The sequence below is a fragment of the Rhinoderma darwinii genome, chromosome 1 (genome assembly GCF_050947455.1).
Source record: "Rhinoderma darwinii isolate aRhiDar2 chromosome 1, aRhiDar2.hap1, whole genome shotgun sequence".
Classification (NCBI taxonomy): Eukaryota; Metazoa; Chordata; class Amphibia; order Anura; family Rhinodermatidae; genus Rhinoderma; species Rhinoderma darwinii.
The window spans coordinates 450,095,756-450,167,844 of record NC_134687.1 but is presented as its reverse complement, the minus strand read 5'-3'; the positions used below and the strand labels follow the sequence as shown (position 1 = coordinate 450,167,844).

At 44.0% G+C, this 72,089-nt stretch overlaps 1 protein-coding gene across 1 annotated transcript; it reads left to right on the top strand.

Annotated features, from left to right (window-relative positions):
• The first annotated feature begins 38,645 nt into the window (after nt 1-38,645).
• On the top strand, nt 38,646-56,354 carry GSTT4 (glutathione S-transferase theta 4). The gene is made up of 5 exons (XM_075832084.1): nt 38,646-38,804; nt 43,544-43,631; nt 50,510-50,660; nt 53,064-53,240; nt 56,086-56,354. Exons 1-5 carry the CDS (start codon nt 38,690-38,692, stop codon nt 56,278-56,280), a joined length of 726 nt encoding a protein of 241 aa, XP_075688199.1. The 5' UTR covers nt 38,646-38,689; the 3' UTR covers nt 56,281-56,354.
• Nucleotides 56,355-72,089: the final 15,735 nt, after the last annotated feature.

Genomic DNA, 72,089 nt, shown 5'->3' with positions numbered 1-72,089 from the left:
ACAACCCAAAGGGCATGACGAGGTATTCGAAATGACCTTCGGGCGTGTTAAACGCAGTCTTCCACTCATCCCCCACTTTGATGCGGATAAGGTTATACGCCCCTCGTAGATCAAACTTAGAGAACCATTAAAGAGATTAGGAATCAAAGGAAGGGGATACTGGTTCCTTACAGTGACCTTATTCAAGTTACGGTAGTCAATGCATGGCCTAAGACCACCATCCTTCTTCCCTACGAAGAAGAAGCCAGCACCTACCGGAGAAGTAGAGGGGCGAATGTAACCCTTGGCCAGGCATTCCTGGATATACTCTCTCATGGCTTCACGTTCTAGACAAGAGAGATTAAATATCTTACCCTTAGGGAGCTTAGCTCCTGGTACCAAATCGATGGCGCAATCGTATTCTCTATGAGGAGGTAACACCTCAGAGGCCTCCTTAGAGAAAACATCAGTGAAGTCCTGAACAAACTCAGGTAGCGTGTTCACCTCCTCAGGGGGAGAAATAGAATTAACAGAAAAACATGACGTGAAGCATTCATTACCCCATTTGGTAAGCTCCCCAGTATTCCAGTCAAACGTGGGATTATGCAACTGCAACCAGGGAAGACCTAAAACCAAATCGGACGATAATCCCTGCATCAACAGTACAGAGCACTGCTCCAAATGCATGGAGCCAACAAGGAGTTCAAAAATAGGGGTATGCTGTGTAAAATAACCATTAGCAAGAGGAGTGGAGTCGATACCCACTACCGGGACAGGTTTAGGCAAATCAAACAAAGGCATAGCTAGAGACATAGCAAATTGCACAGACATGATATTTGCAGAAGACCCTGAATCCACGAAGGCACTGCCGGTAGCAGACCTACCACCAAAAGAGACCTGAAAGGGAAGCAAGATTTTATTACGTTTCATATTTACGGGAAATACCTGTGCGCCCAAGTGACCTCCCCGATGATCACTTAGGCGCGGAAGTTTTCCGGCTGCTTATTCTTACGCCTAGGACAGGTGTTCACTTGATGCTTGTCATCCCCACAATAGAAGCAGAGACCATTCTTCCTGCGGAACTCTCTACGTTGAGCTTGGTGGTTTAAGTGGCTTGTGAACTAAGTGGAATTCTAAAACCGGAGTTGAAAAGAGGAGTTGAAGCCCCAGTAAGTACTCTTCTTTTCTTTTACTTTGACAATTGTTCGCTGTTTTGGTGTAACTTGGATAATGGATAGCAATATTGGAGGTTTTCTTCAGTGCACAGTTTGTCATATGTATACACGACTGGAGCCGGAGTTCCAGGGTGAATATCTCTGTGGCAGATGTGACCATGTTGTTCACCTGGAAGCTCGCATTAGAGATCTGGAGGAGCAGAATGCAACACTGAGGAGGATAGACAATCTTGAGCTGAGCTTGCTGCTCACGGAGCATGCAGTTAGTGGGTTAGAACTGGAGGGTGAAGACATGGGTGAGCAGGATCAGGTAAGTAGCTGGGTTAATGTCGTTAGGGGCAGTAGAAAGGGGTCAAAGACAAGGAAGGCCGATCCGGTTTCTGGCATTCCAAGCAAAATTGCCAGGTTGGGTGATGATGCGAGGGTGTCAGTCTCAGAAAAGGCTGCCCTAGTGGATACTGATCTCCCTAACAGCCGGGAGAACAGCCCAGCTAGTAGTCGGCGGGATGGTAATGCAGGTAAGCCAAGACAATTGATAGTTGTAGGGGATTCTATAATCAGGAAGACGGATAGAATAATTTGTCGCCAAGACCGCCTCAACCGAATGGTTTGCTGTCTCCCTGGTGCCAGGGTTCGGCATGTGGTGGAACGGGTGGACAAATTGCTGGGAGGGGCTGGTGATGATCCAGCTGTTGTGGTCCATGTCGGTACCAATGACAGAATAAATGGTAGGTGGAGGAGCCTTAAGAATAATTTTAAAGAACTAGGCTACAAGCTGAAGGGAAGGACCTCCAAAGTAGTATTCTCAGGAATACTGCCTGTGCCATGCGCATCACAGGAAAGACAGCGGGAGCTCAGGGAGTTAAATGCATGGCTTAAGTCTTGGTGTAGAGGAGAAGGATTTGGGTTCCTAGAGCACTGGGCTGACTTTTCATTGGGGTACAAACTGTATTCTGCAGATGATTTGCACCTAAATGGAAGGGGGTCCGCTGTGCTGGGGGAGAGAATTCTAGCTGGGGTGGCGGAGTGTTTAAACTAGGGCTGAGGAGGGAGGCCAATGTAGGAAATAAAGGGGTAGTTAGGTTAGAGAGGGGTCAGACTATATTGGTGGGGGGAGAAACAGACGGTGGGGAGAGGACTAGGCAACAAGATAAGGAGATTCTTTCGTTACAAAACAGCAGTGAAAATAAAAAGGCCCAAATGTCAAATAATCACATTTCTGATAGTGAAAGTGAAACATTTAAAGGCAAGTTAAAGTATATGTTCACAAATGCCAGAAGTCTAGCAAGCAAAATGGGGGAGCTGGAGGCCTTAATACTGGAAGAAGATATAGATATAGTTGGTGTTGCTGAAACATGGCTGGACTCTTCACATGACTGGGCTGTAAATCTACAGGGTTTTACACTGTTTCGGAAAGACAGGGCAAATAGGAAAGGTGGTGGTGTATGTCTGTATGTGAGAAGCGATATGAAGGTGAGTGTAAATGAGACATTAGAGGGTGAAGACTGTGAGGAGGTTGAAACCTTGTGGGTGGAATTACAAAGGGAAGTAAACACTGAAAAAATTACTTTTGGTGTAATCTATAGACCCCCCAATATAACTGAAGAGATAGAAGGTCAAATATATAAACAAATGGAGCGGGCTGCATAGGCGGGTACTGTTGTGATAATGTGAGATTTTAATTATCGGGATATTAATTGGTGTCATGGTTCGGCTTCAACTGCAAAGGGGAGACATTTCCTCAACCTGTTGCAGGAAAATTTTATGTGCCAGTTTGTGGAAGACCCGACTAGAGGTGAAGCTCTGTTGGATCTGGTCATTTCTAATAATGCAGAGCTTGTTGGGAATGTCAATGTTCGTGAAAACCTTGGTAACAGTGATCACAATATAGTTATATTTTACCTATACTGTAAAAAACAAACGCAGGCTGGGAGGGCAAAAACATTTAATTTTAAGAAAGCCAATTTCCCCAGGATGAGGGCGGCAATTCAGGATATAGACTGGGAAGAACTAATGTCAAATAATGGGACAAATGATAAATGGGAGATTTTCAAATCTACTTTGGGTAATTATAGTGCAAAATGTATTCCTACAGGTAACAAGTATAAACGACTAAAATTAAACCCCACATGGCTTACACCTTCTGTGAAAGGGGCAATACATGACAAAAAAAGGGCATTTAAAAAATACAAATCTGAGGGTACATCTGCAGCCTTTGTAAAATATAAAGAGCTTAATAAAATCTGTAAAAATGTAATAAAATCAGCAAAAATACAAAATGAAAGGCAGGTGGCCAAGGATAGTAAAACAAATCCTAAAAAATTCTTCAAGCATATAAATGCAAAAAAGCCCAGGTCTGAACATGTAGGACCCTTAGATAGTGGTAATGGGGAGTTGGTCACAGGGGATCAAGAGAAGGCAGAGTTACTAAATGGGTTCTTCCGCTCTGTATATACAACAGAAGAAGGAGCAGCTGATGTAGCCGGTGCCAGTGCTGTTAATATATCAGTTGATATACTGAATTGGATGAATGTAGATATGGTCCAAGCTAAATTAAATAAAATAAATGTACACAAGGCCCCGGGACCAGATGGGTTACACCCTAGAGTTCTTAAAGAGCTTAAAGGTTCAGTTATTTCTGTCCCCCTCTTCATAATATTTAGAGAGTCTCTCATGAGTGGTATAGTGCCAAGGGACTGGCGCAGGGCAAATGTGGTGCCTATTTTCAAAAAGGGCACTAGGTCTTCGCCGGGTAATTATAGACCAGTAAGCTTAACATCAATTGTGGGGAAAATGTTTGAGGGGCTATTGAGGGACTATATACAGAATTATGTGACAATAAATAGAATTATAAGTGACAGCCAGCATGGTTTTACAAAGGACAGAAGCTGTCAAACCAACCTGATTTGTTTTTATGAAGAGGTAAGCAGAAGCCTAGACAGAGGGGCCGCTGTGGATATAGTGTTTTTGGACTTTGCAAAGGTATTTGACACTGTCCCTCATAGACATCTAATGGGTAAATTAAGGACTATAGGTTTAGAAAGTATAGTTTGTAATTAGATTGAGAATTGGCTCAAGGACCGTATCCAGAGAGTTGTGGTCAATGATTCCTACTCTGAATGGTCCCCAGTTATAAGTGGTGTACCCCAGGGTTCAGTGCTGGGACCACTCTTATTCAACTTATTTATTAATGATATAGAGGATGGGATTAATAGCACTATTTCTATTTTTGCAGATGACACCAAGCTATGCAATATAGTTCAGACTATGGAAGATGTTTGTGAATTGCAGGCAGATTTAAACAAACTAAGTGTTTGGGCGTCCACTTGGCAAATGAAGTTTAATGTAGATAAATGTAAAGTTATGCATTTGGGTACGAAAAACCTGCAAGCATCATATGTCCTAGGGGGAGCTACACTGGGGGGGGAGTCAATTGTTGAGAAGGATCTGGGTGTACTTGTAAATCATAAACTAAATTTCAGCATGCAGTGTCAATCAGCTGCTTCAAAGGCCAGCAAAATATTGTCGTGTATCAAAAGAGGCATGGACTCGCGGGACAGGGATGTAATATTACCACTTTACAAAGCATTAGTGAGGCCTCATCTAGAATATGCAGTCCAGTTCTGTGCTCCAGTTCATAGAAAGGATGCCCTGGAGTTGGAAAAAATACAAAGAAGAGCAACGAAGCTAATAAGGGGCATGGAGAATCTAAGTTATGAGGAAAGATTAAAAGAACTAAACCTATTTAGCCTTGAGAAAAGACGACTAAGGGGGGACATGATTAACTTATATAAATATATGAATGGCACATACAAAAAATATGGTGAAATCCTGTTCCATGTAAAACCCCCTCAAAAAACAAGGGGGCACTCCCTCCGTCTGGAGAAAAAAAGGTTCAACCTGCAGAGGCGACAAGCCTTCTTTACTGTGAGAACTGTGAATCTATGGAATAGCCTACCGCAGGAGCTGGTCACAGCAGGGACAGTAGATGGCTTTAAAAAAGGCTTAGATAATTTCCTAGAACAAAAAAATATTAACTGCTATGTGTAGAAATTTTTTACTTCCCCTTTCCCATCCCACTTCCCCTTTTCCATCCCTTGGTTGAACTTGATGGACATGTGTCTTTTTTCAACCGTACAAACTATGTAACTATGTAACTATGTTATCGGGGGGACATGGAGGCCCCGAGTTGCATAGGTACCTCCGAGTCTTCCGTGGAAGAGCGAAGCAACGGAACCTCGGGAGGCATCATGGGGAAGTCAGAGGGGAAAACACAAAAACGTTCAAGTTGTCATTCCCTGAGACGTCGGTCAAGTCGTACCGCTAAAGCCATAACCTGGTCTAGGGAGTCAGAAGAGGGATAACTAACTAGCAGGTCTTTCAGGCCGTTCGACAGACCCAACCTAAACTGGCACCTTAAGGCAGGGTCATTCCACCGAGAAGCTACGCACCACTTCCTAAAGTCAGAACAATTCTCCTCCACAGGTCTCTTACCCTGACGTAAGGTCACCAGCTGACTCTCGGCAAAGGCAGTCCTGTCAGTCTTGTCATAAATGAGTCTGAGAGCAGAAAATAAATGATCAACGGAGGAAAGTTCAGGGGCGTCAGGCGCCAAGGAGAAGGCCCATTCTTGGGGCCCTTCCTGGAGACGCAGAGCAGAAGAGTAGTCAGTAAGCCAGGGTCAATACGAAGCAGGGACAAGTAGTTCAAGAAGCTGCAGCAGGGCCAGGAAACCAACAGAGAAGAATCACAAGCAAGGAGGAACAGGAAAGGCAGGTATAAATAGACAGAGGGCGGGAGCTAGCTCCGTCTGGCCAGGCTGTGATAGGCTCTCCCACTCCTAAGCCTGCCATCCTGAGTGGTGGAAGATGGAGTCAGTCTCACAGACATAGAAGCAGGTGCAGACTGATTACCTATGGGTGTATACACAGAAGCTGTGCCTGGCCGATCCTTAACAGCCAGGTTCTACAACAATTACATATAAATACATAAGACAACGCACCCAGCAAGGATGCAATACATTTTATGTGTAAATATATATGGAGGGAAAATAACTTAATGCAAAAAGCAAGTTCATATTTGTTCACTCCTATACCAAAAAGTTATAGCGCTTCATTCACATCTTAAAGATAGGTTCTTATGATCGTAGATCGGCATGGTCAGTCCCGACTCAAATAGAGGTTATGGCACCAAGTGCTTGATTTCATTTACACTTGTGATTTAATTTTAATACTGCCAAAAATAATTTCAAGATATTACTGTGGCACAGAACCAACCAGCCTTTGAACAAGGCACAGGTATAAAATACAAAATGCAGAAAGTAGCCAAGTGTGCTCATCTGATCCTGAGTTGCGATTTCAAACTGTGTTTTCTGACACTCCCAAGTAGTACTTTCCTTTCAGGCTACTTTCAAAGCTAAGGAAAACCTAGGGCAGATGGTTTTAATCCTTCAAATTCTTTGGACCGAGCCCAAATTTTTGGAAAAAGTCAAAAAGCCTGCAATCAGACTTTTACTAGAAAAACGATTTCCTAAATATACACATATGTTTCTTTTTATTCCTCCTTTGTTTTCCTCCCCCAATGCATTCTTAATAGAAATGTTAAACAATTTAAAGTACATGTTCACACATATAATCATCCAAGAAACATTTAAATGGTAAAACTTACAATATAGTTTCACATTGCATTTGTAAATAATCAGAGGGGTCCCTGTTCAACCAACAAAAATAATAAAAGTAAAAGAAAGAGTCAAAATAATAAGAATAAAAATAAAATAAACTAAAGAAGAAAAAATAAGATATAAATAAATAATAAATAAATAAAAACAAAAATAAGTAGTAATATAAATAATAAAGATAAATAAAAATTAAAAATAAATATGAAGATAAAAATAAAAATAATTAAAACAAAATAAGACAAAAAAATTATTATAAAATAACTCAAAATATATGTAGACTAAAGGTCTGCTCAGGGATAGAGTCCGAGCTTCTAAACCAGGACGGGGGCCGGGTCCCCACCAGCCCAGAGCAGATCCAAAAGCTGCACTAAAAAGCACCTCTATCTGAATAGGTCCCAATAGCTTGGTGTCCTAGATATTCTTATGAATAATGTACAAATTAATTTTATTTAGAGAATTTTTTGTGGTAGAGAAAGTAAGTTGATTATGCAGAAGGAAGGAATGAGTTTTAAATGGCCATGGATGCACAAAGATGACCCAGAACACCGGTATGCAGCCATCCCGAGAAAACATCTGTGCATCCCTTGCCATCAACTTATTCAAAGGAACATATTGAATTTTATTTCATTATTTAGAACCTTAGGGGATAGTGTATCCAAGGTATAAATCCACATAGTTTCTTTTTGTAGGAGTAGACGGTTTCTATCCCCACCTCTCCTATCGCTAGACAACTGATAAATCCCTATAAATTTCAATCCAGATGGTGATTGTTTATGGTGTATTTTAAAGTGTGCAGCCAATGGATTTTTCATTTCCCCCTCGTAATATCATATATATGTTCACCTCTACGCATTTGTAGCTCTGATTTTGTTTTTCCAATATATTGTTTTCCACATGGGCACATGATTAGACATACAACCATAGTAGAGCGACAATTGATAAAGTTGTGGACTTTAAATTCTCTCTTAGATTTACTATCATAAAAGGCATCAGATTTCAAGACATATTTGCAGGAATTGCATGAGCCACACATATACATCCCTTTTGGGCAGTTCATTAACCAAGATTGGTTGTTTGGGGTCTTACTTTTAAACTCAGAATTTACTAAGATATCCTTTAACGTCTGGGCCCTTTTTGGAACCATACTGGGACTATCGCCTACTATTGATCCGATTCTCTTATCTAATGTCAAATGTGGCCAGTTTTTTATCATCAAATTCCTCAGCAGGCTCCAGTGAGATCCATATCTAGAGATGAATCGTACTCTATTGTCACCACCATCCTTTTTTGATCTTTCCAAAATATCCTTTATATTGCTTCTCATTCCCCTATTATAACCCTTTTTTATAACCTTTTTGGAATACCCTCTATTTCCAAATCGTATCGTTAAGTCCTGAGCCTCATTCCTAAAATCCTCGAATTTTAAACAATTTTGTCTCTCTCATTCTAAGGAATTGGCTTATTGGAATTCCCTTAATTTGAGAGGGGGAATGATGACTACTTGCTGCTAACAGAGTATTACCAGCTGTGGGTTTACGAAAGGTAGTGGTCCTCAGTCCATTTGCTTCTCTATAGATGTTCAGATCCAGAAAGCTAATTATGAATTACTATAAGTAGAAGTGAGAAAAATACTCAGACTATTTTTATTAAGATCTTGAATAAAGGCCTGTACAGATCCTTTCCAACATAGGAGAATATCATCCATGTATCTAAACCAGCAGGCTGCACACTTTCTGAAGAGAGGATGAGGATACACAATAAATTCCTCCCACCATCCCAGGTGTAGACATGCATAGGATGGTGCACAGGATGATACCATGGCAGTTCCCTGTATCTGCCTATAATATTTTCCATCAAAGGAAAAGCAGTTATAACTTAGTACAAATTCTAACATCTCTACAATTAATTCATTTTGATGAGCCCAGTTTCCTCCTCTTTTCTCCAGAAAGTGTGCAGCGGCTCTCAATCCGACATGATGAGGAATTGGGGTATACAATGATTCCTCATACAAGCCAACTAGTAGGAAAACTCCTTCAATTGTTAAATTCTCAATTTTCCACTGTAGATCTCCAGTATCCGGAACAAAAGAGGGAAGCATATGGACAAATGGTTTCAGCTTTTCATCTATATATTTTCCTAAATGATCAGTAGGGCCATCGCAGCCAGAGATAATTGGTGTGCCTAGTGGATTAACTTTGTTTTTATGCACTTTAGGAAGCATATATATAGTAGGCATGCGTGGTTCCTTAACTTCTAAGTATTGGAATTCATGTTTATTTACTAAGCCCTCATCGAGTGCAAACATAAGTTTTCTGTTTTCTGTTCAAAATATTTGTTATGTCTGCAATAGGGTTACCGCTTAAAGGGGTATAAAATCTTGTATCAAGTTATCTTTTAATCTCACCGACATAGTATTCCTCCCTGAGTAGGACAACATTCCCACCCTTGTCACTTGGTTTGATCATGATTTTATCTAATTTTCGTAATTCTTTTAGAGATTTTCTTTCTTTTTTAGTTAAGTTGTCCTCACTCAGGAAGGAAGACCAGTCGATGAGACCAATGTCCCTTTGCATGGCTTCAATGAAGGCATGCGTGCATCTATTAGAGTAGACACTAGGCATTATAATACTTTTCTTACGTAATTCAGTAAATTCAGGAATAATGTTACTCTGGGTTATTTCCATTCTATCTCTTCCATCTGGGAAATAATTCTCATTCCAAAGTTCGTTCAATCCGCTAAGGTATTCAAATCAGTTGATTCGATTTGAACTTCTGGACATAGAATTTCTGAATCCTTACCATGCCACAGTCTCAAAATAATTTTTCTCAAGAAAAGGTGTAAATCTTTATAGATCTCAAACTCATTCCCAGAAGTAACAGGTGAGAATCCTAAACTCGATTTAGTAAGGAGATGTGGTCAGGGGATAAAATAAAGTCTGTCAAATTAATAACATTATTCGCATTGTCCCCTATCTGCCCCTGCGTTGTCTTGTATTCGGTCCTCCTTTTTTCCCCACTAATTTTTCCTCACCTGTGTTTTTCTCTGCTCTTGCTTGTGCTCTCAGTTGGCCACTGGGGGCGCATGGCAAGGTGAGCTCATTCCATCTGTTCACATGTTGTGGTGCTGTATGGTGGTGTCTGTTGCTGTAGTGCTGCACTTGTGGGGGGACGTGGCCCAGAGCCAAGGAGGCTTGGCACGGTCTGAAGGCATGGGTGCTTTTGGGCCGCTGGGTTGCTCCCTCTGCAGGAGCGGTGCTGCGGTGGTGGTAGCCGCCATGCGGTGCTGCAACCGCTAGAGTAGGGACCCACTTTAAATAGGTCGCCGTGAAGTGGCAAGTGGGCTTATACAGTTTGATCAAAATGTTTACAAAGAACCTCATGTTCATGTTTCTAAATTATGCCTAGCGGCTCAGATCAACGTATATACTGTGGATTGTGCGGTCCATGTCTAGTTTCTCACAATGCTGATATTGTATAGTCTATCCTCCTCATTTTCTTTGTTTTACTTGGTACCAGCACTCCACGCATTTGAAAAAATACCCAGCTGATTTTAATTCCAGAATGACCTCATAAGTTTTCCTGCTCTTGCTTGTGCTCTCAGTTGGCCACTGGGGGCGCATGGCAAGGTGAGCTCATTCCATCTGTTCACATGTTGTGGTGCTGTATGGTGGTGTCTGTTGCTGTAGTGCTGCACTTGTGGGGGGACGTGGCCCAGAGCCAAGGGGGCTTGGCACAGTCTGAAGGCATGGGTGCTTTTGGGCCGCTGGGTTGCTCCCTCTGCAGGAGCGGTGCTGCGGTGGTGGTAGCCGCCATGCGGTGCTGCAACCGCTAGAGTAGGGACCCACTTTAAATAGGTCGCCGTGAAGTGGCAAGTGGGCTTATACAGTTTGATCAAAATGTTTACAAAGAACCTCATGTTCATGTTTCTAAATTATGCCTAGCGGCTCAGATCAACGTATATACTGTGGATTGTGCGGTCCATGTCTAGTTTCTCACAATGCTGATATTGTATAGTCTATCCTCCTCATTTCCTTTGTTTTACTTGGTACCAGCACTCCACGCATTTGAAAAAATACCCAGCTGATTTTAATTCCAGAATGACCTCATAAGTTTTCCTGCTCTTGCTTGTGCTCTCAGTTGGCCACTGGGGGCGCATGGCAAGGTGAGCTCATTCCATCTGTTCACATGTTGTGGTGCTGTATGGTGGTGTCTGTTGCTGTAGTGCTGCACTTGTGGGGGGACGTGGCCCAGAGCCAAGGAGGCTTGGCACGGTCTGAAGGCATGGGTGCTTTTGGGCCGCTGGGTTGCTCCCTCTGCAGGAGCGGTGCTGCGGTGGTGGTAGCCGCCATGCGGTGCTGCAACCGCTAGAGTAGGGACCCACTTTAAAGAGGTCGCCGTGAAGTGGCAAGTGGGCATATACAGTTTGATCAAAATGTTTACAAAGAACCTCATGTTCATGTTTCTAAATTATGCCTAGCGACTCAGATCAACGTATATACTGTGGATTGTGCGGTCCATGTCTAGTTTCTCACAATGCTGAAGGTATTCAAATCAGTTGATTCGATTTGAACTTCTGGACATAGAATTTCTGAATCCTTACCATGCCACAGTCTCAAAATAATTTTTCTCAAGAAAAGGTGTCAATCTTTATAGATCTCAAACTCATTCCCAGAAGTAACAGGTGAGAATCCTAAACCTCGATTTAGTAAGGAGATGTGGTCAGGGGATAAAATAAAGTCTGTCAAATTAATAACATTATTCGCATTGTCCCCTATCTGCCCCTGCGTTGTCTTGTATTCGGTCCTCCTTTTTTCCCCACTAATTTTTCCTCACCTGTGTTTTTCTCTGTTTCAATCCCCTAAAAAAGATACTTTATTGTGTGTATCCTCAAATTGATTGTTTTTCCCTATCTCATTGTCACTTGATACATCACTAGTTGTTTCCCCATCTGTTGAACTACATGTGTTTCGCCTTGTTACTAGTCTACGTTTACCAAATCCCTCCTTTTTTAATGCAAAGGAGAAAACCTGATCTTGTTCAAAATCAAAGACATCCCTCTGAAATGTCTTTCTTTTACGGATGGAGATCTCCTTTAGCTCATATTCCACTTCCTTTTTAACCCCTTAAGGACGCAGCCTAGTTTTGGCCTTAAAGAGGCTCTGTCACCAGATTTTGCAACCCCTATCTGCTATTGCAGCAGATCGGCGCTGCAATGTAGATTACAGTAACGTTTTTATTTTTAAAAAACGAGCATTTTTGGCCAAGTTATGACCATTTTTGTAGTTATGCAAATGAGGCTTGCAAAAGTCCAAGTGGGTGTGTTTAAAAGTAAAAGTCCAAGTGGGCGTGTATTATGTGCGTACATCGGGGCGTTTTTAATACTTTCACTAGCTGGGCGTTCTGATGAGAAGTATCATCCACTTCTCTTCAGAACGCCCAGCTTCTGGCAGTGCAGACACAGCCGTGTTCTCGAGAGATCACGCTGTGACATCACTCACAGGTCCTGCATCCTGTCAGACGAGCGAGGACACCGGCACCAGAGGCTTCATTTTATTCTGCAGCAGCATCGGCGTTAGCAGGTAAGTCGATGTAGCTACTTACCTGCAAACGCTGATGCTGCTGCAGAATCAACTGTAGCCTCTGGTGCCGGGGTCCTCGCTCGTCTGACACGATGCAGGACCTGTGAGTGACGTCACAGCGTGATCTCTCGAGAACACGGCTGTGTCTGCACTGCCAGAAGCTGGGCGTTCTGAAGAGAAGTGGATGATACTTCTCATCAGAACGCCCAGCTAGTGAAAGTATTAAAAACGCCCCAATGTACACACATAATACACGCCCACTTGGACTTTTACTTTTAAACACACCCACTTGGACTTTTGCAAGCCTCATTTGCATAACTACAAAAATGGTCATAACTTGGCCAAAAATGCTCGTTTTTTAAAAATAAAAACGTTACTGTAATCTACATTGCAGCGCCTATCTGCTGCAATAGCAGATAGGGGCTGCAAAATCTGGTGACAGAGCCTCTTTAAGGCTCAGAGCCCATTTTTCAAATCTGACATATTTCAATTTATATGGTAATAACGTCGGAATGCTTAAACCTATCCAAGCGATTCTGAGATTGTTTTTTCGTGACACATTGGGTTTCATGTTGGTGGTAAAATTTGGTCGATATATTCAGTGTTTATTGGTGAAACATTGCAAAATGTAGGGAAAATTTTGAAAAAATAGAATTTTTCAGAATTTAAATGCATCTGCTTGTAAAACAGACGGTTATACCACCCCAAATAGTTACTAGTTCACATTTCCCATATGTCTACTTTAGATTGGCATCGTTTTTTGAACATTCTTTTATTTTTCTTGGACGTTACAAGGCTTAGAACATAAACAGCAATTTCTCATATTTTGAAGAAAATTTCAAAAGCCTTTTTTTTAAGGTACCTGTTCAGTTCTGAAGTGGCTTTGAGGGGCCTATGTACTAGAAACCCTAATAAAACACCCAATTTTAAAAACTAGACCCCTCAAAGTATTCAAAACAGCATTTAGAAAGTTTTTTTAACCCTTCAGGCATTTCACAAGAATTAAAGCAAAGTGGAGGTGAAATTTGCAAATTTCATTTTTCTTGCTGAATTTCAATTTTATTAATTTTTTTTTTCTGTAACACAGAAGATTTTACCAGAGAAATACTACTAAATATGTATTGTCCGGATTCTGCCGTTTTTAGAAATGTCCCACATGTGTCTCTAGTGCGCTCGAGGACTAAAACACAAGCCCCAGAAGCAAAGAAGCACCTAGTGCATTTTGAGGCCTCTTTTTTATTAGAATATATTTTAGGCAGCATGCCAGGTTTGAAAAGGTGTTGAGGTGCCAAAGCAGTAGAAATCCCCCAATAGTGACCCCATTTCGGAAACTGCACCCCTCAAGGAATTAATTTATGGTTGTTGTTACCATTTTGACCGCACAGTTTTTTCACAGCACCTATTTGAATTGAATTTTATCAAAATTTCTTATTTTCACAGGAAACAAAATACACCATTTTGTTGCCCAATTTGTCCTGAGTGCAGCAATACCCCATTTGTGGTGATAAACGGCCGTTTGGGCCCATGGGAGGCCTCAGAAGGGAAACCCACCAGAAGTGACCCCATTTTGGAAACTAAACCCCTCAAGGAATTCATTTATGGGTAATGTGACCATTTAGACACCATAGTTTCTTCACAGAACTTATTTGAATTGGGCTGGGAATTTAAAAAAAATATATTTTTTCCAATAATATGTCGTTTTAGCTCAAAAATCCTTATTTTCACAAAAAATAAAACATAAAATTTTGTTGCCCAATTTGTCCTGAGTGCGGCAATACCCTATTTGTGTTGATAAACTTCCGTTTGGGCCCATGGGAGAGCTCAGAAGGAAAGGAGCGCTATTTGTTCTTTGGGGTCCAGATTTTGCTGGATTGGTTTTCGGGTGCCATGTCGCATTTGCAGAGCCCCAGAGGTATAAAAGCAATGGAAACCCACCAGAAGTGACCAAATTTTGGAAACTACACCCCTCAAGGAATTCATTTATGGGTGTTGTGACCATTTTGACCCCATAGTTTTTTTACAGAACTTATTTGAATTGGGCTGGGAATTAAAACAAAATTAATTTTTTCCAATAATATGTAGTTTTGGCTGAAAATTTCTTATTTTCACAAGAAATAAAATACCCCATTCTGTTGTGCAATTTGTCCTGAGTGCAGCAATACCCCATTTGTGGTGATAAACTGCCGTTTGGGCCCATGGGAGGGATCAGAACGAAAGGATCACCATTTGGCCTACTGGGGATTTTCTGGTGCGAAGTCATGTATGCAGGAGCCCCTGAGGTAACAGTACAGTTGAAACTCGAAAGAAGTGACCCCCTACACCCTTAATCATCTAGAGGTGTAGTGAGCATTTTGACCGGAGACATACACCCCATAAACTGTAATGTTGGTTCTCACGGGTACGACAATACCCTACATGTGGCTGTTATCAGCTGCCTAGGCACACAGCAGGGCTCAGAAGGGAAAGACGAGAGGGGATAAGCTGTGCGGAGTATATCAGGGTAAGTAAAAGTGGGGTAAATTTTAAACCAAGCGATGTATGATACATTTTAAAACACTTTCATACAGAGCTCTGGTTTTTCGGGACACGTGTCACATTGATATATTGTGTCCTCCCTTATCCCCCTCTTATAGCAGACTTTGCACCTCTTTTGACTTTTTCCCTTCTTGCCAGTTTGGGGAACTTCTCCTGGAAAGTGTTGCCATGGTACGATGCGTGTGGCCTCGCTTCCAGAAGTACTGGGTGTCCCCCTTCTTGGTCCCTAAAGATTAGGTTCTTGATAATCACCTCTTGAAATTCCAGGAAAGTTCCTGTCTGGGCTGCACATCGACATAGCACGTACGCATTGTACAATGCCATCTGTATGATGTGCACGGCCAGCTTCTTATACCACACCGCATGGCGCTGTGGGGCTTCAGGACTTGAGCTGACAAGTCCACCCCTCCCATGTACCTTTTGTGGTCCAGGATGCAGTCTGGTTTGGGGGTCTCTGTACTGGTACCTCGTACAGGTACATGGGTACTGGTGTGACATCTCTCTTGTCTTGTACTTGACACACAATATGTTGCTGCTGGATTGTGCCCTCTTCTCACCCCTTCTTGTTTGCCCAAGCAAAGTCTTAGGGAGGCCTCTCAGATTTCTTCTAGCAGTGCCGCATGCCGCAGGACTGGAAGCGAGGCACCTGAAGAGTGGGACGCTGGTATAAAGATTATCCAGGTAGAGGTGGTAACCCTGGTCCAGCAGTGGGTGCACCAAATCCCACACAATTTTTGCATTATCTCCCAGTAAGGGGGGGGGGGCATTCTGGGGGTTGAATGCTGGTGTCCTTCCCTTTATATATCCTAAATGTGTAGGTATACCCTGATGCACTCTCGCACAGCTTATACATCTTCACGCCATACCTTGCCCTCTTACTCGGCAGGTACTCGCGGAATTGAACCCTCCCTTTAAAATGTACCAAGGACTCATCAATAGAAATACACTTCTCGGGGGTGTATGCTTAGGAAAACGGGCACTGAAATGGTCTAATAGGGGTCTCCGTTTATACAAACGGTCAAAACTGGGGTCATCTCGGGGTGGGCACGGCTCATTATCAGTATAATGTAAGAAGCAAAGTATTGCCTAATTTATTTATTTTTTTAGGTTCCAGTTCAGTTCTGAAGTTGCTTTGAGGGGCCCATATATTAGAAACCCCTATGAAACACCCCATTTTAGAAACTAGACCCCTCAAAGTATTCACAACAGCATTTAGAAAGTTTATGAACCCTTTAGGTGTTTCACAGGAATTAAGAGCAAAGTAGAAGTGAAATGTACATTTTTTTTTTGTCAGAAAATCCTCTTTATACCATTTTTTTTATAACACAAAAGGTTTCACCAGAGAAACACAACTCAATACTTATTGCCCAGATGCTGCAGTTTTGAGAAATATCCCACATGTGGCCCTAGTGCGGTAATGGACTGAAGCACCGGCCTACGAAGCAAAGGTGCACCTAGTGGATTTTGAGCCGTCCTTTTTATTAGGCACCATGTCCGGTTTGAAGAGGTCTTGTGGTGCCAAAACAGTGGAAACCCCCCAAAGTGACCCCATTTTGGAAACTAGACCCCTTGAGGAATTCATTGCAGTTTTCATGGGGTGCATGCAGCTTTTTGATCCGTTTTTATTCTATTTTTAAGTGGCGTGGTGACTAAAAAAAACGCAATTCTACTATTGTTTTTTATTCTATTTTTTTTTTTTACAGCGTTCACCGTGCGCTATAAATGGCATATTCACTTTATTCTGCGGGGCGATACGATTACAGCGATACCAAATGTTTAGAGTTTTTGTATGTCTTATGGCGTTTGCACAATAAAATACTTTTCGTAAAAAATCATTTAATTTTTGTGTTACCTTATTCTAAGAGCCATAACTTAATTTTTTGCGTAACGAACTGTAGTTTCGATCAGCACCATTTTTAGGTACATGCGACTTTTTGAACTCTTTTTATTCCATTTTTTGGGAGGTGAAGTGACCAAACAATTGTGATTCTGGTACGGTTTTTTATTATTTTCTTTTACGGCGTTCACCGCGCGGGTTAAATAACTAAATAATTTTGTAGTTCAGGCCGTTACGGACGCGGCGATACCAATTATGTATAGTTTATTTGTTTGTTTATATATTTTTATTAATAATAAAGGACTGAGGAGGGATTTTTAGTTTTATTACTTTTAAAACTTTTATTTTCTTATTTTTACACATCTTTTTTTAACTTTTTTTAACTTTATTACTTGAGGGCAGGAGGCCCTGATCGCTATTCTAATACACTGCCCTACATGCGTAGTGCAGTGTATTAGAGCTGTCAGCTACTCACTGACAGCAAGCATAGTGGGTCCTGACTTCGTCAGGACCCACTAGGCTTCCGTCGATGGCATAGCCGGACGCCATTGTTTGGTGTCCGGTTGCCATAGTCACCATCGCCGGCCGCTATCGTGTAGAAGGCTGGCGATTGTAGCTTAACCCCTAAAAAGCCGTGATCACTATTGAAAACGGCTTTTAAGGGGTTAATCAGCGGGGACACAGCGATCGGTTCCCGCTGTAGGAGCTAAGGCAGCTGCTGTATGAGACAGCAGCTGTCATAGCTCCTGCATGTGTCGGGAGGACGGCCGAATTGGCCGTTACTCCCGCGACGTAATAGTCCGTCGCTGAGCGCGAACGATACACTTAGCGCGACGGATTATTACACCGCTGAGCGTTAAGGGGTTAAGATTGATATTCAATTTTTCAAAATCTGGATGAGTACTGAATTCATCCAGCTTTTGGACACTAGTTTCAATATCAGTAGTAAGAGACCCCAGAAGTACCTTTTCTTCTTCAATAATCAAATCCATTAGTTTTTTCGAATGATTTAAAGGGAATGTGTTTTTTTTTAGTTAAACAATTAGTGTGTAGGTGATTAAACATTGTTCTAATTTTTTTTATTTTTTTCACGAGTCAGGAAATATTATAAATTAGATTCTAATTTATAACATTTCCCAGTTCTGGTCACTAGATGGAGCAATTCCCAAAATTGCAGCATTGCATGTGGTAAAGCAACCACATTGCTTTATGCTGCAAAATTGGAAAAAAATCCCTCGCTCTAGTGAGCTCTCAGAATCCCCCCCTCCTTTATCCTGGCTAGTGCCGGGAGAAACGAGGGGATTGAACGGTCAAACCTCCTACACTCCGTCTGCTGCCACTGCTCCAAGTGCACAAGTCCGGAAGCCGCGACCGGAAGTAGTAATCTTACTGTCCGGCCGCGACTTCCGGTCTACAGGAAAATGGCGCCGGACGGCGCTCAGTTCAACTTGGACTGTGTGGGAGCGGCGCATGCGCCGTTACCACACAGACGGCGTACACCATAGTGGATTTAACGGGCCCCGTTCGCATTCACTATGGGACTGTAGCTGCCGTATTCCATGTCTGTATGTGTCGTTAATCGACACATACAGAAATGGAGAAAAAAAATGGCAGCCCCCATAGGGAAGAAAAAGTAAAAAAATAAAAAAAAGTAACACACAAACACACAAATAAATATAAAAGTTTTTAATAAAACACTAACATCAAACTGATATAAAAAAAATTTTTGGGGTGACACTGTTCCTTTAAGCATTCATAATCTCATTTTTTTTTTTTTTTAAAACCCAGTAATTTTATGATGTGTTGCTGGGATAATGCGTCTGCGCTGCCCCCTTGGAGTAATTCCTGATTTTTTATAAGCCTCTAGGCTTTGAATATCCCATTTTCTATGTAGATGACTTAAAGTTAATTTTCTATGATTTTTAAACAAACCAAATACATCTCTATTTGATTCCTCAGTGTTTTTGTTGATCTCTTAACTTAGAAAGGCGGTAATATGCGCATCAACCTCCGCATCCAAGCGGTATGCTATAATGAGAAAGGTGCAAAAATTAAATAAAAAATTATATAATTGAAAAATAAATCAAAATATCTAATAAACAAAAAAGATTGATCAGGGAGACCACAGATTAATACCACCAAGAAAAAGTATTTACTAAGGGATATAGAAAAAAACGGTGAAGAAAAGACCACTTCCCTTATAAACAAGAAAAAACGTAGGGGTTGTTTATCCAATAGAATTCCCTAAACGAGAAATGCAATATATATTGCACGGTGCCATTCCTGGAAACATGTGAAATATTTGACAATACAAAAAAGAAAAAAGACAAGAAATATTCAAGGCACTCTTTAGGGATAAGAGAGTATTATATATTTATTTAGCAGGATTACCTCCTCATTTCTCTCAGTTTGCGGATGTCTTCAGCAAGAAGGAGGCTGAGAAACTTCCCCCACACTTCCCCCAAACCGGGCTAATGACTGTCCCATTGAACTGGTTCCAAATGCAGGGGCGTAGCTAGGCGGGGGCAGGCGGGGCACGTGCCCCGGGCGCAGTTCAGAGGGGGGCGCCAGCGCCCCCTCCTCCTGCACTATAATTGTACCTGTGTCGCAAGGACACAGGTACAATTAGAAGCAATGAATGACCGGGCACGTTCCGTGCCCGGCCATTCAGCGCCTCTCCACGAATGAAGCGACTGGTACCTTTTGTACCAGTGACGCTTCCGTCGATGAAAGGCGCTGACTGACTGACAGGGAAAGTCATCCTGCCCAGCCAATCAGCGCCTTTCATAGATGCTGCGTTCAACCCCCTGGAGACCTGCGCAGAAGAGAGCAGGTCTCCATGGCTGCCGGACGGCGTGGGAGCGGGAATAAGGTGAGTTTGAATTTTTTTATTTTTTTTAATTGTAATAGAAGTGTGGCTGTATCTGCGGGGGGGGGGGGGGACTTTGTCTACACGGAGGACTTTATCTACGGGGGGTGTCTATCTACAGGGGGACTATATCTACAGGGCTGGGCTATATACAGGGGGACTATATCTACAGGGCTGGGCTATATACAGGGGGACTATATCTACAGGGCTGGGCTATATACAGGGGGACTATATCTACAGGGGGGCTATATACAGGGGGACTATATCTACAGGGGGGCTATATACAGGGGGACTATATCTACAGGGCTGGGCTATATACAGGGGGACTATATCTGCTGGGCTATATACAGGGGGACTATATCTGCTGGGCTATCTACAGGGGGACTATATCTACAGGGGGACTATATCTACAGGGGGCTATATACAGGGGGACTATATCTACAGGGCTGGGCTATATACAGGGGGACTATATCTACAGGGGGACTATATCTACAGGGGGGCTATATACAGGGGGACTATATCTGCTGGGCTATATACAGGGGGACTATATCTACAGGGGGGCTATATACTGGAGTGGGCTGTCTATAGAGCACCATATACAGGGGTGGGCTATATAGTATATAGCTTCCTGTAGATATAGCCCACCCCTGTATATGGTGCTCCATAGATAGCCCACCCCAGTATATAGCCCCCCTGTAGATATAGTCGCCCTGTATATAGCCCAGCCCTGTAGATATAGCCCCCTGTAGATATATTCCCCCTGTATATAGCCCCCCTGTGTATAGCCCACCCCTGTAGATATAGCCCCCCTGTGTATAGCCCACCCCTGTAGATATAGCCCCCCTGTGTATATCCCAGCCCTGTGTATATCCCAGCCCTGTGTATATCCCAGCCCTGTAGATATGGTCCCCCTGTAGATATGGTCCCCCTGTAGATATGGTCCGCCTGTAGATATGGCCCACCCCTGTATATAGTCCCCCTGCAGATATAGCCCACCCCTGTAAATAGTATCCCACAAATAGCTCCCCCTATAGTGCTCCACAGAAAGCCCACCCCTGTATATAGCCCCGTTGTACATATAGTCCACACTTGTATATAGTGCTCCACAGATAGCCCACCCCTGTATATAGTATATACAGGGGTGGGCTATCTGTGGAGCACTATATACAGGGGTGGACTATCTAGTGGAGCACTATATATACAGGGGTGGACTATATGTACAAGGGGGGGCTATATACAGGGGTGGGCTATCTGTGAAACACTATATACAGGGGTGGACTATATGTGGAGCACTATATACAGGGGTGGGCTATATCTACAGGGGGGCTACATACATGGTTGGGCTATCTGTAGAGCTCTATATACAGGGGTGGGCTATATCTACAGGGGGCTATATACAGGGGTGGGCTATCTGTAGAGCACTATAGGGGGAGTTATTTGTGGGACACTATATACAGGGGTGGTCTATATGGGGGCACTATCTACAGGGGGCTCTATGGCAGGCACTATCTACAGGGGGCTCTATGGCAGGCACTATCTACAGGGGGCTCTATGGCAGGCACTATCTACAGGGGGCTCTATGGCAGGCACTATCTACAGGGGGCACAGTGTGTGTGTGTGTGGGACATGGTGTATGGTGCTATTATAATTAGAGGTGCAGTGTATGGCGCTATTATATTTTGGGGTGTAGTGTGTGGTATAATGATAACTGTATATTTTTTTATAGGTGCAGAAATGTTGGAAAAGTGAGAAGCTGAAGACATGTCAGCGGCAAACTGCAGAAATGGGCTGTGACCGGGAGAAGTCATCATAGAGGTCTGGACCGGATGGAGAAAAAGAGCTAGAATCTGAGACGTCACCGGTGAGTCACTTAATGTAAATGTTCATTCTGCCTCTAATCAGCACTGTAGTCACTGTATGATCTGCAGTGAGATGATGGGTGGTATGATTATGATAGGATTTATTTTTTGTGAAACGGCATCTCCCAGCATATCCTTACTATTGTTCGGTCCATGCTGGGAGCTGTAGTTTTACGCCGTACAAACCTATACGGCAGGGGTTTCACTAAATTGAGCTGTATTTGTTCTGGGGCTGTATATATGTACCGAGCTTGGTTCTGGTGTTGTGTATAGAACCATATTGCTTGTGAAATGTACAAATAATTTTATGCTCGCGTTACATAAAAATAAATGACACGTTGATTGGTAGGGAAAACAAACACGGCGAGGGGGAAGGAGATGTCGGGAAAGAGGTTGGGGGGGGGGCGCCAAACTGAATCTTTGCCCCGGGTGCTGGAGAACCTAGCTACGCCTCTGCCAAATGCGTCTCCTCCCCGTGGACGGTTATACCCTCTTTCCTTGCCAGAGTCTCAGTCCATGTCGGCCTATATCAAGGAAAATTTGAAGAGGGGTTTCATACAAAAATCCTCCCCGGCCGTGTTCTTCTTTGTCAAGAAAAAAGACAGATCTCTTCGACCTTGCATTGACTACCGTCGTGGTCTCTATCAAATCACGGTCAAGAACAAATGTACGCTGCCACTAATTTCCGAACTATTTGACTGCATAGAAGGAGCCAAGATTTTTTCTAAACTAGACTTGTGTGGGGCTTACAATTTGATCCTGATCTGCCAGGGTGATGAATGGAAGACGGGATTCAACACTTGAGATGGGCACTATGAATACCTGGTAATGCCCTTCGGTCTGTGTAATGCTCCCGCGGTCTTCCAAGAATTTGTCAATGATATCTTCCGAGATCTCCTCTATGTCTGTGTTGTGGTCTATCTCATTGATATTTTCATTTTTTTTCTCCGGATCCGACGACTCATCGAAGGCATGTCCGTCAAGTTCTGCTACAATTAAGGGAGAAACTTCTGTATGCCAAGCTGGAGTGCATTTTTTAGAAGAATTCTCTACCCTTCCTGGGCTACATCATCTCGGATCAAGGCCTCAAGATGGATCCTGAGAAGATAAAGTCCATTCTGGAATGGCCACGTCCTCAAGGCCTGAGGTCTATACAGCGTTTTTTTGGGATTTGCCAACTTCTACCTGCAGTTTATCCCAAACTTCTCTTCACTGACGGCTCCCATCTCTACCCTCACCAAAAAAGGTATGAACGCCAAGGTTTGGACTCCAGAGGCAGAATATGCATTCAGTGCCTTCACGACAGCCTCAACCCTCCATCATCCTGACGTGTCTCGACAGTTTTCATTGGAGGTGGACGCCTCCTCTGTTGGTGCAGGTGCACTTCTGTTCCAGAGAGGTTCCAAAGGGAAGACAGTGGTATGTGGTTATTACTCTAGACTTCTTTCTCCCGCAGAACGCAATTACTCTATTGGGGATCGGGAGTTACTGGCCATCAAGTTGGCTCCGGAGGAGTAGAGACATCTACCAGAGGGTGCAGCTCATCCCATCCTGATATATACTGACCACAAGAACCTCACCTACAATACCATTCAAAAGTTTAGGGTCACTTAGAAATGTCCTTATTTTTTAAAGAAAAGCACAGTTTTTTTCAATGAAGATAACACTAAATTAATCAGAAATACACTTTATACATTGTTAATGTGCTAAATGACTGTAACGTCTATGGCCACGGCCCGTCGATCGGTCGTTAACACCGACGGCCGTGGCCATGGACAGCTTACCTGCCTGCAGCGTCGTCCTCCAGTCAGGCGCCGGCACTCTCTTCCGGGTCCCGAGTGTCTCCGGCGGGTGCGCGTGCACGGCCTTAAAGGGCCAGTGCGCGCGTTTTTCAAAAACTGCAATCTGGCCCAGGATGCCCTGGGCTATAAAAAGGGCTCTGCCCTCTTGCCCTTTGCCAGAGCGTTGTTAGTTTTCCCGTTGTTCGTCTTGCTTATGGTCTCCCAGTGTCTTCCAGCCTCCCAGTGTACCTTGCTCCTGTATTCCGTATCCGTATCCTGTTTCCGTGCTACCTAGTGCTATTGCCGTGCTGCGCTACCTACCGTGCTGTGCTACAGTCTACACTACCCTGCTACGCCTCACCGAACAACTTCCCACCGCCTGGTTCTGGACGTGTTCGCCTCGCCACTGCCTACGATTGCCTCAGGTACTCTCGCTGAAAAGTCATGTCCGCCAGGTGTTGCTCCGTCTAAGAGAGAACCGACTTTACGCCAAATTGGAGAAGTGTGTGTTCGAGAAGAAGTCTCTATCCTTCCTGGGCTATATTATCTCAGATCAGGGTCTCAAGACGGATCCCCAGAAGGTAAAGGCCGTCCTGGAGTGGCCACGCCCCCAAGGCTTAAGGGCCATCCAACGCTTTCTAGGATTCGCCAACTTTTACCGACTCTTCATCCCCAACTTCTCATCTTTGACAGCACCTATCTCCACCCTCACTAAGAAAGGTATGAATGCCAAGATGTGGACCCCGGAGGCTGAAGCCGCATTTGAATCCTTAAAGAAAGCCTTCACATCTGCCTCCATTCTGCACCATCCGGACGTATCCTTACAGTTTTCGTTAGAGGTGGACGCCTCCTCGGTGGGTGCTGGTGCACTGTTGTTCCAGAAAAGACCGAAAGGCAAGGCCGTGGTATGCGGCTACTATTCCAAGCTGTTTTCTCCCGCAGAGCGTAACTACTCGATTGGGGACCGGGAGTTACTGGCCATCAAACTGGCTCTGCAGGAGTGGAGACACCTACTGGAAGGCGCGGTTCACCCTATCCTGATCTTCACGGATCACAAGAATTTGACCTACATACAGACGGCCCAGCGGTTGAATCCTCGTCAAGTCAGGTGGTCATTGTTCTTTGCTCGGTTCCGGTTCGAACTCCACTACCGTCCCGCCGACAAGAATGTGAGGGCCGATGCCTTGTCTAGATCTTTCGAAACCGAGGACACCATGGAATCTCCACAGAATATCATTGACCCATCCTGTATCTTCTCTGTGAATCCCCTGCAAGTCAGAGACATTCCTCCGGGTAGGACTTTTGTGCGTCTGGTTGACCTAGGAAGAATTCTTCGCTGGGGTCACAACTCTAAGCTGGCAGTTCACGCGGGTGCTCGTAAGACCCAAGATTTAATCACCCGTCAGTTCTGGTGGCCCACGCTGCCCAAAGATGTCATGGACTTTGTCTCCTCTTGCACAGTCTGTGCAGCAAATAAAGTTGCTCACTCCAGACCTGCGGGCCTGCTCCAACCACTGCCTGAGCCCGTTGCCCCGTGGCAACATGTCGCTATGGACTTCGTCACGGATCTTCCTCCTTCTGCGAGTTGCAGTGTGATCTGGGTGGTGGTGGATCGATTTTTCAAGATGGCTCACTTCATCCCGTTGACCGCTCTGCCGTCTGCTACGCGGTTGGCTGACCTCTTCATACAGCACATCTTCCGTCTGCACAGATTGCCCCTGCATATTGTCTCGGACAGAGGTGTCCAGTTCACCTCGAAGTTTTGGAGAGCACTCTGCGGGCTCCTTGGTGTGAAATTGGACTTCTCTTCGGCCTATCATCCCCAGTCCAACGGGCAAGTCGAGAGAGTTAACCAGATTATGGAGAACTACCTACGTCACTTTGTGTCCAGGCGCCATGATGATTGGGTGCAGTTGCTCCCATGGGCAGAGTTCTCCTATAACAACCACACCAGTGAGTCGACCACATCCAGTCCATTTTTCATCGTCTACGGCCAATATCCTCGTATACCTCTTCCTGTTTCTACAATGTCCCAGGTGCCTGCAGCCGACTCCACCTTCAGGGACTTTCTACAGATATGGCAACAGACCCGATCTTCTATCCTCTTGGCGGTGGACCGCATGAAGAGAAAGGCAGATACAAGAAGACGGGTTTCTCCGCAGTTCCTTCCAGGGACTAAAGTCTGGCTGTCTTCTAGGAATATCCGGCTGAAGGTGCCGTCATGCAAATTTGCCCCGAGGTTCCTTGGTCCCTTTGAAGTCCTGCTACAAATTAACCCGGTATCCTACAAGCTGCGGCTCCCCCCCACTCTCAGGATTCCTAACTCCTTTCACATCTCCCTGCTAAAACCGGTGGTCCTGAACCGCTACTCCAGGACTCCTAGTCCCACAGTGGTTCCTGGCGGCCCATCTGGGACTTTCGAGGTAAAGGAGATTCTGGCTACCAAGAAGGTGGGAGGAAGGACATTTTATTTGGTGGACTGGAGGGGGTTCAGCCCAGAAGAGAGGTCTTGGGAGCCAGAGGAGAACATCGATGCCCCTGTCCTTGTGAGGAAGTTTCTCTCTCGCTCTGGTCCCAAGAAGAGGGGGCGTAAGAGGGGGGATACTGTAACGTCTATGGTCACGGCCGGTCGATCGGTCGTTAACCCCGACGGCCGTGGCCATGGACAGCTTACCTGCCTGCAGCGTCGTCCTCCAGTCAGGCGCCGGCACTCTCTTCCGGGTCCCGAGTGTCTCCGGCGGGTGCGCGCGCCCGTGCGTGCACGGCCTTAAAGGGCCAGTGCGCGCGTTTTGCAAAAACTGCAATCTGGCCCAGGATGCCCTGGGCTATAAAAAGGGCTCTGCCCTCTTGCCCTTTGCCAGAGCGTTGTTAGTTTTCCCGTTGTTCGTCTTGCTTATGGTCTCCCAGTGTCTTCCAGCCTCCCAGTGTACCTTGCTCCTGTATTCCGTATCCCGTATCCTATTTCCGTGCTACCTAGTGCTATTGCCGTGCTGCGCTACCTACCGTGCTGTGCTACAGTCTACGCGACCCTGCTACACCTCACCGAACGACTTCCCACCGCCTGGTTCTGGACGTGTTCGCCTCGCCACTGCCTACGATTGCCTCAGGTACTCTCGCTGAACCATTGAACTGTGTACTTTCCGGTTTGGCCAGCTGCCATTCCCGCTACGCGTTACGGCCCAGTGGGTCCACACCCCGCATCGTGACAATGACTATTCTAGCTGCAAATGTCTGGTTTTTAATGCAATATCTACATAGGTGTATAGAGGCCCATTTCCAGCAACCATCACTCCAGCGTTCTAATGGTACATTGTGTTTGCTAACTGTGTTAAAAGGCTAATGGATGATTAGAAAACACTTGAAAACCCTTGTGCAATTATGTTAGCACCGCTGTAAACAGTTTTGCTGTTTAGAGGAGCTACAAAACTGACCTTCCTTTGAGCTAGTTGAGAATGTGGAGCATTACATTTGTGGGTTCGATTAAACTCTCAAAATGGCTAGAAAAAGAGAGCTTTCATGTGAAACTCGACATTCTATTCTTGTTCTTAGAAATGAAGGCTATTCCATGTGAGAAATTGCCAAGAAATTGAAGATTTCCTACAACGGTGTGTACTACTCCCTTCAGGGGACAGCACACACAGGCTCTAACCAGAGTAGAAAGAGAAGTGGGAGGCCCCGCTGCACAACTGAGCAACAAGACAAGTACATTAGAGTCTCTAGTTTGAGAAATAGACACCTCACAGGTCCTCAACTGGCAGCTTCATTAAATAGTACCCACAAAAGTGTTATGGACAGACAAATCGAAGTTTGAGATGTTTGGATCACACAGAAGAACATTTGTGAGACGCAGAACAACTGAAAAGATGCTGGAAGAGTGCCTGACGCCATCTGTCAAGCATGGTGGAGGTAATGTGATGGTCTGGGGTTACTTTGGTGCTGGTAAAGTGGGAGATTTGTACAAGGTAAAAGGGATTTTGAATAAGGAAAGCTATCACTCCATTTTGCAACGCCATGCCATACCCTGTGGACAGCGCTTGATTGGAGCCAATTTCATCCTACAACAGGACATTGACCCAAAGCACACCTCCAAATTATGCAAGAACTATTTAGGGAAGAAGCAGGCAGCTGGTATTCTATCTGTAATGAAGTGGCCAGTGCAGTCACAAGAGCTCAACCCCATAGAGCTGTTGTGGGAGCAGCTTGACCGTATGGTACGCAAGAAGTGCCCATCAAGCCAATCCAACTTGTGGGAGGGCTTTCTGGAAGCATGGGGTGAAATTTCTCCCGATTACCTCAGCAAATTAACAGCTAGAATGCCAAAGGTCTGCAATGCTGTAATTGCTGCAAATGGGGCAATTCTTTGATGAAAGCAAAGTTTGAAGGAGAAAATTATTATTTCAAATAAAAATCATTATTTCTAACCTTGTCAATGTCTTGACTATATTTTCTAGTCATTTTGCAACTCATTTGATAAATATAATTGTCTGGGTGACCCCAAACTTTTGAACGGTAGTGTATATGTTTGTGTGTATATGTGTGTGTTTGTGTGTATGTGTTTGTGTGTATGTATATGTGTGTGTATATGTGTGTGTTTGTGTATGTGTGTGTGTGTGTTTGTACAGCTTGAGGTTTGCGGGACTCCAGAGGCACCAGCGGCTTCAAATACCTGTTTGTCTGGCAGAAACCTTCCTCATTATGCCTTTATCTAAACGAACCCGTCTGTGCTCTGAATCAGCCACAAATCTTTTCACAGTACGATGATCACGCTTACGTTTTCTTGAAATATCTAATGTTTTCATACCATGTCCAAGGTATTGCACTATTTCACACTTTTCGGCAGCAGAGAGATTCTTTTTCTTTCCCATATTACTTGAAACCTGTGGCCTGTTTAATAATGTGGAACGTCCTTCTTAAGTAGTTTTCCTTTGATTTGGCACACCTGGCAAACTAATTATCACAAGTGTCTGAGATTGATTACAATGATCCAAAGAGCCCTAAGACACAATACCATCCATGAGTTTAATTGAAAAATTAATAATTTAATTTTTATGACAGTTAAATCCAATGTGCATAATAATTTGGAACACGGTGTACATACATACATACATACATACATACATACATGCAAACATACATACATTCAAACATACATACATACAAACATACAGTGAAGGAAATAAGTATTTGATCCCTTGCTGATTTTGTAAGTTTGCCCACTGTCAAAGTCATGAACAGTCTAGAATTTTTAGGCTAGGTTAATTTTACCAGTGAGAGATAGACTATATTAAAAAAAAAAAAAAAAGAAAATCACAGTCAAAATTATATATATTTATTTGCATTGTGCACAGAGAAATAAGTATTTGATCCCTTACCAACCATTAAGAGTTCAGCCTCCTCCAGACCAGTTACACGCTCCAAATCAACTTGGTGCCTGCATTAAAGACAGCTGTCTTACTTGGTCACCTGTATAAAAGACTCCTGTCCACAGACTCAATTAATCAGTCTGACTCTAACCTCTACAACATGGGCAAGACCAAAGAGCTTTCTAAGGATGTCAGGGACAAGATCATAGACCTGCACAAGGCTAGAATGGGCTACAAAACCATAAGTAAGACGCTGGGTGAGAAGGAGACAACTGTTGGTGCAATAGTAAGAAAATGGAAGACATACAAAATGACTGTCAATCGACATCGATCTGGGGCTTCATGTAAAATCTCACCTCGTGGGGTATCCTTGATCCTGAGGAAGGTGAGAGCTCAGCCGAAAACTACACGGGGGGAACTTGTTAATGATCTCAAGGCAGCTGGGACCACTGTCACCAAGAAAACCATTGGTAACTTATTACGCCGTAATGGATTAAAATCCTGCAGTGCCCCCAAGGTCCCCCTGCTCAAGAAGGCACATGTACAGGCCCGTCTGAAGTTTGCAAATGAACATCTGGATGATTCTGAGAGTGATTGGGAGAAGGTGCTGTGGTCAGATGAGACTAAAATTGAGCTCTTTGGCATTAACTCAACTCGCCGTGTTTGGAGGAAGAGAAATGCTGCCTATGACCCAAAGAACACCGTCCCCACTGTCAATCATGGAGGTGGAAACATTATGTTTTGGGGGTGTTTCTCTGCTAAGGGCACAGGACTACTTCACCGCATCAATGGGAGAATGGATGGAGCCATGTACCGTCAAATCCTGAGTGACAACCTCCTTCCCTCCACCAGGACATTAAAAATGGCTCGTGGCTGGGTCTTCCAGCACGACAATGACCCGAAACATACAGCCAAGGCAACAAAGGAGAGGCTCAAAAAGAAGCACATTAAGCTCATGGAGTGGCCTAGCCAGTCTCCAGACCTTAATCCCATCGAAAACTTATGGAGGGAGCTGAAGATTCGTGTTGCCAAGCGACAGCCTCGAAATCTTAATGATTTACAGATGATCTGCAAAGAGGAGTGGGCCAAAATTCCATCTAACATGTGTGCAAACCTCATCATCAACTACAAAAAAACGTCTGACTGCTGTGCTTGCCAACAAGGGTTTTGCCACCAAGTATTAAGTCTTGTTTGCCAAAGGGATCAAATACTTATTTCTCTGTGCACAATGCAAATAAATATATATAATTTTGACAATGTGATTTTCTTTTTTTTTTTTTTTATATATAATCTATCTCTCACTGGTAAAATTAACCTAGCCTAAAAATTCTAGACTGTTCATGTCTTTGACAGTGGGCAAACTTACAAAATCAGCAAGGGATCAAATACTTATTTCCTTTACTGTAATTACTTACCTATCCCCGTTCCCACGACGGGTGGAGGATCCTTCTCCTCCTCTGCAGTGTGCTGTGAGTGACTCGTGCAAACTGGCGCTATGACGTCACTACATGGCACCTGCCTGCTCCGAGCTACTCGTGGCACATACATACATACATACATACATACACACACACATACACACATACATACACACATACATGCATACAACGCATTGTTACTGTGAATGCGAGCGGCGCCAAGTAGCAGTAAGATGGAAAGTGACGGGACCGTTCAGATCTCCGTAGGAACGTCTTAGGTGAGTTTTTTTTTAATATATATTTTCTGTTGTTCGCCGGGTGCTGATGCAGCACTGGTGCGGCGGCTAAAGATATTACATGGGGTGAGAGGGGGGCAGCTTAGCTGGGGGGGAGAAGTGGCTTGCCAAAACGGGGTGAATAGAGTGTTGCATAGAAGGGTTGCGTGTTGTTGACATTCACGGTGTGTTCGTCTCAACCAGGCTTACCATGCCTGGTTGAGACGAACATTCTCTCGATGTTGCTAGAACTACAGTATCTAGCAACGTCGGGAGCGCGCGCACTGCAGAGCGGCTTGATTGACATCGAGCCTCTCACGCCCCTTTTTAGAAAAGATAACCAGCACTAGCTGAGTTATCAAGTGTAAAAAAAAGGTAGTTAGGGAATTAATTTTTAAAAAAAATTCACAGCAAATGTTTTATTATTTAATTCCAGCTTAGAATGTCTAAAAAAAAAAATTTGACTCAACTTGGGAATAACCCTTTAATGTATTAGTGTTACCTGCAGTCCTACGTAATACCACACATAACACACAGTGATAACTCTCTGAGTACAGATAATGTAGTAGTGTTACCCGCAATCCTATGTAACATCACAGATAACACACAGTGATAACTCTCTGAATACAGATAATGTATTAGTGTTACCTGCAGTCCTACGTAACACCACAGATAACAGACAGTGGCACATGCAATATTGTTGGAATGCACATCCGCCATACATACATGGATGGTGTTAAGAGATTAAAGGGATTGTCCGGGTTTAAACTTTTTATGTGGCAGCAGGAGAGGAGGGCTTCAAATAAAAAAGTAGCCCATACTTACCAGGGCCGGCGTCATGGCATCACTGTCCATATATGAACAGTGATGTCAGGAGCAGGAGAACCGGGGCAGAGTGCTACTAGTGCTCTTCCCAGGACTATGGCTCTGGGGCTGCATCGGAAAACACTGTCCATATATGGACAGTGACGTGAGGGCTGCTCCTGAAGCGGAATCCCCACCCAGAGTGTCGGCAATGCTCTGGCTAGGGATTCCACTCCTAGAGGGAACCCCAAAGGCACAACCTACAGGGAGGGTGGCAGTGTGGAACTACCAGGGAGGGGGCTGTGTGGATCTACCAGGGAGGGGGGCTGTGTGGCACTACCTGGGAGAGGGGGCTGTGTGGCATTACCTGGGAGGGGGGCTGTGTGGCACTACCTGGGAGGGGGGCTGTGTGGCATTACCTGGAAGGGGGGCTGTGTGGCACTATCTACAGAGGGTGCTAAACTTATGGGGGTACAAACTGGGGGCCTAACTTCTATATGGGGGCATAAACAGGGCCTAACGTCTATATGGGGGCACAAAGTGAAATTTTCTGCCATTTTACTGCTGCCGTGAGTTCCCCCACAAAGGGGCCCACTAAGTCTTGTGTCGCCCAAGGGCCCACATAAACCTGGAACCGGCCCTGATACTTACCGCTCTCCTCCCAGACGTTCCTGCGCTGGGGGCTTCTGTCATCTCTGTTCTGTGTGTACACAGAGTGACTGCAGCGGTGAAATCACGTAGACAGTAGTATATCACCTCCGCAGCTAATTATTGGTCTCAGCTGAACGCAGCTGAGGCTATTAATAGGCTGCAGCGAAGGTGTACGGTCAACATGATGTCACCGCTACATACAAACAGAGAACAGTTCTGACGAGAGTCCCCAGCGCAGGAACGTCTGGGAGGAGAGAGGTAAGTATAATTTTTTTTTATTTTTTTTAACTCCTCCTGCTGCTTCAACAAAATGTTTAATTTGTATTCCGGACAACCACTTTAAAGGCTATGCCCACCTTTGAAATAGTTTTGTTTTTTTTTAATTATCAGTGTGTTTTGTGCAACTTTCTAAATAAATACTTTTTATTAAAACAATTTTTACTTTTTGAGATACAGCTGCTTTGTATTCTGTATACAGAGCAGACATATCTAGCGCTGAGACCTTAATCCATCAGGCCAGTGGGACTGACGGGTTCAGTATCAGCACGTCCTGTGTCTCTGACACGCAGGATCCACCTGTTATCGATCACATCTAAGTTATGAACCGTTGACACACAGGACCCGCTGAGACTGAACCCGTCAGTCCCACTGACCTGACGAACTCAGGTCTCAGCGCTAGATACGGCTGCTCTGTATACAGAATACAAAACAGCTGTATCTCAAAAAGTAAAAATAGTTTAATAAGGCTCTGTTCACATGTGCGTCAGGGCTCCGTTCAGGCGTTCCATCTGAGCTTTCCGTCAGAACGGAGCCCTGACTGAATCAATATTGTAGTCGACTGCGCTTTTGATTCTGTCAAAACGACGGAACCCTTGCACAACGGAGACAAACGCAAACCATTTGCACCGAATACGTCACCATTGAAATCAATGGTGATGCAAACGTAAACCTATGGGACTCCGACGTCATATAATGCAGCCGGCCATACACTCTGCCTGTGAAGAGAACACCATTGAAGTGTTCAGCCCCACCTAGCAGACAGACAGGCAGGGAGGATGGAGGAAGAGAGGGCTGGGGAGGAGCAGTCTGAGGGTATGTGCACCCAACAATAAATACGTCCAAAATATACGGACGTATTTCGGCCGCAAGTCCCGGACCCAACACAGTGCAGGGAGCCGGGCTCCTAGCATCATAGTTATGTACGACGCTAGGAGTCCCTGCCTCTCTGCAGGACAACTGTCCCGTACTGTAATCATGTTTTCAGTACGGGACAGTAGTTCCACGGAGAGGCAGGGACTCCTAGCATCGTACATAAGTATGATGCTAGGAGCCCGGCTCCCTGCACTGTGTTCGGTCCACTACTTGCGGCCGAAATACGTCCGTCATTTACGGACGTAATTAGTGTGTGTGCACATACCCTTACACACAGCTCTCCTACTGCCTGCAACGTGTGACCGCTGACAACATGAAGATCCCTCCACGGAGCTCCAGACTGATAAGTACAGCTGTGTGTGTGTGTGTGTGTGTGTGTGTGTGTGTGTGTGTGTGTATATATACAGTGTGTGTGTGTGTATATATACATTGTGTGCGTGTTCGTGTATATAGTGTGTGTGTGTGTGTGTGTGTGTGTGTGTGTGTGTGTGCGTGTGTGTGTGTGTATATACAGTGTGTGTGTGTGTGTGTGTGTGTATACAGTGTGGCCCTGAAATCCACGGGAGAATTGCGGCCCCATTCATTTCTATGGGGCCATGCACACAACCGTAGTTTTTACGGTCCATGCATGGCCCGGGAGCCCACACCGCAAAAAGAACGGACTTATTACGGCCGTCTTCAGCGGTCCAGGCTCATTGAAAATAATGGCCGCGGCCATGTGCATGGCCCGCGATTTGCGGGCGGCTTGCGGCTGACAGTCCGCTGCCGGCCGACCCGAAAATCACATGGCCTTAGGCCTCAAGCACACATCTGTTGCCATTTATACGGCTGCATATCACGGATCCGCAAAACAACGACCGCACATAGAACTATACTGCTTGTAAAATGTGCAAATGGCTACATTAAAATAAAAGTGAAAAAAAAAGTCACACCTCATTGATTGGTTGAGAAAGCAAACATGGTGAGTGGGAAGGAATATGTCGGGAAAGAGTTTGGGAGGGGGGGGGCGCCAAGCTGAATCTTTGCCCCGGGTGCAGGAGAACCAAGCTATGCCTCTGTAAAATGGCAAATGGGCATCAAGGGGGCACTGAATAGAAGGACACTAAAGGGGCAATAAGTGGCAAATGGGCACCAAGGTGGCACTGAATCCTCTTTGCCATTATTGCCCTTATTGCCCATTATTGAGTCCATTTGCCATCATTGCCCTTTTTAGAACCCCATCAGTTCCCACATTCAAACAAAGTCCAGTCAGTGACTTACCTGCTGGGCTTCTGGTAAACACTGCCTGCTGGAGCTGGAGCCGCCCTGGAGAAAACGTTCCCTCAGTGTCTCCACCAGCCCTGGAAGCGCACAGGAAGCGCGGTGTCTCCTCCCTGTCTTGCGTCCTGAATGATGTCATCACGCCTGTCTCGTCATTCAGGACGCAGGACAGGGTGAGCGGACAAGCGGTGGACAGGGCGCGGGGCAGCAGTATGAGGTCGGTGCAGTAAGTGAGTGGTACCTGACTCGCTGGCGTCCCGACTAGAGGCCATGGCGCGGGGCATGTACTCCCGGTGGTGCCCCCCTTACAGTGCGCTGGGCGGCGCCCTGTGCGACCGCACTGGTCGCACGTACCTAAGGCCGGCCATGTGGACAGCCCGAGATGCGACAAATTTAGTCACGTTAATAAATTTGTTGCATCTTAGTTCAGCGGACTGGAACAATATGTATACAGGGCCGGCCTTAGGGTTATGCGACCTGTGCCATTGCGCTGCGCTGGCTCCCTTCCCCTGCTTGTTTCAGAAGCGTCCGGCGACTCAGCAGCCGCCTTTCCACCCGGGCGCTTCTTCACTCAGTGGCGTCACTACCGCTGTAGAAGCCATAGTGGCTGTTAGCGGCGACACTGGGCATGAGGGTGCTACGATAGCAGAGCAGAGAGGTATCTCCCTGCTCTGCTATCTACTAGCACCACTGCAGCTCCCTGAAGGAGCGGAATCCCCGTGTGGCCGGGGATTCCGCTCCGGGATGCAGCGCTTGATGTCTCTGTCCATATTTGGACAGTGACATCAGGGGCAACTCCTGAAGCGGTATCCCCGTCCCCAGCATTGCCGACTCTGTGACCGGGGATTCCACTCCAGGAGAAGCCCTTAACGTCACTGTCCATAAATGGACAGAGACATCAGGGGCTTCTCCTGGAGTTGAATCTCCGATCCTGTGACCGGGGATTCCACTCCAGGAGAAGCCAGTGACGTCACTATCAATAAATCGACACAGACGACAGGGTATTCTCTTGGAGTGGAATTCCCGGTCACAGCATCGGCAACACTGCCGGAGCTCCCTTGATGTCACTGTCGATATATGTGAACGTCGTCGTTCAGACTTACCCCTTGACGATCCCGGCCATGGACGCCTCTCTTCTCGGCATCCGCTCCCTCCAGGGAGACGCCGGCACTCTCTTCCGGGTCCTCGGACTGTTTCCCGCAGGGCGCGCGCGTCAACGCGTGCACGGCCTTAAAGGGCCAGTACGCGTCCAGCTGTCTAACATCAATTATCAGCCCAAATGGCTGCTGGACTATAATAAGGGGCCCTGCCCACTGGTTCCTTGCCTGAGGGCTGTTGTATACCCTAGTTTGTCTTGCAAAAGGTCTCACAGTGTTTTCCAGTTCCCACTGTTATCCGTTCCTGCTACCTGTATCCCGTGCTATTGTATCTACAAGTGAGAGTCAAGTCGTGCCTTCCCGCTGCATCCGCGGCGTCACTTGCTGTGAAAGTCAAGTCGTGCCTTCCCGCTGCATCCGCGGTGTAACCTGCTGTGAAAGTCAAGTCGTGCTCCCGCTACTGTCTACATTTGCCTCTGGTACCCGTTCTGAACTATAGACATTGTTTTGTACCTTGTTGGCCAGCTGCTACTCCGCTACGCGGTACGGCCCAGTGGGTGCACACCCCGCGCCGTGACAATATGGACAGAGACATCACGCGGAGCGCTCCAGGCGTGGAATCCCCGGCCACAGGGGGATTCCGCTCCTTCAGGGAGCTACAGTGGCGCTATCTACAGGAAGGGTGGGTGCTATCTATAAGGAGGCTGTGGGCTGATTAACACTACCTACAAGGGGGCTGTGCGGCGCTACCTACAAGGGGGCTGTGGGGCCCTACCTACCAGGGTGCTGTGTAGCACTACCTACAGGGTGCTGTGTGGCACTACCTACCAAGAGTGCTGTGTGGCACTACCTACAGGGTGCTGTGTGGCACTACCTACAAGGGGGCTGTGTGGCACTACCTACAAGGGGGCTGTGTGGCACTACCTACAAAGGGCTGTGTGGCACTACCTACAAGGGGCTGTGTGGCACTATCTAAAGTGGGCTGTGTGGCACTACCTACAAGGTGGCTGTGTGGCACTACCTACAAGGGGGCTGTGTGACACTACCTACAGAGGGCTGTGTGGCACTACCTACAAGGGGCTGTGTGGCAATATCTACAGGGGGCTGTGTGGCACTATCTACATGGGGCTGTGTGGCACTGCCTACAAGGGCGCTGTGGGGCACTATCTACAGGGGGAATGTGAGTGGCGGGCTGATGGTCATTTTACTGTGAGTGGTGGGCTGGTGGTCATTTTACTTTGAGTGGGGGCTGATGGTCATTTTACTGTGAGTGGGGGGCTAATGGTAATTTTACTGTGAGTGGCGGGCTGATGGTCATTTTACTGTGAGTGGTGGGCTGGTGGTCATTTTACTTTGAGTGGGGGCTGATGGTCATTTTACTGTGAGTGGGGGGCTAATGGTAATTTTACTGTGAGTGGGGGGCTGATGGTCATTTTACTGTGAGTGGGGGGCTGATGATTATTTTACTGCGAGTGTGGGCTGATGGTCATTTTACTGTGAGTGGGGGGCTGATGGTCATTTTACTGTGAGTGGGGGGCTGATGGTCATTTTACTGTGAGTGGGGGGCTGATGGTCATTTTACTGTGAGTGGGGGGCTGATGGTCATTTTACTGTGAGTGGAGGCTGATGGTTATTTTACTGTGAGTGGGGGGCTAATGGTAATTTTACTGTGAGTGGAGGCTGATGGTCATTTTACTGTGAGTGGGGGGCTGATGGTCATTTTACTGTGAGTGGGGGGCTGATGGTCATTTTACTGTGAGTGGACGGGCTGATGGTCATTTTACTGTGAGTGGACGGGCTGATGGTCATTTTACTGTGAGTGGACGGGCTGATGGTCATTTTACTGTGAGTGGGGGGCTGATGGTCATTTTACTGTGAGTGGGGGGCTGATGGTCATTTTACTGTGAGTGGGGGGGCTGAAGGTCATTTTACTGTGAGTGGGGGGCTGATGGTCATTTTACTGTGAGTGGGGGGGCTGAAGGTCATTTTACTGTGAGTGGGGGGCTGATGGTCATTTTACTGTGAGTGGGGGGGCTGATGGTCATTTTACTGTGAGTGGGGTGCTGATGGTCATTTTACTGTGAGCGGGGTGCTGATGGTCATTTTACTGTGAGCGGGGGGCTGATAATCTTCAAGTGGTTTCCACCTCTGAGCTCCAATTGAAATTAATAGGAGGCAGAAAATACCTGCGTCGCCCGTTTGGTGCTTTTTTGCCTGTGTCTTTTGCATTAGCTTCAAAAGCTTTTGCAATGGCTTAAAAAGAACGCAAAAAAAAAAAAAAGGTCAAACAACGCTGTCAATTCAAAATCTGCTTCAAAGTTCCTGAAGGAATTTTGAGGCAGATTTTTTTTGCCTCACAAGAAACGCTGTGTGTAGTACTTGTTTTTAGCCGTATTCTGTCTTTCTCGAAAAAAAATTGGTAGGGATGCCCTGAGGAAATTTTATTTTTCCAGTGGAGCCTCGAGTCCGAAAAGGTTGGGAAACTCTGTACTAGGCTACAGGATCACGCCGGCCTACGCAAGGATCCCGTCGTGGAGCAGCTCAGTTCGTCATGGGAACGGGTTCTAGTTGAGTAAAAAAAATAGTTTGAGGGCACTGACTACAAGGGGGAGGTGGGGGGCTGTATAGCATGATCTACAAGGAGGAGGTGGGGGATTATGGCACTGCCTACAGGGAGGCTGTATGGCACAATCTACAGGACGGCACTATCTACAAGGGGGACTGTGTGTGGCAGCCAGGGGAGGGGGCATTATACTGTGTGGGGGTACTACAAGGGGGCAATATACTGTGTGTGGCACTTAGGGGGGCATAATACTGTGTGGGCACAATTAGAGCACAAAATACTTTGTCCTTGAAGGGGTTATAATATACTATCTAGGGCATTATACTGTGGGGGGGCATTATACTTTTTTTATGGGACATTTTTTTATGATGGGGTGGGGCGCCGAAAGATAATTTCCCACGGGGCGCCATCTATCCTAAGGTCGGCCCTGTATGTATAGTACTTAAAGGGACCTGTGTGAAGGTTTCCTGCTAGTCATGGATAACAACATGGAAGTGACTTATATTCACCAAACATTACACATAATAAGAGCAGGAATACAATTTGCGTTCGCCAAGTGTCAGTCCCACATTTCTGCTGTCACTTTTCAGCCATGATGTGTAGGACTGACATAACAGTATGGACACGTTGGTAAACTCTGAGCCGACCACAAGCCGTGCAAAGGTGACACGAAGTAATTTTATATGAAGCTGAAATCCTGGCCAAAAGTAAGTGGGCGGCGCTCTGTTTTGGGGGCGTGGTTACTGTGCAGAAATACAGCGACCCTTCTCCGGAGCCTCTCATTGTCAGTGTGAACTGAGTGGTGTACGGTTATCATGTCGGACCTAACGCTTTACCTGGACTTGCTCTCCCAGCCCTGCCGGTCTGTATACATCTTCGCCAAGGCTAACAATATTCCCTTCAAGTACCAGGAGGTGCGGCTTTTTAAAGGTCAGTCTAGCGTCCTGCGGTTGGGGCCGGCTGGGCAGTGTTTGCTTCACGAATTACAATCTTTCATGAAACTTCGAGAGACTTGTAGCTTATATACTGTGGAAAGTGTTATGTGAAAAAATGCTGCTTTTAATGTCTTTAACTTTAATCCAATAGAAAACTACTGACAATTTGCCGTGCATTAAATCGTTATCTGCGTATACGCCTAGCAAAAACGCTGCATGTGTGTGGGGGTGAGTCTCCCATGGAATTGCTGTACTGTGTAATTTTGTTCAGTACTGAACAGCAGTTCCATGTGGAGTCAGACTCCTACCGTCATAAATGTCTATGATAGCCGGAGCCCTGTTCACCTGTACCGCGGTCGGGCTGAGACATGCGGCCGACGCACGGACCGTTTTCCAAGGCACGAACTCGGTCGTGTGCAAGAGTAATTATGTTGACATCGGCGCTGGCTTCCCTTCATCTATTCCGTTCAGAACTGAAAGCCAAATAGAAACTATCGTAATGGTAATGCAAACAGAAGAGATCGTTAGTTCAGGCTTTGTATGAATTATATGTATTTACCCTCAACAACACTGTTTGCATTTATTTAACAATAATATGCACTAAAGACTAGTACAACAATTTGTGGTTTGAAGCTATGAGCAAATCTTCAGATCCAATATCCCGGCTATGTTCACACGGGGTCTTTTGCCGAGTTTTTTGACGCGGAAACCGCGTCGCAAAACTCGGCAGAAACGGCCCGAGAACGCCTCCCATTGATTTCAATGGGAGGCGTCGGCGTGTTTTTCCCGCGAGCAGTAAAACTGCCTCGCGGGAAAAAGAAGCGACATGCCCTATCTTCGGGCGCTTCCGCCTCCGACCTCCCATTGACTTCAATGGGAGGCAGGAGAAAGCGCGTTTTATGCCCGCGGCGCTCAATGGCCGCGGGCGAAAAACGGCGCGATAATTGCTGTTCACACGGAGTATTTTGGGGGAGGAATATCTGCCTCAAAATTCCGTTTGGAACTTTGAGGCAGATATTCCTCCCCCAAAATACTCCGTGTGAACATAGCCTAAGGAATACGAAATAGTTTTTGTGTTTTTGCTTAATTTAAAAAAAAAAATGTTTTTGTAACTAAAGCATGTCCTTTTCACCAAGGACTTCCGATGCGGTTCAGGTGAATTTTTCTGTCCCGTGTGGATGTACAGTTTAGCCTGGGTTCACGTCACGGTCAAAAATTTGAAGGAAAAAAACCAGCCTAAACTCTGCGTGAACTCTGCCTAAAAGGTCCAGCAAAGGTGCATAGATTGATTATGGGCCATGCATGGTTGTGTTAAGGCTGCATTCACACAGGGCAAAAATCGGAGCATGCTGCAGATATTCAGAAGTGCAACCTGCTCGTTCTGTACAGTGCGGATTTCAGTTTTTTCAATATAGAAGAGGTGAAATCCGCAGCAAGATACGCACGTTAAGGTCTTAGATTTTGCATGTATTTTTACGCCCAAACCAGAATTTCACTCAAGACAGCAGGCCTATAAGACCTTACTGTATATATTCTGTTCCTGGTTTTGGCTTATAAAATACATGCCAAATCTGCACTGTGAACGACACCTAAACGTGCATAGTTTTCTGCAGAAATGCTTCGGGACATCAACAGCATTTCTGTCGCATAGTGAGCAGCTCCCCCCTCTGACTCATGTAAATGTGTACCAAGCAGGTACCCCACTCAATGCTTTATATACGTCCTAATCTAGCAAATACATTATTTATTTATATATATATATATATATATGTGTATGTAGATTTATTTTTTTTTTTTTTTTTTTTTCAAATGCCAACAGGCTGGAATTTCCAGTAATGGAGCTTAGTGTTTTTTTTGTTTTTTTTTATATTTATCTTGAGAATTTTCAGCCAGTACTTTTCATACATTGTGGAACTAAGAACACAATTGCATCATGAGCTGTAAACTCTCCCATGGGTGTGACCATACTCGCAGAACGCCTGCTACATTCAATTGAAGCTCTATGCACATTTTCTGCCGTTCGTTTATTTAGGCCTCATGCAAGCGTCAGTATTCTGGTCAGTTTTTGCTTCCGTATTTGGCAGCCAAAGCCAGGAGTGGGTCCAAAATACAGAAGAGATGCACATTATTTTTTTTTTATAGGTCTTCGCTTTGTTCCACTACTGGTTTTGGCTTCCAAATACTGAAGCAAAATACTGATGTGGTCATCTGCCTGATGGGAGAGGGGGATAGAACACCCACCCTTAACCCTTTGGCTCCACAGCCATCTTAGTTTCACCTCCCCATTGAATTAAACAGGGAAGCCCTGCAACTAAAAAGCAGCAGTTGCGCAAATACAATTGACATTCTGTGGTTGGGCTGGGAGATTGCGACCTAAAAGAAAATCACGATGATTTAAACATGTAACCTCAATTACTATCGAACTATTTAGTCCAAACCCCTTTTTGCATTCCCCCCTTCTATATGCATGCTACGCCATTTAATTAATAATTATCCCGTGCTTGCTGTATATAATATAACCCCTGACCCTGCCACCACACAATTTTTATTGCCCTGTAGTGCACCCCACACAGTATACTGCCCCCCATAGCTGCCCTCCCCACAGCCCCAATAATGCCTAATCATCTACATACGTGCCTAACCCCATTCCAAAACGTGGAGGATATCGCTCTGCTCTTCCGGTCTGTGGCTCTGTGCAGGCAGGTGCGATGACGTCCCTGTCTTGCGTCCAGCGATACATAGTGAATGGTAGAGCAGGGATCTTGCGGCTCCCTGCTGTACCACTGTATTCAACTGTATATGCGTCCTGAAGATGCAGATAGTTTAAAGAGGCTCTGTCACCAGATTTTCAAACCCCTATCTCGTATTGCAGCAGATCGGCCCTGCAATGTAGATTACAGTAACGTTTTTTTTTTTTTCAAAAACGAGCATTTTTGGCCAAGTTATGACCATTTTTATATTTATTCAAATGAGCCTTAAGTACAACTGGGCGTGTTTAAAGTTATGTACAAGTGGGCGTGTATTGTGTGTGTACATCTGGGCGTTTTTACTTGTTTTACTAGCTGGGCGTTGTGAATAGAAGTGTATGATGCTGACAAATCAGCATCATCCACTTCTCTTCGTTACCACCCAGCTTCTGGCAGTGCACAGACACACAGCGTGTTCTCGAGAGATCACGCTGTGACGTCACTTCCTGCCCCAGGTCCTGCATCGTGTCGGACGAGTGAGGACACATCGGCACCAGGCGACAGAGGCTAGATCGACTTACCTGCAAACGCCGATGATGCTGCAGAATCAACTGTAGCCTCTGTCGTCTGGTGCCGATGTGTCCTCGCTCGTCCGACACGATGCAGGACCTGGGGCAGGAAGTGACGTCACAGCGTGATCTCTCGAGAACACGCTGTGTGTCTGTGCACTGCCAGAAGCTGGGTGGTAACGAAGAGAAGTGGATGATGCTGATTTGTCAGCATCATACACTTCTATTCACAACGCCCAGCTAGTAAAACAAGTAAAAACGCCCAGATGTACACACACAATACACGCCCACTTGTACATAACTTTAAACACGCCCAGTTGGACTTAAGAAAGGCTCATTTACATAAATATAAAAATGCTCATAACTTGGCCAAAAATGCTCGTTTTTGAAAAAAAAAAATGGTTACTGTTATCTACATTGCAGCGCCAATCTGCTGCAATACGAGATAGGGGTTTGAAAATCTGGTGACCGAGCCTCTTTAAATGGGGAAGAAAAAATTCAAAACTGAAATTTGTAAGTTTACTACTGTTAATTGTGCTGAATATCGGATTCGTTTTTTTTATTTTCGATTAATTGCCTGGCCCTATGCTGCGGATTAAAAAAAAAAAAAACTCTCTGCAGGTCAATTTCTGAGCTGTTTTTGTGCTTATTTATGCGGTGTGAGATTTGTTCAAACCTCATCCACTCTGCTGCTATTGTATTCTGCTGCTGATTTTCTGCAGCTAAATCTGTTGCGTGAAATCCGCGGTATTTACGCTATAAGGGAATCTGGCCTTTGTGCACACAAATAACACGATCGGGGCTGGCCGAATAAAGGCTGAGTTTTATTTGCCTGCTTCATACCATGTTTACTGCAACATGCCAGTAGGGGCTATACCCCATCCAGGCCCCCACCTTACAGATGCAGCAGCACCACAGATCCTAGATGTTGACTTCTCTGATGGATAAATGGCTGCTTACTTGTTCTCATATATATTAAAAATACTTGTTACATTTGCAATGAGTTTAATTATGAATCTTTGAAATCCTTCAGAGACCAATCACTCTTGTTGCCTGTAACTAGGAGCACACTTGAAGCCATATTGAATCGTAAGCATTGTTTCTATGGAAGAATATTCCCATAATACGGTGCTGAGTGGACGCCCCATACAGCGGCACGAACTATGCCGATGTGGTCTATAGTAAAGTACGTGAGTAGATTTTGTCACCATTATTATGATTGTGGCATAACCGCACCATTTTTGAACGCATCATGTTTAGAAATAAACTCGTGTCAATAGACCCTTTAAAGGGGTAGATATTTCTTCTATGAATATCTGACAGCTGTGGGTACGCCATAAATGTCTAAGATGGGAATACCCCTTTAAGGGTCTAAGCACAATTACAATAATTCTGACAAAGCTGCCATGTATACCCCCTTATATTTCTGGTGATCGTGATTTCATGATAGATAACCATTTCTGGGTCCTTTTCTTTAGGAGAACAATTGGCTGAAGATTTCCGCAAAGTTAACCCACTTTGTAAGATACCAGCTCTCAAGGATGGAGACTTCACAATGTCTGAGAGGTAATAAAACTAGAGTATTCTAAGCTGGTTATAAGCCGAAGAACTGTTTTTCCCAGTTATCTGTCTGGATCTCCTCTACTGAAATTCATGTTCAGTATGTCGTTTTAGTGGAATAGGAGATGAAATGTTTCCAGACAGTGCAATCTCAGGAAAACAAAAGTATTGTATGGGGGGGGATACGTCCTATTGGATTATTCTCTCCCTGATGACAGGGCTCATTTATTCTTGCTGTAAAAGAGTGCACTTTTTTTTTTTTTTTTTTTGCATCAGTTATGACATTTCTACACTAAGTTTGCTTTCTAAACCATGTAGTCTTGGCTCAACCTATTTTATTTATACATTTGTGTGGTGTGATCATAGGACCCCATTGCTAATGATGTGCTTGTGTAGAAGTGTTCAACAATAGTACAATAAAAACTAACTTTCCAGATTGATCAGGACTCTTAAAGCTACAGATCTTTCTGGAGTATTGGTACTTTAGACTGTAAGCTTGCTCAGGCAGTGTTCTGGCTCCTATTGCATCTGTTAGGCCTCCTTTACACACAGATCTTTTTCAAAGCGTCTATAAAAAAAACCCTGTCCATAATTAAAATGTATTGTGCGTCTTAAATTGAGTATCATTTTGTAATTTCTTTTTTTTCCTGTTTTTTTATGTAATATCAAGAAGCATATGAGAAACTTTTTTTTTTTTTTTGTTATAAATGCCATACTCCAAGCATGTTGCAAATGCTACTGAACACAAAATTGCTTCGGAGATGCCACAAAAGCAGTTGTATGCAGTGCATTTTATATTTTACCATAGAATTTAATGCTTGTGACTCCAGTCTTCCATACACACTGGGGTGGATTTAGTGAGCCATATGCCCCAGAATTCTGTCTCAAATTGCACCAAAAATCTGTAGTTTTATTATGTATTTTAGACCCTCTTTCCAGTACATCCCTCATGATGGCACCACGGTAGGTTGCCCTATTGACCTCTGTAGGGACAGGAAGACAGAGGTTAAAAGGCCCCTCCCACCACCCACTTGCCAGTGTTCTTCCTGTCTGCAGAGACGTCGCTCCTGTTACTGCAGAGGGAAAAAAACTCGGGCAGGGGGCAAGATCGGGGGGTCCGTGCACTCCCCCTTCTCGTCCCCCTAAAGCCTAGGCTAACACCCCTCTAACGAGAGGTCCCTTAGCTCCCAACCTAAGACACATACTGGAGGAATCCTAGGCACGGTTCCGGTAGTGTGTGGGGTTCGGGATTCCCAAGCAGGTTTCGGCCTGGCTGCGTGACCAGGCGGGGACCGGCAGCTCCATAGGGTTGGACGCACCGGCAGGGTATCCTCGCTGCGCCGCATAGCAAGCCTCAGTCATCTGCTATGAGCGGCTGCACCTCAACAAATAGCCGACCGGAAATTACTTCGGGCAACTTCCGGTCCGTGGCCATCTTGGAAGGCGGGAAATTCAAAACGCCCACATTTAAAGGGACACGCACAGGTATGTAGTTAGAGCTGATACCTCTAACTTGGATTGATTTTGTGGATTGCATATTGCATTGCCTGTTACCTTTCGCAGTATGGAACTTCCTCGTCCTGACGGAACTCCAGATATGTCCCAGGGTCACGTAAGTCTCACCCTTGGGGTAAGGGTTATGACTCCTTATGTATGCACACCATACTTTACCTACCTTCTGTTTTCTCTAGGATAAAGAATCCTCTGAGACAAACTGATTAAAAGGTTAAAAAATGTGCGACTTGTGCAAAAAAATGGCCCGTCCCATAGGAAACAATTGTCAGGATTGTATTGCAAAAATACGAAGAGGAACAACCAACGTTTGTCTGAACTTGGGGCTATGATTCGTGAAGAAGTGAGTCAGTCAGTAGCCTCCCTCGCCCCTCCTCAAACTCCCTCACACTCCCGGGAAAAAGACCATGGATTGAAGTGGATCAAAAATATTGTCTTCCTTCTCAGGGGTCAGAGCAGGAGTGTTATTACCTATCGGAGGGTGAGTTAGAAGGAGAGGAACTCTTGCCTTCAACTTCATCCACTCAAGAGAAAAACATGTTCTTCTCTTCAGAGATGTCTGATACCTTAATTCAGGCAATACGGGAAACCATGGATATTCCCGAAGAAGACCAACCACATACCATCCAGGATGAGATGTTTGGATGTCTAACTAAGGTTTTTTTCCGTTAAACGAAAATCTCAAAAGAATGGTGACAACTGAATGGGAGGATTCAGAAAAAAGGCTCTTCGTTTCAAGAGATTTTAAAAACAGACTTCTCTTTGATCCAGAAGACACTAAACCTTGGGATGAGATCCCAAAAGTAGATGTCCCAGTAGCCAGGGTTGCTAAAAAAAACGCAATCCCATTTGAAGATTCCTCTCAGTTGAAGGACGCCATGGACCGAAAGGCAGACGGGCTACTGAAAAGAGCGTGGGAATCTTCCTCTGCTTTGATCTCGACTAATATCGCGGCCACATCAGTAGCAAGAGCAATGTTTATATGGTTAAACCAGCTGGAGACCCATTTGATGATGAAGACATCACGACAAGATCTATTAGAATTTCACCCTTACTAAAGATGGCAACCGGATTCTTGGTAGACGCTTCAGCGGAATCTATTAGATTTGCTGCCAGGAATGGGGCTCTCTCAAATGCTGCTAGAAGAGCATTATGGCTCAAGATGTGGTCAGAAGATACGAAGTCCAAGAACGAATTATGTTCTATCCCGTTTACAGGGTCTCTGATGTTCGGTCCTCTCCTGGATAACATGCTGGAGAATGCAGCAGATGGGAAAAAGGGGTTTCCTGAAGAGAAACCAAAAAAAAACCCTCAGTTTGGGAGGTTTCGACAACAGAGGGATCCTACCTTACAGAACTACAGCGGGAAAGGGAAGTCCGGTCGCTGGAGTTACCCCAAAGGAAGAAGGGGTCGAGGATATCTCAACCCCAATAATTCCTTTCAGCCCTCAAAGCAATGACGCCAAGAGTGTGGGGGGGGGGAAGACTCCTACAATTTTATCCCAAATGGTCGAGAATAACCCAGAACCCCTGGGTTCTAAAGATCATAGAAGAAGGGTTCAAAATAGAATTTTCCTCCATTCCTCCAGAGAAATTTCTAATCCAGTACCAAGCAAAAGACCTTCATCAGATCCTTATCCGGGACGTCCAGAAACTACTCAAATTGAGATCCATTACTCCAGTTCCCCACAACGAAAAAGTCAAAGGCCACTATTCAAAAATCTTCTTAGTCAAAAAAACAAACTCTTCCTACAGGACAATAATCAACCTGAAGGTCCTAAACAAGTGGTTGAAATATCGAAAATTCAAAATGGAGTCTATCAGATCGACTATTCCTCTAATAAGGGAAGAGGCAATGTGTACGATCGATTTTAAAGGATGCGTATTATCACGTTCCTATCCACCCCGCTTACCAGAGATTCCTCAGATTCGCAATTCAGAACGGTCCTTCCATTCTCCACTTCCAGTTTGTCTGCCTCCCATTTGGCATTTCCTCCGCCCCCAGAATTTTTACAAAATTATGGCAGAGATCATGGCATTCGTAAGAAGTCAGGGCATAGTAATTATCCCATATCTAGACTACTTCTTGACAGCAGATACTCGGTCTATCGTAGACAGTCATCGGTCACAGGATAATCAACTTTCAGAAGTCAAGTCTTCCTCCCCAAAAACAGAAGGTCTTCTTAGGAGTACTACTAGACTCCTTCCTTCAACATTCCTTCCTCCCAAGAGAGGAACAAATACTCCTTCTGGCAGAAGTAAGGACATTTTTTGGGGAAAGACGCCTGTTCCATAAGGGAATGTATGCGGATGTTGGGAATGATGATGTCTTGCATCCAATCTATTCCATGGAGTCCATTTCACTCCAGACCCTTACACAATCTGATCTTCTCCCAGTGGGATCAAACAGAACTCCCTGAATTCAAATTTCCGACACTGTGAAATCATCCTTCCTGTGGTGGCTCTGCACAAACATAGACAAGGGAGTCCCCTGGAGAACTTCTCCTTATGTAGTGATTGCCACAGATGCCAGCAAACACGGCTGGGGGTCGGTAATCGAAGACAAGCACTTTCAGGGCACATGGCCTGTTCAAATGAAGATGATGTCCTCAAACTTCAGAGAACTAAGCCGTATGGGAGACACTTATAAGAGCTTCACCCATTATAAAAGGAAAGCATATAAGAATTTTATCGGACAACACGACAGCGGTGTCCTTTCTTCGCCATCAAGGGGGAACAAGACACACTCTTCTTCAGGCCATCTCTACACAAATTTTCAGTTGGGCAGAAGAAAATGTCCTATCAGTCTCTGCAGTCCACCTAAAAGGCTCAGAGAACCTATCGGCAGATTTCCTGAGTCGGGAAAAAGTAAACCCTTGGAGAATGGTCCCTAAACAGGGAAGTCTTTCTGTCCCTAACCCGAAATTGGGGTTATCCACAAATAGACCTGTGTGCCACAAGGAAATACTCCCAAGTATAGACATTCTTCTCCCTAAATCTCAGACAACCCATTGGGAGTAGATGCATTGTCCCAACCCTGGGACATGATCTGGCCTATGCCTTTCCTCCGTTTCCTCTAATACCAATGGTATTAAGAAAAATCCAGGAAGATCTGACAAAGCATCATTCTTCCCTATTGGCCAAAAAGTTGGTTTCCAGTCGTAAAATATCTAGCGTTGTAAGACCCTATCATGCTCCCAGTCAGGGAGAATCTTCTCTCCCAGGGTCCCTTATTCTTTCAGGGAATAGAAACTCTGAAGTTGTCAGCCTGGATCCTGAAAGGCAGATCTTGAGAAACCAGTCTGTCAGATGAGGTAATTTCAACTATCTTATCAAGTCATAAAGAAGCTTTCTCAAAAATCTATCAAAAAATTTGGAAGAAATTCTGTTCCTGGTATGGAGACCCAGGACCAGATCCCTTTTCTCCCAACATCGTGAAAATCCTAGATTTTTTACAATCGGGATTCAAAAAAGGGCTTAGCCCTAGTACCTTAAGTGCAGATTTCAGCCTTAGGTAATTTTTTTTTTAACATTCCCCTGGCTGAACATCGGTGGATCAGAAGATTCACTCAAGCGGTCTCTAAACTGAAACCTTCCCTAAAGAAGAAATCCATTCCTACCTGGGATTTGAATGTAGTGTTAATGACTCTTTGTGATTTCCCCCCCCCCCCCCCCCCCTTTGAGCCACTCGACACGATTAGTATGCATTTTTTAACTCTAAAAGCTGCATTCTTAGTTGCTATTTCAGCATTCTAGAAGGATTGGAGAAATCCAATCTGTCGGTTATAGAACCCTACCTAAAAGTACAAGAGAATAGGATCTAAAGCTGGATCCTTCCTTTATTCCAAAGGTATCTACTGCTTTCCATCGAACAAGAAATAATTCTACCTCCCTTTTTTATCCAGATCCAAAAAAACAACAAAAATTCCATTGCCTGGATGTCAGGCGAGCAATTCAGTATCTGGATAGAACCTCCTCCTGGAGACAAGATAAAAATCTATTTGTCCTGTTTGGGGGAAAGAATAGAGGAAAGAGCCTCAAAAGGCTCTCTAGCGAGATGGGTAAAAACTACCATACAAGAAGCCTACAAGTCCCAAGGACTATGTGCCCCACAAGGCATCAGGGCCCATTCAACGAGGGCCGTTTCAGCATCCTGGGCAGAAAGAGAAGCCTCTATGGACCAAATCTGCAGAGCTGCCACTTGGTCAAGCCATCATACATTTTGCAAACATTATAGGCTCTATGTTCTGTCCAATACGGATTTAAGTTTTGGACGGAAAGTCCTCCAATCCATAGTCCTGCCCTGAGCATTATAATTTGGTATTGCTCCTGTGGTGCTGTCATGAGCGATTGTACTGGAAAATAGGAATTAGACCTACCGGTAATTGTATTTCCAGAAATCCATCCTGACAGCACCCTTACATTCCCATTCCCTCCCTTATTGAAATTCTGATTTGTGCAATTAACATGTCAGTTATTATCCCTAGAAATAAAATAGGGTTGCATCCATACTGGTGTAGTAATTGAAAAACACTGGCAAGTGGGTGGTGGGAGGGGCCTTTTAACCTCTGTCTTCCTGTCCCTATAGAGGTCAATATGGCAACCTCCTGTGGTGCTGTCCTGATGGATTCCTGGAAATACAATTACCAGTAGGTTTAATTCCTATTTTGCGGCTCATTAGACAGTTTTGAAAAGTGTCTAGAAAATGGGGCATGGTCAAGTGTGGTGCTATAATGCGATTTTATTAATGGCATGTGCCACAATTTTGGTGCGAAATACTGGATTAACCGAAGCAGAAGTGTAAAGGAAAAATGTGTAACCTAGCCAGATGCGTTAATTCTCAGTGTGCGCCACTGAAATGTGGCACTTTTCTGCCAACTTTGATGCAGTATTTTGAGCCAAACATAGGAGTTGAGGAGATTCATCAGTCTTTTCTTTGTTTTCTTCCATTTGGATCCACTTTTGACTGACTCAAAACTGAGCCAAAAACTGCATCAGTACTGTGTGATCCTGGCCTCAAGCTGTCTAAATTTAAGAACGGAATAATCTACCCCGTTGTTGCCATGTAACCAAAGCCAAAAGATTTGCTTGGATAATATTGTTAAACCCAATAACCTCGAATCTCGCAGTACTAGAAGAAAACAAAGCAGAGATTGATAACCCCCCCCCCCCCTCTTCCCAATTAAAAGGCATTAACCGAATATCTTATTCTTGGCTGCCTACTGAGAGGTACTCTAGTCTTACTGGTTACTCTTCCCCCCCCCCCCCCCTCTTAGTAATGTTCTATTAATACTGTGTGCGTTAATACTCCTACATATAAAGCTACTTTTACAGACTCTTATTTGCTTACCTTTTTATCTTTCTCTACGTTAGCACTGCAATGCTCTTATATTTAGCCAACAAGTACAAGACCCCTGACCACTGGTATCCATCAGACCTCCAGAAACGTGCTCGCGTAGATGAGTACATTGCTTGGCAACATACAAATACCCGTCCACATGGCTCCAGGCTGTTTTGGGTCAAGGTAAGCATGTCTTTAGTTGATACAAATTTATTTGGGAACACGGATGATTGGAATTAGATATATGAATTGGGTGGTCCCATCCCAACAATCTAAACGAGGCTGGAGGCCATCCTGAATTAGGACCCCACCAATACATCCAGCAAAAGTGCTTGTTCCATTGGATAAGAGAAGGTCAGTGTTAGGCCTGTTTTCCACCTGCATGTGTTTGTCAGCATTGTGGGGCCTATGGTAAAACGGGCGGTCCAAACTGCTCATGAGGTGAGCAGGGGATATCCGACAAGTCCTTCACCTTAAGGCTGGGTTCCCACGTAGTGTGAACACTGGATTTTCTGCAATGGAATTTCAGCCAAGTGGATGAGATTTTGAAAATCTCATGCCCACGCTGTTGGTCAATTGACATTTTAGCTACTTTTTTCCAACAGTGTGGAATTTAAACTTACAGCATGTCAATTTATGCTGCATTTTCTGTTTCGGGTTTCTCCATTGAATTTAATGGATGGAAAACCTGCATCAGAAAGCCAATTGTTGCAGCATTATCTCTGCCGCAATAATCTCAACTCAGAAAAAAAAAAATATTATCATACTTACCCAGAACTCCCTGCTTCTTCCTCCAGTCCAGCCTCCTGGGATGACGTTTCATCCCATGTGACCGGTGCAGCGGTCTTCTGCCGCTGCCTTTCGCAGTGGAAGTTCAGTTAGAAAAAATGCAAAATGTGGTGCAGTGTTTCGGACTGAATGTGCTGCGGGTTCCAGGTCAGATACGCTGCGCAGTTTTCTTGCAGTGTATTTGACATGTGGGAACCTGGCCTAAGGGTATGTTCCTACACACAAGATGTGCTGCGGATCTTCTGCATAAGGCTGGGTTCCCAAGGGTCAGATACTCTGCATAAAAACTGCACAGTTTATCTGACTTGCAGCCCGCAGCACATTCCGTCCAAAAAACCGCACCACATTGTTGTGCAGTTTTTTTTTAATGGAATTTCTGCTGCAGGAGTGTTTGGGGTGGGGGACAGTTATACTTTGGGTATGTACACACAGTGTTTTCAGACATTTTTCGGGGCCGTAAACGTCCCGAAAAACGGCTGACAAATAGGAAGCAGAACACCTACAAACATCTGGCTATTGATTTCAGTGGGAAATACAGCATTCTGTTCTGACAGCGCATTTTGTACGCGGCCGTTTTTCAAACCGGCTGCGAAAAAGTGCATGCCACTGCTGTTTTTGGAGCCTCAGACGCTATAGAAAAACAGCTGTTAAAAACGCTGCGAAAAATGTGAGTTTGATAGAAAAACAGCTGAAAATCAGGAGCTGTTTGCCTTTGAAAACCGCTCCATATTTTCAGATGTTACTTTGTGTGTGCACATACCCTTAGGCTGGGGTCACACAACTTATTTTCAGACATAATGGAGGAGTTTTAGGCCTCGAAAAACTGCTCCAATACGTCGGCAAACATCTGCCCATTACTTTAAATGGGCTTTACGATGTACTGTGCCGACGACCTGTCATTTTACGCGTCGCTGTCAAGACGGCGTGAAAAATTACAGCCGTCAAAAAGTGCAGGACACTTCTTGGGGCGTAATTGGAGTCGTTTTTCATTGACTCCAATGAAGAACAGCTCCAAATTACGTCCGTAAAAGATGCCCCGCAAAACGCGAGTACGAGCAATTACATCTGAAATGCAGGAGCTGTTTTCTCCTGAAAACAGCTCCGTAATTTCAGACGTAATTGCAGTTATTGTGTGCACATACTCTTCTCAGCACGTAGTCCAGGCCTCCTAAGGTGACATTGCAGGCCGTGTGACACTGCAGTCTGTGATTGGCTACAACATCATGCCAGGAGGCCAGAAGAGTTCTGGGTAATTATTATTTATTTTTCTGAATTGTGAATTTTACAGCAGAATCGCTGAAATTCCGTTGCAAAACATGGCTTTCTGTTTTGGGTTTTGCATCTCCATTGATTTCAATGGGGAAAACCTGCAACAGAAAAGCAACGAACTCAGCATAAATTGACATGCTGCGGATTTAAATTCCGCACCGCAGGTCAAATTAACATTTATGCTGTGGTTTGTGTGGGCATGAGATTTTCTTACACATCCACTCCACAGCATTTGTTACGTGGTAACCCAGTCGCATAAAAGTTAAGATCATTAGTATTTTATTGTAAATCTGAAATGGGGACAGGATAGGGAAACCTCTCCAAGGGTGGTCCTCGCACTGTTTTTATGAAAACTTTATTTATTTATTTTTTTTAGCTCCCCCCCCCCCCCCCCCCCCCCCCTCATCCTCCACAAAAAACACTCACCTGTTTGCCACTGGTTGGGCATTCTATGTTGACTGTGGCATGCACATATCAAAGTAGTCTTCTTCTTTTTTTTTTTTTTTTTCTTTTTTTTTTGCGCTCCAGGCAATGACACCATATCTCCTTGGTCATGAAGCCACACCTGAGAAGTTAAATCCTGCTCTTTCGGAGTTTAATGCCACTTTGACAGCTATACAAAACAAATTCCTGCAGGACAAACTATTCTTGGCTGGTGATGAGATCTCCATTGCTGATTTAGTAGCTTTTGTAGAGATTATGCAGGTGAGTAAATCCTTTCTGATTTATTTATTGAAATCTCTCTTGTGCTTGATTTAATATATCCTTGCTGTTTGCTATAATCTGAATAATTATTTAATCTATTAGGCCGGCTTCCCACAGGACGGATACACTGCGTAAAAAGTCACGCAGCGTGTCCAACCTGGAACCCTCAGGACATTACGTCAAAAACGTCGTGGTGCAATTACTTTTTCGGACGGAAGTTCCACTGTGGAAGAAAACTGTTCATACTTACCCCCTCCCTTCTCTGAGGTCCGCTCCGTCCTCCCTGGATGATGTTGCAGGCCATGTGACGCTTCAGCTTGTGATTGGCTGCAGCAGTCACATGGGATGAAACATCATCCCAGGAGGCCAGACTGCAGAAGGGAGGGCAAAATGTATATATTTTTATTTCTCTTCCAGTGTTGCAATTTTTGCAGCGTAAATGCTGCGATTACACTGCAAAAGTTGCAACGCTTGGCTTACTGTTACGCGTTTTGCATCCCTATTTAATTCAATGGGGAAAACCCGCAACGGAAACAACAAAAATGCAGTATATGTTGACATGCTGCAGAATTAAACTCCGCACCGCAGGTTAAGTTCACGTTGCATTTTTTTTCCACAGCGTGGACATCAGATTTACTAGATATCACCCCCTTTGCTGCTACTGTAAATGCTGCAGAATTTACGCACACCGCTCTGTTGCAGTAATTACGCAGCGTTTACACTACGTGGGAACTCTGCCTTATGGTAAAATCTTCAGTGGATTACTTCTCCCCAAGCTGCAATCTTCCATGCAGATATTGACCAGTGGTGTGTGGTCTTTAATGCTTCATGTCAATCCTTTTGAAGATTGTTTGCAGGTTTGATACTGATTTTTGCCCTGGACTTTAAGACCCTGTTCACACTGGGTTTTTTGTTACGTGGAAAACACCCCAAATGCCAGCAGAAAATGCCTCCCATTAATTTCAATGAGGCGGAGGCTTTTTTTTCGCACTAGCAGAAAAACTGTCTTCTGGGAAAAAGCGACCTGCCCCATCTTCAGGCATTTACGTCTCTGACCTCCCATTGATGTCAATGGGAGGCAGAGAAAGCATATTTCGCTGCGTTTTCGCTCAATGGCCGTTGGCAAAAACTCCAAAGAGTGTGCAGGCAGATTAAAATCTGCAAAAAAAACCTGTGTGAACAGGGTACGAACAGACAGACTGCATAAACACTGTCGATTGTCCGCAACAGACTCATTGCAGAAAATCCAGTGTGGGTGAGATTTCAACAAATCAAATCCCCACACTGCAGAAACATGCTGTAGAAAACGCACAAATTAACTTGCGGTGAGTTTTTTGTTTTTTTTTTTACAACAGCAGCATGTCCATTAAAGAGGCTGTCACCAGATTTTGCAGCCCCTATCTGCTATTGCAGCAGATAGGCGCTGCAATGTAGATTACAGTAACGTTTTTATTTTTAAAAAACGAGCATTTTTGGCCAAGTTATGACCATTTTCGTATTTATGCAAATGAGGCTTGCAAAAGTACAACTGGGCGTGTTGAAAAGTAAAAGTACAACTGGGCGTGTATTATGTGCGTACATCGGGGCGTGTTTACTACTATTACTAGCTGGGCGTTGTGTATAGAAGTGTCATCCACTTCTCTTCACAACGCCCAGCTTCTGGCAGTGCAGCACTGTGACGTCACTCACAGGTCCTGCATCGTGTCTGCACCAGAGGCTACACTTGATTCTGCAGCAGCATCGGCGTTTGCAGGTAAGTAGCTACATCGACTTACCTGCAAACGCCGATGCTGCTGCAGAATCATCTGTAGCCTCTGGTGCCGACACGATGCAGGACCTGTGAGTGACGTCACAGTGCTGCACTGCCAGAAGCTGGGCGTTGTGAAGAGAAGTGGATGACACTTCTATACACAACGCCCAGCTAGTAAAAGTAGTAAACACGCCCCGATGTACGCACATAATACACGCCCAGTTTTACTTTTCAACACGCCCAGTTGTACTTTTGCAAGCCTCATTTGCATAAATACGAAAATGGTCATAACTTGGCCAAAAATGCTCGTTTTTTAAAAATAAAAACGTTACTGTAATCTACATTGCAGCGCCTATCTGCTGCAATAGCAGATAGGGGTTGCAAAATCTGGTGACAGAGCCTCTTTAAGTTCCCTGCTTCTCCAGTCCAGCCCCCCTGGATGACCTTGCAGGCCAAGTGACCACTGCAGCCAATCACAGGCTGCAGCATCACATGGCCTGCAACATCATCCACGGAGGCCGGACTACGCACTGAGGGGCTAAGCAGGAACTATTTTTTTTTATTTTTTTTTTCTTGGCAATGCTTCCTGCAGTGTTATAGGAGAATACGCTGCGCAGCTTGACACAGTATGTGCCCTGAATACGCTGTGTGTTCCTACCCAAATAGGGATTCCAAACATTTCTGCAATCAAATGAATTTTACCCTATTTATTGAAGGTGACATCTACTGTAAAAAAAACAAAAACTTTTGTCCGCACAAGAATGAGCATGCTCTAATTCCCGAACTTTTTTTCAGCTACATGTGGATGTTTTTTTGAGCACCCCACCCACTTGTATTACACTTTGAATTGCTGTGGATCTGCAGTGTGGAATCTGCACTGCAAATCCACCAGTCTTTCCTTACCATAAGTGAAATCTGCAGAGGTAAATCCATAACAAAATCCACATAATTCTGTGTGGATTCTTCAGAGGATTTGTTGTGGAATATCTGACCGTTCTAAGGGAAGTCCACACGTGCCAGTCTACAGCATGGCTTATTGAATTCCAGTTTTCTATTCACAACCTCTTGTCTTTCACAACCTCTTGTCTTTCACAGCCAACTGGATCTGGGGTTGATGTTTTTGAGGACAAACCCAAGCTGTCTGCTTGGAAGAAAAGAGTGGAGGAGGCAATTGGAGCAGATCTACTCAATGAAGCACATGAGGCATTACTGCATCTCAAGGAGTGTCAACCAGTCCCTCCAGAGCTCAAAGAGCGACTTAAAGCCAGACTAGAATTTTTCACTCGCTGATAAAGCTTCTGTAATGGATATAAAATCTCTTGTTAAATGCTGAATGTGTAATAAATGAGCCATTCTAACCAGTAGGAAGATTCTCATTGCATGTGATATATCCCATTAGTGAGGAGCTTTTTATTTTTTCTTAAATCCCTTTCCTCCTACTAAACAACTATTCTAGTAAGGGTATGTTCACACGCAGTGTTTTCAGGCGTAATTTGGGCGTTTTATGCCTCGCGTTATGCCTGAAACTGCTCCATTATGCCTACAAACATCTGCCCATTGCTTGCAATGGGATTACAATGTTCTATTCACACGAGCCTTTATTTTACAAATCGCTGTCAAAATACAGCGCGTAAAATGACTGTCAAAAGAAGTGCAGGACACTTCTTGGGACGTTTTTGGAGGCGTTTTTCATTGAAAAACAGCTCCAAAAATGGCCGTAAAAAACGCTGCAAAAGAATGCAAGTTGCTACAAAAACGTCTGAAAATCAGGAGCTAGTTTCATCTGAAAACAACTCCTGTATTTTCAGACTTTTTTGCTCACTGTGTGAACATACCCTAATGTGTATGTATTGGTGGCAACTATGGAGCAGATTTACTAATGTGATAGCATCTAGACCTAGTCATAAAATGCACCAGTATGTGACATCACTAGTGCGTAATGTTGCATCTAGTTTTAGCCCTATTTATGGAGAAAATGCGCACAAAACACGTTTGCACCTTAGATATTTTGCAAAAGTGTCTTGAAAAGGGTGTGTTGCTTTTTGTGCCAAAATTTGCTGAAAAAACAAAACCAAGTCAATCAAGGAACTGAAAATTATCTGGCAAGATGTGACCAATTTATCATATGGTATGCATCACTGATACATGTAAGACAGGGACTCCTAGCGTCGTACATAACTATGATGCTAAGAGCCCGGCTCCCTGCAGTGTGTTCGGTCCGTGACTTGTGGCCGAAATACGTTCCGTCCATTACGGACGAGATGTGCTCGTGTGAATCCAGCCTTACTTGCTGAGGTATTTTCTCCATCCATGAGCACCAGCGGTGATGGTAGAACAGGGGCTTTTTTTTTTTTGTTCTGAGGGTGGGTTCTTTAGAGTTCAAGAATTTGAGTCCAGCTTTTTCAGGAGGGATAGCCCATCACTAGGATTGGTTGTCTGTAGGCACAAGACTGTCATCGTCCAATTGTGGTGTTTTGAGGGTTTGGTCTATTCTTCCCACTCTCTCCTTCCCACTCTCTCACTAGCATCACCTAGTCCATGATGGTCATCTTGGTTCGCTTTTCTGATAAGCCATCTTCGAACTCTCCGTCTTTCTTGCATTTCAGACCCCAGAAGCGGGCTAGATCAAGATGTTCGTGACACCTTACTGGTCACAAATACTGTGCTGTCCCCTGAGTTGTTGGGTTTTTTCAGCCTCGAGTTGTAGGAGTTTTTTTTTTTTTTTGCTCACTCTGAGCTTGAGGGTGGGATCTGGAAGTTGAGAAAACATCCTGACAAGTTCTCACTCTAGCTGGTTGGATGGTATGTAACCTTTTTGGAAAAGGGTTTCTTCAAAGTGGGGTAAACGCTGAACCAAGTCAGATGATCTTTGACTTGTTCTGTACCTGTCTACTACACCAGTTGTCAATAAAATTTAGTTTCAACATACCCCCCCAAAAAATACAGTGGTCCATATCCCTGGAATGGGGGTGTCTAGAAAAAATAAAATATCTGGAATCAGGGAGACTGTGATATTCAGGTCTGTAAACGAGTTTAAAGAGGCTCTGTCACCAGATTTTGCAACACTATCTGCTATTGCAGCAGATCGGTGCTGCAATGTAGATTACAGTAATGTTTTTATTTTTAAAAAACGAGCATTTTTGGCCAAGTTATGACCATTTTTGTATTTATGCAAATGAGGCTTGCAAAAGTCCAAGTGGGCGTGTATTATGTGCGTACATCGGGGCGGTTTTACTACTTTTACTAGTTGGGCGTTCTGACGAGAAGTATCATCCACTTCTCTTCAGAACGCCCAGCTTCTGGCAGTGCAGACACAGCCGTGTTCTCGAGATCACGCTGTGACGGCACTCGCTTCCTGCCCCAGGTCCTGCATCGTGTCGGCCACATCGGCACCAGAGGCTACAGTTGATTCTGCATCAGCGTTTGCAGGTAGCGACATCGACTTACCTGTAATTCACTGTATTTTAACGATATATATTGTGCTCCCACAAATATGAACATTTGAAAATTCACTGAAGTGATAAATGAGTAAAATGTATAATTTTTATTTCATAGCTATCTAAAAACAGGGGTACAATCACCACTGTGAAAAGCCCAACCGTGTATTTAAAAACGTATTAAACAGAATACTCCCAGTCCTAGTTCGTTTGCGAACCCTTTGTGACTGGGAATGTAAACAGAGATATCAAAATATGGAATCGGCGTATAACATTGCCAGCGATATATCTTCAGCAGCAGGTATTCTACTGCACAACACGGAAGCATGCGCGCATAGATGTCAGCGGCATGCTTCACTCTGGGACTCTGAGTCACTATGAACTGAATACTCTGACCCCTGGCTCCGGCAGCGTACATCAAACAGCCAATCACACCGGCCCAGCACATCCATGATGCTCAACCATGTGACCCCCGGCTGTCAGCTGACATACCCGGAAGTAACAATGTAAACAACAACAGAGCATGCTGACTCAATGGGAGGCTGTAGAAGTATCTGTTTGCTACGCACAGCCTCATGCTATTCAAGGATAGAGTATAACACTATTAGGTTGGATATATGTTGCGGATCAGCTCAGGACCGCAATTGGACTACCACGATAGGAGCACCTACACTGAAAATACATAATATATGGATGGAAGAACGACGTAATTGTAAACCTCACTTGAAACATTTGACACAATCCTGGACTCAATTGTCATACCTGCTACTTATTGATTGATATATTGCAAGTGACTACACTGGGACTAGGAATGCATTACCATACCCCCACCCAGAGGACCAAAAAAGCCCTATGACTTGATATGGATTGTATATTAAATAAAACAGGTATAATTTGTTTGCTTGTTTAACCCCTTGAGTACCCAGCTCATTTTGGCCTTGAGGACCAGACCCATTTTTTCAAATCTGACGTGTCACTTTATGTGGTAATAACTCCGGAATGCTTTTACCTATCCAATTGATTCTGAGATTGTTTTCTCGTGACATATTGTACTTTAGGTTAGTGAAAAAATTTTGTCGAGAAATTTATTGCTTATTTGTGAAAAACACCAAAATTTAGAGAAAATATGAAGAAATTATGATTTTTCACATTTTAAATGTATCTGCTTGTAAAACAGATAGTAATACCACACAAAATAGTTACTATTTCACATTTCCCATATGTCTACTTTGTTTGCATCGTTTTTTGAACATCCTTTTATTTTTCTACGACGTTACAAGGCTTAGAACTTTAGCAGCAATTTCTCAAATTTTCAAGAAAATTTCAAAAGGCTCTTTTTACAGGGGCCAGTTCAGTTCTGAAGGGGTTTTGAGGGCCTTATATATTAGAAACCCCCATAAAAAAAATACATTTTGAAAACTGCACCACTCAAAGTATTCAAAACAGCATTCAGAAAGTGTTTCAACCCTTTAGGCGTCTTACAGGAATTGAAGGAAAGTAGAGCTGAAATTTGAAAATTTCATTTTTTTTTTACAAAATTCATTTGTAATACATTTTTTTCTGTACCACAAAGTTTTACCTGAGAAACGCATCTCAATATTTATTGCCCAGATTCTGCAGTTTTTAGAAATATCCCACATGTGGCCCTAGTGTGATAATGGACTGAAACACAGGCCTCAGAAGCAAAGGAGCACCTAGTGGATTTTGGGGCCTGCTTTTTTTAGAATATATTTTAGGCACTATGTCAGGTTTGAAAAGGTCTTGTGGTGTCAAAACAGTGGAAACACCCAAAAGTGACCTTATTTTTTAAACTACACCCCTCAGGGAATTTATCTAGGGGTATAGTTAGCATTTTGACCCCACAGGTATTTTGCTATGTTGGAGTTCGTCTGTGAAAATGAAAATCTACTTTTTTTCTGGAAAAATGTAGAAATGTCGAATTTTTGCAAGGAATAAAGGACAAAAAGCACCCCAACATTTGTAAAGCAATTTCTCCCGATTACGGCAATACCCCATATGTGGTAATAAACTGTTGTTTGGACCCACAGCAGGGCTCAGAAGGGAAGGAACGCCATTTGGATTTTGGAGTGCTGATTTTACTGGAATGGTTTTCGGTGCCGTGTTATGTTTGCAATGCCCTGGAGGGACCTAAACAGTGGAAACCCCCCCCCAAAAGTGACCCCATTTTGGAAACTATACCCCTCAAGGAATTTTTCTAGCGGTATAGTTAGCATTTTGACCCCACAGGTTTTTCGCTGCATTTATTGAAATTACTCTGTGAAGATGAAAATATACTTTTTTTCTGAAAAAACATAGAATTTTCACATTTTTACAAGGAAAAAAGGAGAAAAATCACCCCAACATTTGTAAAGCAATTTCTCCTGATTACGGAAATACCCCATATGTGGTCATAAACTTCTGCTCAGAAGGGAAGGAGCACCATTTGGATTTTGGAGCGCAGATTTTGCTGGAATGGTTTTCAGGCGCCATGTTGCATTTGAAGAGCCCCTGAGGTATTAGTACAGTGGAAACCCCCAAGAAGTGACCCCATTTTGGAAACTACAGCCATTGAGGATTTTGTTTTAGGGGTGTAGTGAGCATTTGGACTCCACAGATGTTTCATAGAATTCATAAACATTGGGCAGTGAAAATGAAAAATTTCATTTTTTCCAATAAAAAGTCGATTAAGCCCCAAACTTTTCATTTATACAAGGGGCAATAGGAGAAAGAGCACTGCTCAATTTGTTACCCATTTTCTCTTGATTACAGCAATACCCCATATGTGGCTGTAAACTGCTATATGGGCACATGGCAAGGGTCAGAAAGGAGGGAGCACCATTTGGTTTTTGATAACAGATTCTGCTGGAAAATTTTTCACGCATCATATTGTGTTTTCAGAGCCCATGAGGTACCAATATAGAGGAAACTCACAAGATGTGACCCAATTAAGAAAACGACACCGCTCAAGGTATTCATCTAGGGGTATAGTGAGAAATTTTACTTTTCAGATTAGGAATTAAAACAAAATTGGTAGAATTTTTTATTTATTTTACAAACGCGTGAGTTTGATGAAACATTTTGGGGATGTATCAAGCACCAATGAGAAAAAAAAGAACTCACAATTCATTCATTTTTTTTTCCTGTGTTCATTGATACCCTATATAGGACCTTTTTGTATTGAGGCACACGGTGAGGCCCGGAAGTGAAGGTGTACCATGAGGCTCTTCAAGGCCTAGTTTTTGCTTGGGTGATTTTGGGCCACCATGGTGGTATTCATCTAGGGGTATAATGATTTTTTGTTTTGTTTTATATATCCAATTGGTGCACAAGTGGACAATTTTTAAATGAAGGTGACATAAAATTTAAGATGAAGTTTATATGGACATCCTGAAAATGGCATGAAAAAAATTAGTAGTCCACTGAAGAATGGTAAATTCTGAAACATTCTTTCATGCAAAGCCCTGGTTTGGAGGGGCAAGTGCTGCATTGATATATTGTATCCTTTCGGATACCCCTCTTCGCGCACACGCGACATCGTTTTTGTGGATGGCTCTTTTTTCCGTTGGGGGGACTTCACTGGGGAAGTGCTGGCCAGGGACAATTCTATTTGCCTCACTTCCTGAAGCCCTGCTACTCGCTCCTTCCTCTTGGTCTTTAAAAATTAATTTTTTAATTACTTTTTCAAGGTACTCGAGGTACCTAGAATGATTTCCAGCACTTCGGTACAAAATAAAAGAATTGAGGAGGGCCATTTCAATTAAATATACGGACAGTTTTTTGTACCATACTTTCGTCTTTCGCATGGCACAGTATGGCTTCATTAGTTTATCTCCCAAATCCACCCCTCCCATATGCTTGTTGTAGGCCTGTATGCATACAGGCTTTGAAACAGTGGTGCTTGTTCCACGCACTGAAACTGGGTTTGTGGTGTTGCCATGCATTGTGGAGAGCATGAGGACGTCTTTTTTGTCCCTGAATTTGACAAGGAGCACATTTTCATCATACCGTGCCCTGGTTTCGCCAACTGACAGTTTCTCAGCAAGAAAAGGCTTTGGGAGGTATTTTAGATTCCTGCGAGCAGTGCCACAGGCCATTGTTTTCCTTTCAACAAGGCACTTAAAAAGCGGAACGCTGGTATAGAAGTTGTCGAGGTATAGGTGGTACCCATTATCCATCAGAGGATGCAGCAGGTCCCACACTATTTTACCGTTTGTGCCAAGAACTGGGGGGCACTCTGGGGGACTAATCTGTTTGTCTTTCCCCTCGTACACACGAAAGGAGTGTGTGTATCCAGACTGGCTCTCGGACAGTTTATATATTTTTATGCCATATCTGGCTCTTTTGTTTGGCAAATATTGTCGGAAATGAAGCCGTCCTTTGAAATGGACTAAAGATTCGTCAATGGCTATGTTTTTTTCAGGAACATAAACTTCTGCAAAAAAAAAATTAAAATATGTGATGATGGGCCTAATTTTGAACAGCCTATCAAAATTTGGATGATCCGGGGGGGGGGGGGCGCTGCTCATTGTCAGCAAAGTGCAAAAACTTTAAAAGGGCCTCAAAACGTTTTCGCGGCATCACAGCACGGAATACAGGTGTATCGTACAAAATATCTGTGGACCAATACGATTTGATGGTTGGCTTTTTTACAAGGCCCATGTGGAGCAAGAGCCCCCAGAAGGTTGCAATTTAATTTGCATTGGTTGGGTGCCAAGCTTGGGTTCTGGCATAATGGGATGTCGGATTTTTGCCTAAGAATTGTTGTGCATATAAATTTGTTTGCACAACCATTAGGTCAACTAAAGTATCCGAAAAAAAACATTTAAAAAAATCTATTTCCTGAAAGTCAGTTGGATTTATTTTTATGCCAGGGGCAGAGGTAAACGCAGGAATTTCAGGTGTGTAAGAGGTAGGCGGTAGCTTATATGGGGTCACTGGTGCTGGGGTCACTTGTGCTGGGCTCATTCGGATCACTAGCCCTGCTTCATTTCTGAGGGGGTTCCTCATCATCACTGGAGGAGGATAACACAAACTCAGATCCACCCTCACTGGCGCTTTCTGTATCTGTATCTGAACATAAAATGGCATATGCCTCCTCCACGCTAAATAGACGAGACATTATGGGTGTGTAATAACACTGCACTAACCCTGACGTGCAAAACTAAATTCCTGAACAGTATTGGCAAGGAAACTGTGACGTGCAAAAGTAGCACACAAAATTACTACTAAATTACTAAAACTTTTTTTTAATTTTTTTTTTTTTTTAATTTTTTTTTATTTTTTTTTTGTATTTTTTCTATGAAGAACTAAAGGATAGGGCAGTAAAGAGGGCTGATGGGCACTAAAGGGGGCTAATATACTGATGGGCACTAAAGAAAAGTATTATATAGGTTTGATTGTTACTAGGGAGGACTGATGGGCACTATAATGAGCAGCAAAGGGGGCTGGTGGGCACTAAAGATTGCTGGTGGGCACTAAAATGGCTGGTGGGCACTAAAGATGGCTGGTGGGCACTGGAGAGGGCTGCTGGGCCCTAATGGGCACTAAAGAATATTATTAGTTATATTCTGAGGGATGATGGGCACTATAAAGGGCAGATGGGCACTATAAAGGGCAGATGGGCACTAAAAACGGCAGATGGGCACTAAAAACGATGTTTTTTCACTGTTTTTCGACTGTATTTCTGTCACTCTCCGATCTCCTCACAGTTCTCACAGAAATGAGGAGATCAGATACGCTGACAGGAGCCCGGTTTCCTACGTCATAGATAGCGGTCATTGGTCAGTCTCTAAAGACGGACCAATCACAGCAATCGCCGACATCGGGACATGCAGATCTGTCCCCAGCCCGGCAACAGAGGCGGTCAGCTATCACTGACAGCTGCCGCCATGTCGCTATCACTTTGTGATTTCACATAGTGACAGTTTGATCCTTCAACGTAATAGTACGGCGAAGGTACGCTGGAATATGCGGCCAGCGACGTACTATTACAGCGAAGGTACGCAAGGGGTTAAACCTTCAGGATGTACGCAAGCCAGTCTGTAGATCCATTGGGCCTCTTTACGCAGAATGAGGTTATCCCAATCCCCTCCCCGTTTAGGAGGACGTACCAATTCAATTGCCTGAAATTTTAAACATTCTGCCCTGCCTTGATGTTTTGCATGCACATGTTTTGATATGGAAGTATCTCTTTCATTTGTAAAATCTCCAACATGTTCCCTAATCCGGCGCCGAAACTGCCATATCGTCTTGCCCACGTAATTCAGTGGGCACGGACATGTGATTAAATAGACAACTCCAGCCGTTTTGCAGTTCACAAAATCTCGGATATCATACTCAACCTTGGTGGTAACACTTTTGAATTTTTTTCCACTTTGAATGAAATCACAGGCTCTACAACTACCACATCTGTGTGTACCCGGTATCTGCCTGTCTAACCAAGTACCCTTTTGGATTATTGGATCAAAACAACTCTGCATCACCCTATCCCTGATGTTTTTACCTCTACGGAACGTGACTGAAGGCCATTGTGTTATCTGATCTGCCAAGTCCGCATCGGCTCCTAGGATACGCCAATACCTCTTGAGGATTTCCATGATCTCAGATTGTTTGGAGTCAAAAGTACCTATGAGCCTAGTGACCCTTTCCTCTTGACGTTGTCTAGGGACTAAAAGGCTCTGCCTATCTGCATCCCTCGCTCCCTCATAGGCCTTTCTAATTACCCCCTTAGGGAAGCCCCTCTCCTTCAATCTGTTTGTGAGGTCATGTGCCTGTGACTCAAAATCGTCAATTGAACTACAATTTCGGCGTACTCTCATGAATTGGCCTCTGGGAATCCCACGTTTGAGGGGATAAGGGTGACAACTGTTCCATTGTAGGAAACTATTGGTTGCTGTCTCCTTTCGGTGTACTTTAGTACATATTGTGCCTTCCTTAGTTTTAATTATCTTAAGATCTAAAAAAGATAATTCCTGATCACTGATTTCACATGTGAACCTGAGCCCTAGATCGTTTGTATTAAGGGCTGCCACAAAATTCTTGAATTCCTCCACTGTGGAATTCCAGAGCAACAACACGTCATCAATATATCTAATCCAGATACCTATTGATGAAGTCCATTTGACAAATTTATCCCCAAAGACAACTGTCTCTTCCCACCAGCCAAGAAACAAGTTTGCATAAGTGGGAGCAGTGGGACTCCCCATTGCTGTACCACGTTGCTGATGAAAAATACGGTCTTCAAAGATAAAAACATTCCTTTCTAACACAAAGTGTAATAATTGCAAAGCAAGCTGGCTATGAGCCACATATTGAGTGCCCCTAGATTTTAGAAAGTATTCCACTGCTTCACAGCCAAGTCTATGTGGAATGGAGGAATACAAAGCCTCCACATCCAAACTCGCCAGAAATGTATTTTGTTCCAAAGTGATACCCTCAATTTGTTTTAAAACATCCATGGTATCACGTACATATGATGTGAGACCTAGCACAAACGGACGCAGCACCTGGTCTATGTATGTACTCACATTCTGGGTTAGATTATTTATACCTGATACAATGGGTCTACCACGTAGGGGAGGATAGCCCTTGTGGATTTTTGGCAGGCTATAAAAGCATGCCAGAATAAGAAATTGAGGAAATAGAAAGTTGAATTCGCTAGCACTGATCAAAGACCTGCTCTTTGCATCCCGCAGGATACCTAAAAGCTCCTTCTTGAACACTGCTGTGGGGTTATCTTTTAGAATGGTGTAACAGTCAGGATTGAGCAATATGTCCTCACACATTTTCTTATAGTCTTCTCGACTCATAACCACAATGTTCCCACCCTTATCAGATGCTTTTAGAATGATATTACGTCTTTTTTCCAAAGTGGTAAGAGCTACACGTTCAGACCAAGACAGATTGTTATCAATGCCCCTCATATCCTGACTCAAAGCTTTGATCTCTTCACCCACCAAATCTACGAACAGATCTACGTTGGTAAAATCTCCCAATGGCGGCAACTTCCTACTTCTAGTTCTTAGATTAGTAAAAGGACCCAGTCCTGGGGTTCTACTTGATTCTTCAAGTAACCCTTCTAGTCCTTCTAAATCAGATTCCTCTAGACCCATTTCCAGACATTTTTTCCTGTTGTAATGTTTGAAAAACTTAATCCATTTTAATTTACGAGCAAACAAATTCAAATCCTTGATCCAGGTAAATGAATCAAATTTTACTGTGGGGACAAATGAAAGTCCCTCCTCTAAAAGCATGATCTCAGATGGACTCAGATTGTGTTCCGATAAATTAATTATTTGTAACTTATCCATTCCTATTCCCTTTATAAATCCTTTTGTCCCCTTAGCATGTAGCGGTGACGAATCAGCATCATCCACTTCTCTTCACAACGCCCAGCTTCTGGCAGTGCAGACACACAGCGTGTTCTCGAGAGATCACGCTGTGACGTCACTTCCTGCCCCAGGTCCTGCATCGTGTCGGACGAGCGAGGACACATCGGCACCAGAGGCTACAGTTGATTCTGCAGCAGCATCGGCGTTTGCAGGTAAGTAGCTACATCGACTTACCTGCAAACGCCGATGCTGCTGCAGAATCAACTGTAGCCTCTGGTGCCGATGTGTCCTCGCTCGTCCGACACGATGCAGGACCTGTGAGTGACGACACAGCGTGATCTCTCGAGAACACGCTGTGTGTCTGCACTGCCAGAAGCTGGGCGTTCTGAAGAGAAGTGGATGATACTTCTCGTCAGAACGCCCAGCTAGTAAAAGTAGTAAAAACGCCCCGATGTACGCACATAATACACGCCCACTTGGACTTTTACTTTAAACACACCCACTTGGACTTTTGCAAGCCTCATTTGCATAAATACAAAAATGGTCATAACTTGGCCAAAAATGCTCGTTTTTTAAAAATAAAAACGTTACTGTAATCTACATTGCAGCGCCGATCTGCTGCAATAGCAGATAGGGGTTGCAAAATCTGGTGACAGAGCCTCTTTAACTTGATCTACTGACAAGTCCTCTTTAACTACGGCTAATGCAACTTCGTTCCACATCTCCCTGGATTGACACGTGTCTTTTTCCAAATCCGCTTTTGAGGCCCCTGGCTTCGCCTTGCACCTAAAGTTTGCTATGACCTGAGTCAGTAGAGCTTCCACTGAATGGACTTGACAACACTGTCAAGGTCTCCTCGCCTAAGCTCCTCAGGTAGAGTTGGTTGATCTTTACCACCACCACCTGTCTAATGTGACAAAGTAAGGCCGGATTTACACGAGCGTGTGCGTTTTGCGCACGCAAAAGGTGCATAACAGCTCCGTGGGTCAGCCGCGTATGATGCGTGGCTGCGTGATTGTCGCGCAGTCGCCATCATTATGACACTATGTTTGTAAACAGAAAAGGACGTGTTGCTTTTCTGTTTTCATTCATAGTTTTTACTGCTGTCGTGCGACTCATGTGCGTCACACGGAAGTGATTCCGAGTGCTGCGCGTGATTGTCACGCACCCATTGACTTCAATGGGTGCGTGATGCGCGAACAACGCTCAAATATAGGACATGTCGTGAGTTTTACGCAGCGGACACACGCTGCGTGAAACTCACGAACAGTCTGTACGGCCCCATAGACTAACAAGGGTCTGTGCGAGGCGCGTGAAAATCACGCGCGTTGCACGGACGTATATCACGTTCGTCTAAATACACCCTTACTGTGTGAAACCTCTTTCCATGCTTCTCGTGCTTTTGGCTTCTATTATCGCTATCAGCAGGATGGCCTGGCTGAAGTTTTGGTCCATGGGTACAGCAGCCGAAAGTTTAACTGCACAGAATGTTACAGTGCAGAGTGCTGAGGTGCATAGTGCATAAAAGTTGCCAACTAGCTGCTGACTCAATAACTAATAATAATAAGTTCCAAACCTCTTCTGGCATTAACATCCACACAAACTGTGTGCCAGGAGCTTAATGGCATGGGTTTTCATGGCCGAGCTCCTGCATGCAAGCCTTACATTGCAATGCCAAGCTTCGGAGGAAGTGTTGTAAAGCACGCTGCCACTGGACTCTGGAGAAGTGGAAACGTTTTCTGTGGCGTTACGAATCATGTGTCTATCTGGCTGTCTGATGGGTTGGTCTGGGTTTGACGAATGCCAGGAGAATGTTACCTGCCTGCCTGCAATGTGCTAAGGAGGGATAATGCTGTGGGTTTGTTTCTGAGGGGTTCGTCTGGGCCTCTTAGTTCAAGTGAAGGGAAATCAAGTTTTAGATGATTGTATGCTTCAAAATGGATTGGAATGGTTTGGGGAAGGCACTTGTCTGTTCCAGCATGACTATGCCCCAGCGCACAAAGCAAGCTCCATAAAGGCAGCGTTGGGTGAGTTTGGTGTGGAGGAATTTGACAGGCCCACACAGAGTGCTGATCTCAACCCCATTGAATGTTTTTGGGATAAATTAGAACCCAGATTGCGAGCCAGCCCCTCTCGTCCAACATCAGTGTCCGGCTTCACAAATGCTCTGCCGGCTGCATAGCAAAAATTCCCACAGAAAAACTCCAAAATCTTGTAGAATGTCTTCCTAGAAGAGTGGAAGTTGTTTTGGCTGCAAAAGGGGAACAACGCTATATTTAATGCCGGTGGATCCTGAATAGGCTGTCATAAAAGCTCTGGTAGGTGTCCCTATACTCTTGTCCATAAAGTGTACCTCTATAGAGGTGCCTATGCTGTTTGATCCAATGCTTCACACACTTAACCCAAGACTCAAGAGTTAGGGGTGTATTCACATGGTGCGGTTTTACTGGGTTTTGTGCCGTGCACCCAAAAACCACATTGAAAAACATGTGTTTTTTTGGCCTTGTGATAAAACCGCACCATGTGAATAATCCCTTAGGTGTCTATCACACACACCCTTTTTTTGGGGCTTGTTTACAAAAACTGCGCTTATTGATTTTATTTTCTAGTTTTTGTTTGTTTTATCCAGTGGTGGTTCTTTATTCACACTTTGTTTTTGTGCGTTTTTTTTCAGGCATTATTTATTCCCTGTAGAAAAGCTTATGAAAAAATTCATGAAAAAAACACCACACCTAGAGCATGCTGTGTTTTAAAAAAAAAAAAAAAAGGCTTGAAGCCAAAAAAACGCACAAAAGTGAGGAAAAACACAAAAAACGCACTGTTAATCGTGTGTTTTGTTTTTGCCTATTGACAGCTAACGTTAGGCCGCAAAGTTAATTGCTAATAAAACACTAGGAAAAACACAGCGGGGGGGATTTATTATTGGTTCTACACCAGTTTTGTGATGGAGAAAGTCGCAAATACCTCTAAAGTGGCAATTTGCATACAAAAATTGCAACTTTTGAGGCATTTAAGTCGCTCACCGTAGAACCTAGGCCTGCATCATTGTAGCATTACTGTAGAACTCCGGTTAGCATCATTGTCACATCATCAAAGTAGAACTTATGCCAGCACCATTGTAACATCATCACCGTAGAACCCAGGCCAGCAACACTGTGAGCAGAACTATATAACCCAGATCAGCACAACTGTGACAATATCTAAGGAGAACCCAAGCTAGCACCTTTCTGCCGCTCTCACAGTAGAACCAAGGGCAGCACTATTGTGTCATCTTCAAAGTAGAACCCAGGGCAGTACCGTTTTGACATCATCACAATAGAATCCAAACCGGCAGCATTGTGACATCAACATAGTAAAACCAAGGCCAGCACTATTGTGACATTATCACAGTAGAACCCAAGCCAGCACTATTATGACATTGCCACAGTAGAGCCTTGGTGAGCACCTTTATCAAGTGCTATAATCACACTTGTCACGATGGTGTTATTGTTTCATCAGCACCGTAGAACAAAGGCCATGACCATTATGACAATATCGCAGTAAAATTCATAGTATAAAAAGAAAAGCACGGAAAAATGATTCTCATTCGTTTTGTGTTTTTTTTTTTTTTAGTTTTTTATCAAAATACTACTTTTTTCTATGAATAAAATATATCAAAAGGACATACTCTTGAAAAAAAATATATAGCAAAAAGTGATTTCACCCATTGTGCCATAGACCATTTAGAAGATCCGAAATCCAAAAATATACCTGATGTAAACAATAATAACACCAAGTAGGCACAAAAAAATAAAATATGTAAATCTTTATTATCCCATACGGGAAAAGTTACCCACAAAAAACATTCATTTAAAATACAAAAAAACTAAAAACACCCCAGATGGGAATGTGCCTCAAGTCCCACGGAAATGACCATATGTTATGACAGAATGATAGCATGAGACATATCAGAAAAATAGCCAGTATTCCCTATACTCAAATATTCAACTAGGACGGCAGGATATGAATCTATATAAATGCAGAAAGTATATCACCAGTCATTTACCTGGAGTGGACATATCGGAGAGGCACACACCGATCTAAGGACCACCTCGACGCGCGTTTCGCTTCCTTCGTCAGGAGGTGAGGTATGCCTGATATTTCCCCTCTTAAATACACCTCCAAATGAGGTGATGTGCAGCGGCGCATAGCAGGCCACGCCAATCCACAAGCGTCAGACCATCCGCGTCACGGCCGGAAGTTCGTACCTGGAAACCAGGACTCGTTCTCAGACCCAGAGACAACTTCCGGTCCGACGCATGAGAGATCACGTGACCCGCATGCGCCCAAGTACCCAACAGGTGAAGTAGGAGGCATACTGTCATAAGGGGAAAGTGTCCTAAGTCATTCCGATCCCTGGAACTATACTAATGCTATGTATAATGCACATACACATGAAGACAGAATCGGAAAATTACGACGATATCATAAATACATTTAACATTATTAAATCAAACAATTATTAAATAAATAAATTATTTAGATAAATACACATGGCTAACCACAATGACCCTAATTATATATTGATTCACAACAAATATATAAATATAAATATATATAGAAATCACTTATGATGTATCGCACACATAATAATAGATGTGATAAAACGCAACATCCAAATCCAACATAAATTGTCATGTGTATTCAACCCTAAAAAAATATATAATAATTAAGAGGACCAAAAAACGGACCAGACCCTAAATTGAATAAAATATAGTGCACAATGGTAAGTAATTGGATTCATAGAACCTGATCCCAAACGAAACCCGCAACAGAAATTGTTCACGGGTACCGATCAGGATGAGCAGCATGGATCCAAAAATAAAGTGAAATTAACATACACTACGTTACATACACATAATTCAATAATATATAATATATTTAAAGAATTAATATTATAATGACAAACACATATACATACTTATACATACATATCCCCCACAGTGATAACCGTCAATATTACATATACATATATATCAAATTCAGCTCAAAAATGTAATATAAATAAACCCATAAATTTATACAGAGTAATTATCAAAAAATTAATAAATAAATAAATATCCAATCAGTGTAGATACACATAAAAAACTATTTTAGTGTCAAAATTTATTGTGACAAAGTTTATTATTAAATAGTATACAAATATATTCCACATCTCATACATACATATAAATATACAATTAATATGACCACTCATACTTATATAAAATCATACACATATATACTTCATACAGATACAGCCATGTATTATATTCAAGTCTTCGCCTCTTCCAGCTTATATGATCATCAGTGC

What these genes read in the sequence shown, in the direction of transcription:
- GSTT4 (XM_075832084.1), top strand. Translation starts at nt 38,690, where the DNA reads ATGTCGGACCTAACGCTTTACCTGGACTTGCTCTCCCAGCCCTGCCGG. An exon ending in CCAGGCTGTTTTGGGTCAAG is followed by an intron (nt 50,661 to 53,063) that starts GTAAGCATGTCT and finishes TTTGCGCTCCAG; the next exon opens with GCAATGACACCATATCTCCT. An exon ending in CTTTTGTAGAGATTATGCAG is followed by an intron (nt 53,241 to 56,085) that starts GTGAGTAAATCC and finishes TGTCTTTCACAG; the next exon opens with CCAACTGGATCTGGGGTTGA.